This window comes from Schistocerca serialis, chromosome 10, assembly GCF_023864345.2.
Source record: "Schistocerca serialis cubense isolate TAMUIC-IGC-003099 chromosome 10, iqSchSeri2.2, whole genome shotgun sequence".
Taxonomy (NCBI): Eukaryota; Metazoa; Arthropoda; class Insecta; order Orthoptera; family Acrididae; genus Schistocerca; species Schistocerca serialis.
Window position 1 is genome coordinate 216,860,490 of NC_064647.1, and position 72,089 is coordinate 216,932,578.

A 72,089-nucleotide genomic window follows, 5' to 3' on the forward strand; every position below is an offset into this window, starting at 1 on the left:
ATTTTAATGGCCAGTAGTGTAAATGCAAGTCTGTGGAAACACGCGTAACTAGGTGAACGGTAGATGCTGCCCATAATAAAATTAATGAGACTTGTGGTCGAGAGTGAAGCAGCCGTACGAACATTAGAGATTCTTCTCTCGAGGTACTTGTAGTCTTTTGTGGATGTGAATCGTAGGAGATAAGCGCTTCAAATAATAAGATAAAGAAACGTCACGAATATAGTGCTGCAAACGAATGCTGAAGACTATCATTAAGGAGAGCCACGTAGAAGTGACCGTGCCAAAAACAGTTAAAGAAGGATCTCACCCGCAAATCGCAGCGAATGGCATTGCGCTTCTTTTACGTTACTGGCATAGGTTCAGCATGAATTATACACGTTTAAAGATAAGTGGTAAATTGTAAGGAATAAACGGGGTTTTGAGTATAAAAACTGTCTCGCCACTGCCAATTTGACTCACAATTTCCGCTTCTGTGTAGTTATATGAAGTAACGTTCCATTACACAATTTCGGTAAGCACAAATTTCGCAGCAGAATATTAGGGGTGCCTTTTTTCTAGTTAAATTTTTGTGATGGAACGCCAGGTGCCGTAAAAGAGTTGAAAAATTGTATTGGATATTTGCTAGAATTCTCTTGCTCCATAAATCTGTTAATTGACATACAGGGTGAAACAAAAATGTACGGCACAAATTGCAGGACATGTTTTTTACACGTAAACAAAGAAATTGTTATTTTATGTTCAAATGTGTGTGAAATCTAATGCTAAGGTCATCAGTCCCTAAGCTTACACACTACTTAACCTAAACTACCCTAAGGACGAACACATACACCCATGCCCGAGGGAGGACTCGAACCTCCGTCGGGAACAAATTGTTATTTGAAAAAGGGTCTGCAAACTCTCTGTTTCCGTATTACAACCCATTTCTTAATCGGCATGTGTGGGCATACGTCAATCCTCACGCAACTGCTGAAGCAAGGTAGCACAACGTGTATTGAACTCGTCCACCGCGGCGCTCAGAGTCACAGCACCAAGTTACGACACCTGAAAATTGGCGTGTAGGAACCCGAAATCGGTCGTGTTCTAAATAAATAACCTTGCAACTGTAGCAGTATTTTAAACCTCTGGCGTCAACAAAGTTTTTCCGTCAATGTTTTAACCGGAGTTCTAGGTTACTGGTAGGGGCTCACGTTCTTCTGCCTAGGTACTACCGATAAAGTTATCACAATTTCGTAGAAAATGTTGTACCTGATCTGTAAGCAGCTGTGCCTTTAACTATGAGACAAAGCAGAGACTTCATGCACGATGGAGCACCTCTTCGTTTTAGTGTCAGTGTCCGTCGGCTTATAAATAACAGATTCGGTGACAGATGGCGGTTATGTAGAGATGGACCAACTGCCTAGCCTCCATATTCTCCGGACCTAAACCCATTGGACTTTTATTTGCGGGGGTATTTGAAGGCGCTTGTGTATGGGATCCCGGTACAAGATGTAGAGTTTTAGTGACCGTGATATGGAATGCTGCGGAACAATACGCAATACTCCAGGGATACATCAGTGCATCCGAGCATGTATCCATGTGCACAGAGGACATATTGAATATCTCCTGTGGGAAAGATTAGAATATGGTGGTCTGTGGTGTCACCGCCAGACACCACACTTGCTAGGTGGTAGCCTTTAAATCGGCCGCGGTCCGTTAGTATACGTCGGACCGGCGTGTCACCACTGTCAGTGATTGCAGACCGAGCGCCGCCACACGGCAGGTCTAGAGAGACTTCCTAGCACTCGCCCCAGTTGTACAGCAGACTTTGCCGGAGATGGATCACTGACCAATACGCTCTCATTCGCAGAGACGATAGTTAGCATAGCCATCAGCTACGACATTTGCTACGACCTAGCAAGGCGCCATTACCAGTATATATTGAGATTGTAATTAATGTATCAACAAGAGCGATGTTCTCCAATTATGGATTAAAGTTAAGTATTCCAAGAGCTTCGTACTTTATTTATTAGACTCAACTCCTGTAATTGTTCCAGACCTCACGCCAGTCTGCGTGAGCTTAAACGCGTGCATTTCGGCCTCCTCTAGCAACACGGTGTTGGCTCTTCTGCCAACACATCATTGTCCACTTTCGTTTCCCACGGTTAATGAGTTGGAGAGAATGAGCTGTAAACTGGAAACACAGCGTTTCCACACCCATGTTCATGGAACATAATTTCTTTGTCTACGCGTGAAGAACGTGTCCTGCAATTTGTGACATAGGTATTTCATATACCCTGTACATTGTTCATTGTCCCCCTTATCATCAATAAGTAGAGTCGAGCTAATTGTTGCAGCTTGACCATTTAGAGGTGTCAATATAGATCTTTCACGAAGGCATTAGTAGTTGTTTGCATTTGATTACCATAAATGGAAGAAATGATGTCTGGAAGTGAAAGCACTGTACTGCATAAATTATCAGGTGAAACGATTTCACCACCTTCTTCAGGATGTGTGTCCTTGCTATTTTTTAACAATAAATCAGAAAACTCCTACGCATTTCTGTTGCCTCCAATTCACGACCGCGTGTTGACTGTTAGATGCATCCACATGATAGGTAGCCACATACTTGAGCTCAACAATCATGCTATGTCTCTGACCTTGTTCCCCATGGTGTAAGGGGTAATCTCTAACTAAAGTCGTCACAAAAAGCGTCTATAAAACTACCAATGGACTGCTAATTTTGTCCAATATATCTAAGTGTTTTATCAACAGCCTCTACTGTTTTTTGATTAGTCATGGTGCACGCGTCCCATAAAGTTAAGCTGCAGTCATGTAGTGCCCTGGCATGCTCACTGTTCCTAGAGATGTCACATACAGTGTGTTCACTGATATCCAAATCTATTTTGATTTTAAAGGTTCTATAAGTAGTTTTACTAAAGGCAAAGTGGTAACCAAACTCTCAATCACAAAGTGGCTGCTATTCACTAATCAATAATAACAACTGTTCTTCCTCGGGGTCGTAAATGGACCAACATGATTTTTGTGAGGAATATTTTTCCTGTTCCACCAGGTGCATCCAATAACAGAATTTCTCCCATATTACCGTCGGCACATTGACAAACGCGTTCCAATACTTGCACTATTCTTCCAATTGATTTTTTACGCTGTTTTCCAAGGTTCACTAGCGTACTGCCGGATTATAAGCTATTTACGCTGCTTACTCTCTGCTGATGTGGTCGTCTTCTAGTAGTGGCCCTGCCAAACCGTTTTGAGCGAAGTGATTTCCTCCTATAAACGTAACTAAATTCTGAATCGCAACCAAGCATTGATTAAGTGAACTGTTACGTAGTCTGTCGTTCAGTTAGCCATCAATGTTTTGTCCGATATTCGTATAAAAGTTTTCCGCTAGTTTATCCTGATACTTTCGCCACTAAGCTTTAGCATCATAAAGGGCACAACAAACCAGCAAAACGGCATACATACGATATAAACGAAGTTTAGTGTCACTAACGAATGCTTCAGCCGTATTCTTCTCCGTGTGCTTATTATCGTGAAATAATTATCGCTCTCTGCAGTCATCTCGGTAAGGGGGATATTTGCAAAAAGTACCTCCCCTCGGCAAAGTATCGGCAAAAAAGTACCTCCCCTCACTGCAAGTAAAAGCAAGCACAAGAACAAACATTCAGCATTGTTAGCCTGAAGCGTGTTTACTCTTCCAATAACGTGTTAGGAGTATTTAAATAAGCAGCGCTCAACGTCTGGAGATGTGTTACCCCTCTATGACTGAGGCCAAAGCACTATGGGTTCTGGCTAAGGTATGGCAAAACTTCATCATGCAAAAGCGATTTCACAGGGTGAACATAAATAAAATATTATAGAAAGGCAAGGGGAAGCAAATGAAGATGGGTCGGGAGATATGACACTGCAATAATAATTTGACAGAGCAGTCCTCAAATTGTTGAAATCCTTGGAAGGACAAAACCGTTAGATCTGGTGCGCTGCATCAGCAGTTGAAATACTTTCGGAATTCAGGAAGAATGTTAATAAATGACATTCGAAAAAAGTAAGCGCTGTCAGTCGTGAATACTACCAATTAACAGCTTAATAAATCAGATATTGACATGACTTATTTACAATGGAAGATGACCTCAGGAAAGTTTAGTTTGCTTCCCGGAAAACTGCAGGAACCTGCGAGGCAAAACTGACCCTGCAGGCTAAAGAAAGGCACACCTCCATTTATAGCGTTTGTAGGTTTACTTAAAGCTTTGACAATGTTCACCGGGACGCACTGTTTGAAACTGTAAAAGTAACAGCAATAAAATATTACGTTTTAAAGGCTACTTACGACTTACATGTAAACTAGACAGCACTTTTAACAGTCGACTTACATGAAATGGGAAGCAGCAAATGAGAAAGGATTGTGACAGATTTGTACCCTATAGCCGATGTTATTCAGTCTGTAAATTCAGGAAACATTTAACGAAACACAGGAGAAATTTGAAGAGGGTTGAGAGTTCAGAGAAAATAAATAAATATGTCGATGTTTGCCGATGACATAATACTACCAGGCAGCAAACGAATTAGAAGAATAGCTAAATCAGATGCATAGTGTTGTCAAAAAAAAAAAAAAAAACGTTATAAACTGAACATCTAATAAATTAAAGAAAGGGCAATGGAATGTAATCGTGTTACATAAAGTCGTACTGGTGGGATTAAATTACGGATCGAGACAGTATGAGCAGTAAGTAAATTTTTCTACTGGGGCAGTAAAATTCCTGAATGAAGTATAGCAGATACAAATTTCATACTCGCAACAGTAATAAAAGGATTGACAAGTGATGGTGAAATGTTTTGTGAAATGATTTTTCTAAAAGTAAGAAATAAAACAAATTAGAGAAACATTTGAAAAGCCTTCTAATGATGCTCCACATCATGTACAGCTACTGAAGTGCCTGCTGAGGATTTAAAGTTCAAAATTTAGGCATAACATTTTGTATTTTAACAGTATCTCCACTGATAAAATATTTTACCATCTCAATTTCACACAGCAACAGTATCTAAAGCCAACTCAACAGTAGAGTGCACAGTCTACATTAATACCAAAAAAACTTCATCCAGTGCTCTGCAGAATTCTAAAATTCTAATCACTGAACTTTAAATTCTCAATCGGCATCTCATGTACTGTACATTATATCGAGCATCGTTCAAAGTCACATGAAATGTTTCTCTAACCGATTTTATTTTCATTTTCATTTCTCAAAAAAGTAAACCACCTTTCTCAATTTCTTTAATTCCAACTTTCATTCCGTTTGAATGAAGAGTAATATATTCAAATATCAGTCGGATTCCTGATATTATTAGGCGTATACTGATCACAAAAAAGGAGTTTTTTTATGTGGGGAACAGCTAGACCTTGAAACTATGAACTTTCGACACTCCAGTTCTATAGGTACCATCAGTTGTTAATGAAATGTTTAAGTTTTTCTTAGTTTTTGAACAATTAAATATTTATCTACGAAATTAGATGGCACTTTGTTAAGTTTCAAACACAATTTATCTGTTTCTCACTCCTTTTTTGGTTATGAAAATTCGTATAAAAATCCATTGAGTAATTTCTAAGGGGTTGGTTTTTTCGCTCCTCTCAGACAATTCACCTTAAAATAGCATTTCTAATAATGAATTTAAGTTTAAATATCAGGAAGTCTTTTCTGGAGGTATTTAGGAAGAAGCATTGTGCAAAAGTGACACGCACACTTTAAACAGTTCAGACATTAAGATATACAAACGTTTTGAAATGTGATGCTACAAAATAATGCTGAAGGTTATATGGGTGCATCGGTTAACTAATAAAGATCTGATGCTAAAAAATACTTTATGATCAATTTTTGACCAAAAGAAGGAAACAGCTGATAAGATACCTATTTATGCCCAAAGGAATCACAAAATTGGTACCAGAGGTGTAACTTTCTTTGGCAAACGAGTATCCATTGCATTATAATATAGTGTAATATACTGAGGTCACAAAAGTCATGGGATAGAGAAACTCACGTATTCATCTAGCGAAAGTAAGGCGTACATAAGGTATAAAGGGACAGTGTATTGGCGATTTTTTTTTTTTTTTTTTTTTTTGTTACGGTATACTGATAATATTTACTTATGGACCGTCTGACAGCAACTGAATAAAACACAATTTTAGTGCCATACGCGTTTCGCCTTTATTTTCTGCAAGGCATCATCAGTGGCCTGGAATATGTTCATATGATTGCTATTTTATTTACATTTTTGTCACTGTGCTTATAGGTTATAAACAGTTCTGGTGGTTGCTATTTCCTATTAAGTAGTAATGTTTTGAACTGTACTTACAGGTTTCGTGGACAATTTCTTACATATTACTCTCCTGTTACATTTTTGGTGTTGTTCTTCTTCTTCTTATGAACGCCAATTTGCGGTTTTTTCCACATTCAACGGCACTATGCACTGAACTCTTGTTTTAATGCAATGTTTTGGTTTCTGTTGCCAACTGTCAAATGTTTTTGCCAAAGATCGAAACTTATGTGAGTGTAATTATTGAAGTATCTGTGGTCTGTTCGTGTATGCATTTGGGTTTGCGTTTGTGTATGTGTTTGTGTGTGTGTGTGTGTGTTGGTGTGATTATATATATATATATAATTTTTTATTTTTTTTTATACTGTGTGTGTGTGTGTGTGTGTGTGTGTGTGTGTGTGTGTGTTTGTGTCCAGATGGTGTGGGGAAGATTTTTTTTTGTTTTATGTTATCATTTCCTTTATTAAGTTTAGTAGGGAAACTGTGCTGAAGTGTGTTTGTTCATTTATCACATGTTTGTTTTCTGCTATGGCTTTCTAGATGTGGAAGTTTTCTTGTGTTTGTATAAAATGTTTGTCATGGTTGCTTATTCTCATTATTTTCATTTCTTGTTCCATGTTTGTAGGATGATGGTTGTAGTGTTTTAAATGTTCTGCAAATGTGGAATGGTTTGTTTCATACTTCCAACATCTGATAAGTTCTTTGTATCTTGTTTTAAAATTCCTGCATGTCATGCATATGTATACTGCATCACAACTTTGACATTCAAGTTTATATATTCCTGATTGTTGGAATTTGTCCCTCTTGGTAGCGGGCTGGCTTAGATGTGATTGAAGGGTTTGCCCAGGCTTATATGCTATTTTGAAGCCCTTTCTCTTTAGGATGTTTGCAACTCTGTGTGTTAGTTTATGTGTGTAGGTCATGGTGTACCATCTGGTTCTTTTCTGTGTGGTGTTGTCATTGTGTGTGTTTGTTGAGTGTGTTTGTGAGTTTTCAGATTGTGAGTTCTTTTGTATTCTGGAAATGTTGTGTTTGTTTTTTATTTGTTTTTTTATTCTTTGATTGTGCCTGTGTACCACATGTGTGTCATACCAGTTGTTCCTAGCTATTTGTACGATTGTACTCATTTCTTGTTCATAGTTTCTCTTGCTGAGTGGGATTCTGTTTAATCTATGTAACATGTGTCTTAGTGCTGCAAGTTTCTGGCTGTGGGGATGGTTGGATGTGGAATGTATTATTGTGTCTATGGCTGTTGGTTTTCTAAAGATGTTAAATACATGTTTGCCAATTTCTTATTATTTTTTTATTTTATTTATTTATTTATTTATTTATTTATTTATTTTTTTTTTTTTTTTTTGTACTCAGGTGAATAACGTAGAAAGGTTTGCGACCACATTACGGCCGCACGACTGGCATTAACACTCCTCAAAGGTCGAATGGTAGTTGGAGCTAGGCGCAAGTGACATTCTGTTTTCGAAATCATTTGGGAATTTAATATTCCGATATCCACAATGTCGTTTTTGGAAACGCAGAATCTACTATGTAGGAATCAACATGGATTCCGGAAACAGCGATCGTGTGAGACCCAACTCGCTTTATTTGTTTATGAGACCCAGAAAATATTAGATACAGGCTCCCAGGTACATTCTATTTTCCTTGACTTCCGGAAGGCGTTCGATACAGTTCCGCACTGTCACCTGATAAACAAAGTAAGAGCCTACGGAATATCAGACCAACTGTGTGGCTGGATTGAAGAGGTTTTTAGCAAACAGAACACAGCATGTTGTTATCAATCGAGAGACGCCTACAGACGTTAAAGTGACCTCTGGCGTGCCACAGGGGAGTGTTATGGGACCACTGCTTTTCACAATATATATAAATGACCTAGTAGATAGTGTCGGAAGTTCCATGCGGCTTTTCGCGGATGATACTGTCGTATACAGAGAAGTTGCAGCATTAGAAAATTGTAGCGAAATGCAGGAAAATCTGCAGCGGATAGGCACTTGGTGCAGGGAGTGGCAACTGTCCCTTAACATAGGCAAATGTAATGTATTGCGAATACATAGAAAGAAGGATCCTTTATTGTATGATTATATGATAGCGGAACTAACACTGGTAGCAGTTACTTCTGTAAAATATCTGGGAGTATGCGTGCGGAACGATTTGAAGTGGAATGATCATATAAAATTAATTGTTGGTAAGGCGGGTACCAGGTTGAGATTCATTGGGAGAGTGCTTAGAAAATGTAGTCCATCAACAAAGGAGGTGACTTACAAAACACTCGTTCGACCTATACTTGAGTATTGCTCATGAGTATGGGATCCGTCCCAGATCGGGTTGACGGAGGAGATAGAGAAGATCCAAAGAATAGCGGCGCGTTTCGTCACAGGGTTATTTGGTAACCGTGATAGCATTACGGAGATGTTTAATAAACTCAAGTGCCAGACTCTGCAAGAGAGGCGCTCTGCATCGCGGTGTAGCTTGCTCGCCAGGTTTCGAGAGGGTGCGTTTCTGGATGAGGTATCGAATATATTGCTTCCCCCTACTTATACCTCCCGAGGAGATCACGAATGTAAAATTAGAGAGATTCGAGCGCGCACGGAGGCTTTCAGACAGTCGTTCTTCCCGCGAACCATACGCGACTGGAACAGGAAAGGGAGGTAATGACAGTGGCACGTAAAGTGCCCTCCGCCACACACCGTCGGGTGGCTTGCGGAGTATAAATGTAGATGTAGATGTAGAATATTGCCCAGAATACCACATTTCAGCGACTACTTCTCAGTACGGGCAACGCAGCGGACGATGGCCTTCACCTAACGATCGAGAGTGGCGGCTTTTGCGTAGAGTTTTCAGTGCTAACAAACAAGCGACACTGCTTTAAATAACCGCAGAAATCAATGTGGGACGTACGACGAACATATCCTTTAGGACAGTGCGGTGAAAATTGGCGTTAGTGGGCTAAGCATGCGGACGACCGACGGAAATGCCTTTGCCATCAGCAAGACATCGCCAGCAGCGCCTCTCCTGACCTCGTGATCATGTCGGTTGGACCCTAGACGATTGGAAAACCGAAGTCTAATCAGATATCAGTTGATGAGAGCTGATGATGTGGTTCGAGTACGGTGCAGACCCTGCAAAGCCATGGACCCAAGTTGTTAATCAGACACTGTGCAAGTTGGTGGTGACACCATAATGGTGTGGGCTGTGTTTACATGCAATGGACTGGGTCCGTTGAACCGGTAATTGACTGGGAGTGGTCACATTCATGCGCTTCACGTTCCCAAACAATGGTGGCGACGTCGCTGGGGCACAATTTTTCAAAATCGGTTTTAAGAACATCGTGGAAAGTCTGGAGAGATTGTCCGACATGAGTCCCATCGAACATTTGGAGTACGTAAGCGGAAGGTCAGTTCGTCCACAACATGCTGCTCCGACAACACTCTCTCAATCACTGTCGACTGTAGACGCAGCATGACACACTGTTTCTGCAGGAGAATTCCAGAGGCTTGTTAAGTCGATGTCATGTCGAGTTGCTGCACTAAGCAGGCCAGAAGAAGGTCCGACAGGATACTAGGGGATGTCCTATAACTTTGGTGACCTCAGTGCATGCCATTTAAAGTTAATGGCACACTCAACATTTATTACAAAAGCGTCACTCTCATCATTAAATGTCATTTAATGACCAATCAATGAAATTAGCTGAGCGGTGGTTAGCTCATGTTATGCGTTGGATTAGATCTTGGTTGCTATTAAGTGTTTAGTCTCCCACGGTTATGGCGATTAGGCTGTAATTTCTTTCCGCGAGTGGCAGCAGCGGCGTGTATCGATATTCGCACATTATACTACCTTTGGCCTGGCGCTTATAGTTTCCGGCTGTGCGGTGTGCGAGCAGTTAGTCGGTTGGTGTGGAGCAGCGAGGAAACCTCCGCAGCGCATAGTTTGGATGAGGCCGGTCTGCGTCCACGTACGGTCGGAGTGTGTGGTGCTGTTCCCATTGCTACGAGGTCCGTGGCTAACCAATCCTGGACACGAAAGTTGACTTAATCTACCAGCAAGTCACGACTGTTCACACTGTGTCGTTTGCATTTCGTTGTCAGCTGCTGAGACAGTCCCGCGAGCAACAACGTGTGTTTTCAAGTTGGCAAAGTTTAACCACCCTCCGGTGGAGTTTAGCTGTACTTGGTTATTTTGAACTGAAGTGCTCCCGCGGAATCTTCTGACTTCTGGCCGTTAACGTCCCGGATACCTGCCCTGGCCATTGACGTATATTCAGATAGTGTATTTTCCTGACCATGTTGTCGCTGTCCAGCACGGTGTGTTGTTTGACAGCTCAATGTATAATTGGTTGTGGGCGACAATATTTTCTACACTGTTCCACTGAACTCCCTGTTGTGTGCTGGTCGGGGGAATCGGAAGTTATCTGGTCGGTGGGTCCATTGAATGTCGGTCGGTTGGGTTGTCGTGGGATCGAGAATGGTTGGGGTGACCCGACTGTATGTCTCACCTAAGCGAGCGTATGTGTTCGAATTGCAGACCGACCCTCGGAAACATCTGAGCGCCGTTGGGTGTACTACGTTTCCTTATTTGTTCTTGTTGTTTGTATTTGTATGGCTTCTAGCCGATTTTAAAATTAAGGTTTTTTTGCCCTTAAGGCGTAAGATTGTTTAGCCTAATTTAAAGAACTTTTTTACGGTAAGGCCATTGGCCTTTTAAAATTTATTTTGGTTTGAGTCTTAAGTGATGGGCCTTCAGCCGATTTTTAAATTAAAGCTGTTTTGCTGTTAAGGTGTGACATTGTTTGGGACTTCAGCCTAATTGAGAGAACTGATCTAAGATAAGGCTTTCTGCCTTTTTGAATTCTGGTTTTGTTATGAGTCTTAAGTTATGGGCTATCAGCCGATTTTAAATTAAAGTGGTCTTCCCCTTAAGGCATGAGATTTTATGGCGCATTCAGCGGGTAATTAAGTTCCAAAAATTAATGCTGTGTTTTCTTTTAAAGTTTCTTGGCTCTTGTAATGTTTAGTCAAATAAATAAAGTTGTATGCGCGAATGTAACTGACAGCGGCTTATTTTGGCCCTTTTCACAATTTCAACTACTTGTCCTGTCCTGCGGGCTTAGCACGGCGTCTCATAAGCCTTGAAGAGACAGCACCATAACCATACTTATATGCCGTGATGTCGTGACGTAATAAGGAACGTAATGCACTACGTTGCTGGAAGAAGTAGGTTCGAAGATTCCCATACCACCATGTGCCAATATTTGTTTGGTTCATCTTGGCTTTGTTAACATCATATCCCACTTTCTTATGAACGTAACACAAGCATGTTGTGCAATATTCAGTGTTACATATTTTCCCGTCTGAATAGAAATCGAAATCGAAGAATGAAATAAATATTTGGCTGTTTATTTGCGGATGAAGCCCATTTAATAAGGTGTGAATAAGCAGGAACGTAAAAGTACAGTTTAAATGATACGTGTTCTTCGTTGTCACAAATATTTAGCTATTTTGAGAGAGGGAAGGGAGATACATGTTGTAGGTTTAATGTATTGTCTTTACGTCTAGCATGATTTGGAAAATGGCAAATTCTCGACCAATTGGACAACAGTACACGTCTCCAGTAGACTAATGTGCAGTTTTGGTGTTCTTTGAGCTACAGAAGACGAGCACATTTGTCTCCCACGTGGACAATGGCCTTTTGCGAGGTTCCACGAATGTCCATTGTATCACTTACAGTGTTGACATGGGCCAGCATTCAATGATAGCAGTAGATACTCGGTGATTTGAAAAAGATCGTGATTGTAGCGAAGGCTAAGGAGACAGTAATCAGTGGCAATTATTCTGGTTTCTTTATAATTCTTGTATATCAAAATTTCAGCTCTAGACTGACATCTTCAGTCTTCTTCTTCTTTCGCTTGTGTCTTTGTCCAGCAATTTTCGCATGGTCGGCATTGTTACAATCGGATTTGACAACGTTATTTCGAAGGGATGGCCGTATGCCCTTCCTGCCACCAAACCATATCCTCTAGAACGGAATCAGTGTACCCCAACTATCTGCGTCTTGTGGAAATAATGAAGTAGTGCGAATGTGTTTCAAATGTCTGCGAGACGTGTAACTGAAGCCTGACGAGGGGACCAGCCCAGAAATCACCTAGTGGGATGTGGAAAACAGCCATAAAACAAATCCAGGCTGGTCGGCACACCTACTTGGTCCAGCAAGCAGTGCATTAGCGCTCTTAGTTATGCTGGCGGGTTTACTGAAATCTACAGTGCTAAAATACAAAGAACGACAGGATAAGAATTTATTTATATAAAACGAGAAACCACGTTAACCAGTAACAGTTAACCATTACACTCAACATACTATTTGAGTGAGTTTTAATTCAGCGATCTGGCACTAGTATGTGTCACCAATTGACTTTACAGGCGTACAGCAGCCATAGCTTACGTCATGTACTGCTAGTAACGCCCTCTATATTGAATAGTTGCGTATCACCTTTAAAATACGTTAAGAAATCTGGACTTACAATCTATTTACAAATTTTATAGTGGTGAAGCGATCCACCAAATCTTAGGCAAAAGATCACGAAAATGCGCGGGCAACTATCCTATACAGAAAACAGAATAATAAAGAACAAGTGGCATTGCGAATGGTTGCAGTGTTCCTACCTTTTCTTATAGTAGTCTACAGCAGCTCTGCACAACAGTTTCTTGTGGAATCTGAATTGCTCCGGCTTAGGGCACTTTCACAGGAAGTTAGTTGATTACACTCAAAAATCAGTTTCTTGACGAATCAGTCTATATTCACGAATATCAGTTCTGCGACTAGTTATCGGTTCGAAACAAATAAGAAATGTCGTTCTTGAGAATTAAGGAATGTCTATTTTGACAACTTAAGGGTCTTCTGAAGAGTTCTCCTGCTAACGAAACAGACTATCTTCTTATACATCAACAATAGGCAGAAACATCAAGTCCCATCCCACAAGGAGTCCAAGGTCGGGGCATCGGGTCACGGTGCGCGGTGGTTCAGGCAGCAAAAGCGATGTCGATTCAGAGCTGCGGTGTGGTGCCGGGCAAGGGCAGCTGTATCCGCGTGGCAGATGACTACCAGATAGCTATTGGTCCAGCGATGTGGGCTTGAACTGATTGAGGAAAATGGCTGCGGATGAACCGAAAAGTCCGTAGACGTGGTGGCCTTTACGGTTCGTGCGCTTGCTCTCCGAAATAGCATGCTTCCTACGGGTCAGGTGAAGTTCGGCTGAGACTGTGCGCCTGCGGAGCTGGGATGATGATCCGCATAGCGGCGCGGCACTGCGGGTTGACAACATTACAGCAGACGCGGGAAACACTACAGAATCAAAGTTGGTTAACATTGCGATCGACAAGGAGTGACACACGTCTCCATAACCTGTCGGTTCTGATCCCGTCACGACCACCGTTCTTGTGCTGTACTGCATGGCTGTGGGTAGTACAGCATCCCGTGCACACAAATTGTTCAGTCCGCGTTGGTACACCAACAAAGCGGCGAACACGAATCACGATATCGCTATCGACAAGTCTTTGTGCCATTCTGTTACATCTCGAAGTTAACACATCTTTTTCTTTCGGGTCATCAGTCTTCTGACTGTTTCGATGCGGCCCGAAACGAATTCCTCTTCATATCAGAGTAGCATTTGAAACCTATGTCCTCCAATATTTGCTGGATGTATTCCAATCTATGTCTTTCTCTACAGTTTTTGACCTCGACAATTCCCTCTAGTACTATGGAAGTCAGCTCCTCTTGTCTTAACTGTTCTATCATCCTGTCCGTTATCAATGTTTTCCACGTATTGCTTTCCTCTCCGATTCTGCGCAGAACCTCCTCATTCCTCTCCTTATCAATTCACCTAATTTCCAACATTCATTTGCAGAACCACAACTCAAATGCCTCGATTCTTTTCTGTTCCGGTTTTCCCATAGTCCATGTTTCATTGCCATACCATGCTCTACTCCAGACGTAGATTCTGATAAGTTTCTTCCTCAAATTAAGACCTATGTTAGATACTAGTAGATTTCTCTTGGCCAGAAATGTCCTCTTTGCCATTGCTAATCTGCTTTTGATTTCCTCCTTGCTCCGTCATTGGTTATTTTACTGCGTATTTTACAGATGTTAAGCTTCTCGCTTTTCTCAATTCTTCTAATTCTCATTACTTTCGTCTTTCTTCGATATACTCTGAATCCATACTCTGTATTCATTCAGCAGATCATATAACTCCACTTTCCCTCAGGATAACAATGTCATCAGCGAATCTTATCATTGATATCATTTCACCTTGAATTCTTATTCCACTCTTTAACCTTCTTTTATTTCCATCATTGTTTCTTCAATACAAAGATCGAACAGTAGGGTTGGAAAACTACATCCCTGTCTTACACACTTTTAATCCGAGCACTTAGTTCTTGGTCGTCACTCCTGTTATTCCTTTCTGGCTCTTGTACACACTGTATATCACCCGTCTCTCCCTATAGCTTACCCCTATTTTTTCAGAATTTCGAACATCTTGCACCGTTTTACACTGTCGAAGGCTTCTTCTAGGGCAACAAAACATATCAAAGTGTCTAGATTTTTCTTAAGTCTTGCTTTCAATAAGAACCATAACGTCAGATTTGATTTTCAGGTGCCTTACCTTTCCTGAAGCCAAACTGATCGTCATCTAGCACATCCTCAATTTTTATTTCCTTTCTTCTCTTTATTACTCTTGTCAACAACTTTCACCTATCTATTCTCTCCTCTGCAATTAGCAATGGAATTGCCGTTGCACTCTTAATATTACCGCACTTGCTTTTAATGTCACCGAATATTGTTTTGACTTTCCTGTATACTGAGACTGTCCTTCCGACAATCATTTCTTTTTAGATTTCTTCACATTATTCATGCAGTCATCTCGCCTCAGCTTCCCTGCCCTTCATATTTAATTCATTCGCAAGCGACTTCTATTCCTCTATTCGTGAGTCTCCTGGAACATTTTTGTACTTCCGTCGATTAAATTTAGTATTTCTTCTATTAGCCATGGTTTCTTCACAGATACAATCTTTGTACCTATACTTTTCTTTCAAATTTTTGTGATTGCCCATTTCAATAGTATCTCACATTTCTTAGTACTTCTGTATCCCACTTCTTTGCGTATTGATTCTTCCTGACTAATGTCTTAAACTTCAGCCTTATCTTCGTCACTGTTATATTTTAATCTTAGTCTATATCTGCTGTTGGGTACGCCATACAGCCCAGTATCTGATTTTTGAATCTCTGTCGGCTCATGATGTAACGTAAATGAACTCTTCACCTATCACCCGGCCTTCCTAGTGTACCTCTTCCTCTTGTGATTCGAGAGCTGAGTATTCGCTATTACTAGCTGAAACTGGTTACAGAACTGTATTAGCCTTTTCCCAAAACCATATTTTCCTATAACCCCTTCTTCTACTCCTTCCCTACAACTTCATTCCAGTCACCCATGGCTATTCAATTCCCGTTTTCGTTTACGTACTGTATTACCCTTTCAATATCCTTCTCTATCTCTCCATCTTCAGTTTCCGATGTGGGTATGTATAGCGGAACTATCGTTGTCGGTGTTGGTTTGTTGTCGATTCTGATAACAACAACCCTATCATTGAAGTGCTCACAGTAACATACTCTCTTCCCTCCCTTTCTATTCATAACGAATCCCACTCCTGTTACACCATTTTCTGCTGCTATTGATTTCACCCTATACTCGTCTGATCAGCGATTCTTGTCTTCTTTCCATTTCACTTTAATGACCCCTACTGTATCTAGATTGAGCCTTTGCATTGCCATTTTCAGGTTTTCTAGTTTCCCTACCACGTTCAAGTTTCTGACATTCCACGCCCCGACTCGTGGAACGCTATTCTTTCGTTAGTTATTCGATCTTTCTCACATAGTCACTTTCTCTTGGTCAATACCCTCGCGGATATCCGAATGGAGGTATTCTGGAATCTTTTGCCCATTCAGAGATCATGACACTCTTCAGTTACAGGCCAGATATCTTGAGGAACACCCTTAGGATAAAAGAATACCCTGAACCTATATCTGCTCCTCCACCCTCTTCGGCAAAGCCGTGGCCAGTACGAGAGCGACTACTTAAGTCGCAAATCTTCGGCCGCCAATACTGATTATTAATCAAAATTTCAGCAGTTGCGGGTTTCGAATCCTGGATCGAGGATGCTCTAGATTGCTATTCAAGAATGCTACCTCTAGACCATGGTTGCAAGTCATCTTACTGCTCCGATTTCATTCATCGGACAGGCACAGACGCACCACTGCTGAGATGAATAACGTTAGATGTGGAGGGTCATACGACCATCTGGTAACAGTGTTCCTGAGCAAACCAGTGTGTTTTTAATGGTGTCACTAATACACACTAAGACATAAAAAACGATTCCCCACGTAGGAACATTCCGAATGAGACGGAAATAAGTAGGTGAGATATACAGGTATGGACAAGCAGGTGATTACAATTTCAGAAAAATTTAACAATTTTTGAAGAAAAACAGCTTCATAAATTGATAAAGGCAATAGCGCATTGGTCCACCTCAGCCCCTCATGCAAGCAATCACTTTGCTTGTCACTGATTGTTGGATGTCCTTCTAGTGGTTATTGGGCCAAGTTCTGTCCAACTGGCGCGTTAGATCGTCAAAATTCCGATCTGGATGAAAGGCCCTGCAATTAACGCTCCGAATGTACTCAGTTGAGTAGAGATCCGGCGCTCGCGCTGGCCAAAACAGTGTTTGGCAAACACGAAGACAAGCGGTGGACACGCTCGCCGTGTGCTGGAAGGCATTATCTTGCCGACATGTGATGCGAGGATGGCTTGTCATGAGTGGCAAAAAGCGGAACTTAGAATATAGCCGACGTATCGCTGTGCGCTGAGGGCGCGCGGATGACAAACTTAGGGGTCCTACTAAGAATGAAATAGGTCCCCCACAGCAGACTATCACCCCTGGTTATTGGGCCGTGACATGCGTGACAGTCCGACTGCTATGCTACCGCTGCCCGCTGCGTCATCAGGCGGTCTGGAATCTCACTGACTGAAGTATAACTGTGTTGATGAGCGATGGGATACCAACCTTAGTGTCTTCCACCATATGGCCCAACAACCAGGCGTAATGGTATGGAATTCCATTTCTTATAGCAGGGCCCCTCTGATAGTCACCTGCGGTGTCCTAGGAGGTCAACAATGTTGTTGTTGTGGTCTACAATCAAGGGGTAGAGCGGTTCTAGGCGCTTCAGTACGAAACCACGCGGCTGCCACGGTCGCTTGATCGAATTCAGCCTCGGGCATGGATATGTGTGATGTTAGGTTTAAGTAGTTCTAAGTCTAGGGGACTGATGACCTCAGATATTGAGTGCCATAGTGCTCAGCGCCATTTGAACCATCTACAGTCCAGAGACTGGTCTGATCCAGATCCCAATGCTACTCTATTCTTTGCATGCTTCTTCTTCTCCGAGTAACTAATGCAACCTACATCCTTCTGAATCTGTTTAATGTATTCATCTATTGGTATCCCTATACGGTTTTTACCCACCACAATTACTTCCAGTACTAAACTGGTGATCCCTTTATGCTTCAGAATGAAATAAAATTAGAGAAATCTGAGCAAGCACAGCCAAGATTTAAAACCTAATTTTCCTCATGTGTTTCTATCAACCGATCCCCTCAGTACCTTCTCATTAGTTACGTGATCTGCCGATCTAATATTCAGCATTCGTCTGTAGCACCTTATTTCGAAAGCCTCTGTTCCCTTCTTGTCTAAACTGCTTCACAAACTTGGCTACACAACACACAGATACTTTCAGAAAAGACTTCCTGACGCTTAAATCTATACTCGATGTTAACAAATTTTTCTTCTTCAGAAACGGTTTCCTTGTTGTAGCCGGTCAACGTTTTACATCCTCTGTACTTCGACCATCATTAGTTTTTTGCTTGCCAAATAGCAAAACTCAACTACTACTTTAAATGTATCAGTTCCTAATCTAATTCCCTTAGCATCACCTGATTTAATTCGACTGCATTCCATTATTCTCGTTTTGCTTTTATTAGGGTTGATCTTACATCCTCGTTTCAAGACACTGTCCATTCCGTTCCACTGCTCTTCTAGGTCCTTTGCTGTCTGTGACAGAATTGCAGTGTCATCGGCAGACCTCAAAATTTTTATATCTTCTCCATCGATTTTAAATTCTATTCCAAACTTTTCTTTTGTTTTCTTTACTGCTTATTTAATATGCAGATTTCATAATATCGGAGATAGGCCATAACCCCGTCTTAATCTCTCCTCAACCGCAGCTTCTCTTATATACCCACTCGACTCTTGTAACTGCCATCTGGTTTCTGTATAAATTGAAAATAGCCTTTCACTCCATGTATTTTACCCCTACCACCATCAGAGAATGAACGAGAGTATTGTAGTCAATATTGTCAAATGTTTTCTCTAAGTCTACAAATGCTACAAACGTAGGTTTGCCTTTCCTTAACCTATCTTCTAAGATAAGTCGTAGGGTCAGTATTGCCTCGAGTTTTCCAACATATCTCCGGAATCCAAACTGATTTTCCCCAAGATCGGCTTTTACCAGTTTATTCATTCGTCAGTAAAGGACTCACGTTAATAGTGTTCCGCCGTGATATTAAACGTATAGTCCAGTATTTTTCACATCTGTCGACACATGCTTTCCTTGGGATTGCAATTATTTTATTCTTCTAGAAGTCTGACGATGTTTCGCCTTTCTTATACATCTTGCTCACCAGATGGTAGAGTTTTTGTCTTGGCTGGCTATCAGTAGTTCTAATTAAATATTGTACACTCCACGTTTTTTTTTTTTTTTTTTTTTTTTTTTGCTTAAATCCCTCAATGCTATGACAAATTCCTCAAGCAGTATCATATATCTCATTTCATCTTCATCTACATCCTCTTTCATTTCTATAATATTCCCCTCAAGTAGATCGCCCTTGTGTAGACTTTCTATATACTGCTTCCACGTTTCTGTTTCCCCTCTTTGCTTAGGGCTGGTTTTTCCATGTGAGCTCTTGATATTCATACATGTGGTTCTCTTTTCTCCAAAGATTTTTTAATTTCCTGTAGGCAGTATCTTTCTTACCCCTAGTGATATTTGCCACTAAATCCTTACGCCTGTCCTCTAGCCATCCTTGTTTAGCCATTTTGCGCTTGCTGGCTACCTCACTTGTGAGACGTTTGTATTACTTTTCGCCCGCTTCACATACTGCATTTTTATATTTTCTCCTTTTTTTCAGTTAAATTCAGTAGCCCTTATGTTACTCAAGGATTTCTTCTAGCCCTCGTCTTTTTACCTTCTTGATCATCTTCTGCCTTCATTATTTCATCTCTCAAAGCTTCCCATTCTTCCTCTACTGTATTTATTTTCCCTGTATTTGTCAGTCTTTTCCTAATGGTCTCTCTGAAACTCTCTAAAACCTCTGGTTCTTTCAGCTTATCCAGGTTCCATCTCCTTAAACTGCTACATTTTTCCATTTGTTCAGTTTTACTCTGCAGTTCATAACCAATAGATTGTAGTCAGAGTCCACATCTGCCCATCGAAGCGTCTTACAATTTGGCAGCTGGTTCATAAATCTCTGTCGTACCATTATATAATCTATTTGAAATCTTCCAGAGTCTTCTGGACTTTCCCACGCATGCAACCTTTTTCCATGATTGTTAAACCAAGTGTCAGCTATGATTGAGTTATGCTCGGTGCAGAATTCTACGAGGCTACCTACTACCGAATTACTGTCCCCCCAACTACTATTAAATTCTCGTCTCGATTACCTATCTGCATAAATTCTTTTATCGAATACTACATTTCTGCAATCTCTTCATCGTCTGCGGAGCTAGTTGGCGTATAAACTTGTGCTACTGTGGAAGGCATGGGCTTCGTGTCTATCTTGGCTACAGTAATGGGTTCACCACGCTGTTCGTAATAGCTTATCTGCGCTTGTGTATGTTACATTCATTATTGAACCTACTCTTGCATTACCTCTAATTGATTTTGTATACCTCCGGAATATTTTACCCAAGAGGACGCCATCATCATTTAATCATATAGTAAAGCTGCATGTCCTCGGGGAAAAATTACGGCTGTAGTTTCCATTTGCATTCAGCCGTTTTGGTTAATGTTAGAAGCTCAGATCAGTCAATCATCTAGACTTTTGCCCCTGAAACTACTGGAAAGGCTGCTGCCCCTTTGGAGGAACCACACGTTTGTCTGGTCTCTCAACAGGTGCCCTCCGTTGTGGTTCCACCTACAGTATGGTTATATGTATCGCTAGGGTACGCAGGCTTCCTTATCAACGTCAAGGTATATCGTTCATCGAGGGTGTACAACGGTACGTCGACTGTATTCTGCGCCCAGTTCTCGACTGCTTCCCTCCGTGCTTGACAAATCCTACCAAGGCTACGTCGCTCTCCATCTAGTTCGCGATTTATTTAACATGCAAATTTGATAAAATTTATTATGATATTCCGTATCAACGGGTAGCGTCTTTCATAAATAATCAAAAGCTCATTTCTCGCAGGTTAGAATCCCGCCACCGCTTAAATTTACCTTAATAATCAGCATTGGCGGCTGAAAACTTCCGGCATAAGAAGCCAACGGTCTTGTCGAAAGGGTCAAAGAGGGCGGACGAGCGGACATGGATTCAGGTCACTCTCTTGCCCTTAGTGTGGGAAACTGCCCCTAGAAGTAGAAGAATCAGCAATGATCAACAGCATTAGAATGCAGAAAGAATGGAAACCACTGCATTAAATACCAATAACGTGGAGCCATAGACCATCTGGCCTGTAATTGAAAAAGTGTCGTGATGATCTCATTATGGTCAAAAGTTTCCGGAATAGTCCCCATTCGGATATCAGGGAGGGTACCGCCAAAGAGGAAGTCACTATGAGAAAAAAATCGAATAACTAACGGAAGGATAACGTTCTGCGAATCAGGGCGTGGAATGTCAGAAGTTTGAACGTGATAGGGAAGCTAGAAAATCTGTAAAGAGAAATGAAAAGGCTCAAGCTATAGTAGGTGTCAGTGAAGTGAAATGGGAGGATCATAAGGATAACCGGTCAGATGCATATAGGAAAATATCAACAGCAGCAGAAAATGGTGTAAAGGGAGTGGGATTCGTTATAAATAGGAAATAGGGCAGAGAGATTATTACTGTGAACAGTTCATTGATAGCGATGTTGTGATCAGAATAGATAACAAACACAGACAACGATAGTAGAGTTATACATGCCGACGTAATAAACAGAAGAAGAATGGATGCAGAAAACATACGAGGGTATTGATGAGGTAATAGGGTACGTAAAAGGAGATGAAAATCTAATGGTTATGGGGGACTGGAATGTATTTGTAGCGGAAGGAATGAAAGGAAAGATTACAGGAGATATGGGACTGGGACAAGGAATGAGTGACGAGAAATATTAATTTAGTTCTGTAATAAATCTCAGATAGTAATAACGAAAACTCGGTTCAGGGCTCATCGGGCAAAGTCCTGGTGATACGGGACGATTTCAGTTGCATTATATCATTCTGGGGGGAAAGATTTTCCTGATGTGACAGACGAAGAAACGGGAGTCGCTTTAAAAGACATAGGGAATGCAGTATTAGAACCAGAATTTGGGAGCTTTGGATGACTTCAGATCAAATAAGGCAGAAGGAATAGGTACCATTCAATCAGAACATTTAAAATCATTGGAGGGAGCGGCAACAAAACGACTGTTCACGTTGGTGTTTAGAATGTGTGAGTGTGGGGAACCATCACCTGAATTTCGAAGAAACATCATCCATACAAATCTGAAGACGGCAAGAGTTGACAAGTGCGAGAATTATCGCACAATCAGCTAAACAGCTCATGCACCGAAGCTGCTTACAAGAATAATATACAGAGGAATAGAAAAGAAAACTGAGGATTTGTTAGATGACGATCAGTTTCGCTTCAGGAAAGGTTAAATCACCAGAAAGGTAAATCCGATGTTGCCATTGATAAGGGAAGCAAGACTAAAGAAAAATCAATACACAGTCATACGATTTGTTGACCTGGGACAAGCCTTCGACAGTGTAAAACGGTGGAAGATGTTCGAAATTCTGAGAAACATAGGGGAAAGCTATAGTGAGAGACTGGTTCAAAAATGGTTCAAATGGCTCTGAGCACTATGGGACTCAACATCTTAGGTCATCAGTCCCCTAGAACTTAGAACTACTTAAACCTAACTAACCTAAGGACATCACACACATCCACGCCCGAGGCAGGATTCGAATTTGCGACCGTAGCAGTCCCGCGGTTCCGGACTGCAGCGCCTAGAACCGCATGACCACCGCGGCCGGCGAGAGACTGGTGATATATAGTATGTACAAGAGCCAAGAAGGAATAATAAGAGTGGACGACCAGAAACTAAGTGCTCGGATTAAAAAGGGTGTAAGACAGGGATGTAATTTTCCAGCCCTACTGTTCGATCTGTGTATCAAAGAAGCAATGATGGAAATAAAAGGAAGGTTAAGGAGTGGAATAAGAATTCAGGGTGAAAGGATATCAATGATAAGATGCACTGATGACGTTGTCATTCTGAGGGAAAGTGAAGAAGAGTTACATAACCTGCTGAATGAAATGAACAGTCTAATGAATACAGAGTATGGATTGAAAGTAAATCAAAGAAAGAAAGTAATGAGAAGTAGCCAAAATGAGAACAGTGAGAAACTTAACATCAGGATTGGTTTTCACGAAGTACATGCAGTTAAGGAATTCAGTTACCTACAACGTAAAATAACCAATCACGGAAGGAATAAGGAGAACGTCAAGAGTAGACTAGCAATGGCAACAAGAATATTCCAGTACGTAACATAGGCCTTAATTGGAGAAGAAATTTCTGATAATCGTATGATAGTGAAACATGGACTATGCGAAAACCGGAAAAGAACATTACTGAAGCACTTGTGATGTGGTGCTACAGACGAATGTTGAAAATTAGGTTAATTGGTAAGGTAAGGAACGATGAGGTTCTACTATGTAAAACACGGACAAGGAAAGGGGACAGGATGGCAGGACACATTAAGACAACAGGGAGTGCCTTCCATGGTATTAGAGGGAGCTGTAGAGGTCAAAAAACTAGAGGAAGACAGAGATTGGAATACATCCAGTAAATAACTGAGGACAAAGGTTGCAAGGGCTACTCTGAGATGAAGGGGTTGGTACCGGAGAGGGATTGGTGGCGGGCCGCATCAAACCAGTCAGTAGACTGATGACTCAAAATAAAAGAAAAAAAGCCTTCAGGAAGATATCCAGCAGCGCTGTCAGTCAATGCAAAGCCGAGTAACTGCTTGCGTAAGGGTAAGACGTGAGGAACACGTACATGTTATTATCCTGCTCAATTTGTAAAGCTCTTTTCTTTTGAATGAATCATCAACATTTGTCTGACTTTGTCCCATTCTGGTGCTTCTTCCAAACTGAGTAAAAATAATAAATACATCATCACATAAGCTCCTGAAAACAAGATTATCAATCACCAAATAAAACTGATTCCTATATGGAATTAACAACGCGGTAACAAGATATAATTTCATCCTAATTGAAGTTTACAAGTAGTATCACTACTAATACTTAAAATGCAGTCTAATAGTTAATCGGCTTACGTACGCAGAAGATGCATTCAGTTCTAACAAATAAGAGCTGAGTGGTGGACTTGAAACATGTTGACATGTAAACATTTCTGAAAAATATATGAACTGGTAGAGAACTGAGGGATGTGTTAGACCTATGCCCCAGGAGGAATCACCAATATTCAGCTAACCATCATTAAAAGTCTGGTCAACATGGGCTCCAAACTGCACTCTGTAAGAGCTATAGTCGATTATTAAACTTTAGTACTCTGAAATAAATCTCTTCTATTGCAAACTCCTTCATTTCAATATTTTGGAAGGCGTTAATATCTACGAGTCTGGGCGTGGAATGTCAGAAGCTTGAACGTGGTAGGGAAACTAGAAAATTTGGAAAAGGATATGCAAAGGTCAATCTAGATATAGTAGGGGTCAGTGAAGTGTAATAGAAAGAAAACAAGGATTTCTGGTCAGATGAGTATAGGACAATATCAACAGCAGAAGAAAATGGTATAACAGGTGTAGGATTCATTATGAATAGGAGTGTGTTACTGTGAATAGCTCAGTGACAGTGTCGTTCTTATCAGAATCGACAGCAAACCAACACCGACAACGATAGTTCAGCTACACATACCGACGTCGTGAGCTGAAGATGAGGAGATAGAGAAAGTGTATGAGGATACTGAAAGGGTAACACAGTATGTAAATGGGGATGAAGATCTAATAGTGATGGAGGACTGGAATGCAGTTATAGAGGAAGGAGTAGCAGAAAATGTTACAGGGGAATGTTTGCTTGGGACAAGGAATGAAAGAGGTGAAAGACTAATTGAGTTCTGTACCAAGTTTCAGGTGGTAATAGCGAATTGTCTGATTAAGCACACAAGAGGAGGAGGTATACTTAGAAAAGGCTGAGTAATACGGGAAAATTGTATTTAGATTACATCATGGTCAGACAGATTCCGAAATCAGCTACTGGATTGTAAGGCGTACCCAGGAGAAGATACAGACTCAGATAATAATATAGTAGTGATGAAGAGTAGGTTGAAGTTTAACACATTAGCCAGAAAGAATCAATACGCAAAGATGTGGGATACGGAAGTACTAAGGAATGACATCACACGCTTGAAGTTCTCTAAGGCTACAGATACAGCAATAAGGAATAGTTCAGTAGGCAGTAGAGTTGAAGAGGAATGTACATCTCTGAGAAGGGCCATCACAGAAGTTGGGAAGGAAAACATAGATACAAAGAAGGTAACTGCGAAGAAACCATGCCTAAAAAAAGAGTTACTTCAACTAATCGATGAAAGGAAGAAGCACAAAAATGTTCCGGGAAACTTAGGAACATGGAAATATAGGTAGCTCAGGAATGAAATAAATAGGAAATGCAGGGAAGCTAAGATGAAATGGCTGCAGGAAAAATGTAAAGACGTAGAAAAAGAAATGAGTTTCGGAAGGACAGGCTAAGCATATAGGAATGTCAAAACAACCTTCGGTGTCATTAAAAGTAAGGGTGATAACATTAAGTGTGAAATGGGAAATACACTGTTAAATGCTGAGGAGAGAGCGGATAGGTGGAAAGAATACACTGAAATCCTCTACGACAGGGAAGATTTGTCTGACGTGATAGAAGAAGCAACAGGAGTCGATTTAGAAAATAAGGGAGATCCAATGTTAGAATCAGAATTTAAAAGAGCTTTGGAGTACTTAAGATCTCATAAGACACAAGGGACATACCACCTGATACAATTCCCAAGACGGCAGGAGCTGACAAGTGAGAGAATGATAGACAACTTCAGCTCATGCATCTAATTTGCTTACGAGAATAATATGCAGAAGAATGGAAAAGAAAATTGAGGATGCGCTTCATAACGATCAGTTTGGCTTAAGGAAAGGTAAAGGCACGAGAGAGACAATGCTGACGTAGCGAATAATAATGGAAGCAAGACTACAAAAAATCAAGACACGTTCATAGGATTTGTCGACCTGGAAAAAGCGTTCTACAATGTAAAATGGTGCAAGATGTTCGAAATTCTGAAAAAAAGTTGGAGTAAACTATAGGGAGAGACGCGTCATGTACGATATGTACAACAGCCAAGAGGGAATAATAAGAGTGGACGACCGAGAACGAAGTGCTCATACTAAAATCCTGTAAGACCAGGATATAGTTTTTCGCCCCTATTGTTCAATCTGTACATCAAGAAGCTATGATGAAAATAAAAGAAAGGTTCAGGAGTGGAATTAAAATTCAAGGTGAAATGATATCAATGATACGATTCGCTGTAGACGTTGCTATCCTGAGTGAAAGTAAAGAAGAATTACATGATCTGCTGAACGGAATGAACAGTCTACTGAGTACGGCGTATGGACTGAGAATAAAAGGAAGAAAGACGAAGGCAATGAGAAGTAGTAGAAACGAGAACAGCGATAAACTTAACATCAAGATCGATTTTCACGAAGTTAAAGAATTCGGCCACGTAGGCAGCAAGGCCACGGAAGGAGCAAGGAAGACAGCTAAAGCAGACTAGCAATAGCAAAAAGGGCATTCCTGACCAAGAGAAGTGTACTAGTATCAAATATCGGCCTTACTTTGAGAAAATAATTTCTGATTTCTGAGAATGTATGTCTGAAGTAGAGCACTGTATGGTAGTGAAACATGGACTGTGGGACAACCGGAACAGAAGATAATCGAAGCATTTGAGATGTGGTGCTACTGACGAATGTGGAAAATTTGGTGGACTGATAAGATAAGGGAAGAAAACAAAATGTGTGTGAAATCTTATGGGACTTAACTGCTAAAGTCATCAGGACCTACGCTTACACACGACTTAACCTAAATTATCCTAAGGACAAACACACACACACACATGTCCGAGGGAGGACTCGAACCTCCGCTGGGACCAGTCGCACAGTCTATAACTGCAGCGCCTTAGAACGCTTGGCTATTCCCGCGCGGCGGGGTAAAGGAAGAGGAGGTTCTGCGCAGAATCATAAAGGAATATGTGGAAAACAATGATAAGGAGAAGGAACAGGATGACAGAACATTTGTTAAGACATGAGGGAATGACTTCCATGGTACTAGAGGGAGCTGCAGAGGGCAAAAGCTGTAGAAGAATACAGAGATTGGAATACATCCAGCAAATAATGGAGGATGTAGGTTGCAAATGCTACTCTGATATGAAGAGGTTGGCACAGGGGAGGAATTCGTGGCGGGCCTCATCAAACCAGTCAGATGACAGATGACAAAGAGAAAGTATGTACCATAAGAGGAAAATATTGTCTAGCAAACAGGGGCGCTCTGCCATGCACACCTTGAGAGCTATGAACACTTGTTTAGCAGATGAGTCTCACTGTAGCGAAAACGGAGAAGTCCTCATTTTTCCAAAGGTGTGCATTTTACTGCCCATTTTTGCTTCACGTGATCATTCCTCTCATATCACTGAATACTGAAAAATCCTACTACGACCCCTGTAAAACAATTTCGTGTGCCTCAATGGTCAGGTGCATTTCCTTCAAATGGATGGCACTAAGGAAAACGTTCTTCTAGCTGGTGTGATGCGGCCAGCAACGAATTACTCCCGTGCCAACCTCTTCATATCATACCCCTACATTCTCCTACACTTGTCGTATATGTTTCAGTATCTGTCCTACCCCACAGTTTTTATCCACTACGGCCCCACTAGTAGAATGTCATGAATTCCAGGATTTGCAGACGCTTGCACTATCCATAGTAAAGCAAGATGAGGATAACTCACTATGAAGAAATAATTGGACAAGTGCTAAGGTAGGAAGAGCTTCAGAGAACAAATATATTGGTAGAGGAAGGGCATACTTTGTAAGACACATTATGAGGACGTTAACTGCAGTACTGGAGAGGTTAGAACAAATTATGTTGAGGTGTATCAGACTAGTAGTTAGAAAGTGACTGTGGACTGCACAGATAAATTCTGGAAAAGTTAGCAGCAGTTTACAGCACTTTGATAGAGGCAACACGGCGAGGAACAATACGTTCCCGCTTGAGTTGGCACGCTTTGGTGTAATAATTGTGTTAGTCTCGCCGCGCCATTATTCAAGAAGAGAGCGCCTCATAATTTAAAAGAGCCTTTGTAGTTCCTCGACGATAAATTAATCCTTAATCCCTGCGGTCAGTTTGCTCAAAGCCGCCGACATCTAAAAGCGTCGTTTGGTATCTTAATTAAAATCTACCGCCTACGATGCTGCCTCAGCGTGTGCGTCTGGGTATCACAAAGAACCGCACGCCGGCTGTGGGACGCAATAAATTCTTAATGTTAGCCGGCACCGTTCCATACTGTGTATTATCAACAGGGTAATGGCTGTTTAATATACACGGAAGCAAAATAAACCGGGCGAATGTGATAGTCTTCGTTAGAGTTTAAGTGTGGGCAATGTTTACCCATTCGTGTAAAAACTTTGTTGGCAACACGCTATGTCATAATACAGAGTGCTTTCAGTGTAATCACCATCAGCCACAACACACGTCTGACATCGGTTGTAATACTGTTGACAGCTGTGAACAAACGCATTCGCTTCCTGTGGAATATCTCGAAGCACCGTGGTCACGCTTTGTTAGATATCCGCAAAATTTGTGAACGGTAAAAATTTCAGGGCTGCTTTAAGATGGGGAAACGAAGAGATGTCTACCGGTGCCAAACCTGGAGAAAAATGGAGGGTGCTGAAGAACAGTTGTGCTACGTTGAGCGAGAAAGTTGAACACGGGAATAACAGTGCGCAGAGAGACGTTGTCGGAGATGAGATTCCATAGTAGACTCCGCTAAAGTTCTGACCGAATCCGCCGCATGCACTGCAGTTGCGTTTCGAAACTCCCTCCTAAAGCTCCGCTTTGCCAGTTTGAGCATCTGGCCTTTGCTGTTGAAAAAGACAATGAACATCGTCTTTATCTTGGATTCAGTCAACTGACCATTTTATTTTATTTTATTATTTATTTATTTATTTATTTATTTTTTGCGGGCTCCACACGTGTTGACCACCATGCCACTGGCTGTCGATTAGTCTTCAATTCCTGCAACGACGGTCAGGCATGTCTATTCATTTATTCGTGTCAGAAGCATTTACGATGTATAAAATAATGTACAATATTTACATGTCGTGTGTGTATTTATATTTACAAGACAATTATTTACACTTTTGCCGCCCAGAAGTTAGCGACCTCTATCGCATTTGGCGTTGCATGTACCAGGTCTTCTGTTGTGCATGTTGCTGGACAATGGGTACACTGGAGCAGTTGGAAGGTCGTCTGCGTTGCTCCACAATCACAGAGTGGCGGCTCCTGTAGGAAACCGCATTTAGTCAAATTGCTCTTACATTTCGTGACACCCGAGCGTAGTCTGTTGAGGGATCTTCATGTACTCCAATTCTCTGTGTAGCCAAGTGGTAGTGTCTCGCTTGGTGTAATCCATCCCACAGTACTAGTAAGCATTGCTGGCCATAGTTCGATTCGACATTGCTGTGGTGCCCCAACTAGAGCCTCGGTAGAGTTGAGGAAATTCTTTCCGGATTTTAGTCGTGGGTTTGCTGGTTGCTAGCCATATAGGGAGTGAGCTTCAGAAGTTTCTGCTATCCCATGCCGGCCGGTGTGGACGTGCGGTTCTAGGCGCTACAGTTAGGAACCGCGTGACCGCTACGGTGGCTGGTTCGAATTCTGCCTCGTTCATGGACGTGTGTGATGTCCTAATGACATCACACACATCCATGCCCGCGGCAGGATTCGAACCTGCCACCGTAGCGGTCACGCGGTTCCAGACTGAAGCGCCTAGAACCGCACGTCCACACCGGCCGGCTGTCGGGGGGTGCAATTCCCGCGAGGCTGTACAGTTCATCCAGAGAAGTAGGCTTCAGGCACCGGGTGATGATGTGACAAGTATCATTAAGAGCAACGTCGACTGTTTTGGCGTGGCAAGAACTGAACCACACTGGGCTTGCTTATTCTCCGGCAGGGTAACACAATGCAAGGGAAGAGGTTCTCACAGTGTTGGCGCGTGCTTCGCACGTTGTGCCTGTTAGATTTCTGATCATATTGTTCCTGGCTGCTACTTTTTGCTTGATATTTAGGCAGTGTCTCTTATATGTTAATGCACGGTCAAGGGTGACCCCTAGGTATTTGGGATACGTACAGTGTTCTAGTGATGTTTCTTCCCAGGTGATTTTGAGGGCTCTAGCTGCCTGCGGCTTTCTAAGATGGAAAGCGCAAGTCTGTGTCTTTCCCGGATTTGGCCTGAACTGGTATTCCCTGTAGTATGCTGACAGTTCTCTCAATGCTTTGGACAGGTTCTCTTCAACAGTCACAAAGCAGCAGGCTTGGGCGGTGATAGCACAATCATCTGCATGGATGAAACTGTGTGTCGGTTAAATCTCGAGACGTTTCCTTCCGAGTTTAATTCCGCTCGTCTGCTAGCGTGTGCGCTACACAATGGACACAAATCTTATGCCTTTCCAGACGTTAGTGACAATAGTGCTTACACCCCCTTTAGTTGTCTTCAACTCTTATGGTGTCATTCTCAAAGACAGCCGCCGATCCGCCGCAAGCAATCGTCGCACTCGTTCAAAGAGGTCTGAGGTTTCCCGTGTTGACAGCTGACTCGAACATCTCTCATCCTCGAAACCTTCGCTCTACATCTACATCTACATGACTACTCTGCGATTCACACTTCAGTGCCTGGCAGAGATTTCATCGAACTACCTTCAGACTATTTCTCTACCGTTCCACTCTCTAACAACGTGGGAAAAATGGACACTTAAATATTGCCGTAGGTGCCCTGATTTTTCTTATTTTATTATTATCACCATTTCTCCCTACGTAGGTTGTCGGAAATGGTGACAATAAAATACTTTAACAATCAGAGGAGAAAGAAGATGGTTGCGTGGAAAGGTCTCGCCGCATTAGTTTGAATGATTGCAATCCCAACTCGCTTACAATATCCGTGATACTGTTTCACTCGCTTCGCCATAGTACAAAACAGGCTGTCATTGGCAAGTGGTTCAAATGGCTCTGAGCACTGTGGGACTCAACTGCTGAGGTCATTAGTCCCCTAGAACTAACAACTAGTTAAACCTAACTAACCTAAGGACATCACAAACATCCATGCCCGAGGCAGGATTCGAACATGCGACCGTAGCGGTCTTGCGGTTCCAGACTGCAGCGCCTTTAACCGCACGGCCACTTCGGCCGGCAGGCTGTCATTCTTCGAATGTCTGACAATCCTATCTGGTAAGGATCTCATGCGGCACAGGAATATTCTAGCAGAGGACGAACGAGCGTAGTATAGGCAGTCTCTTTAGTAGACCTGCAGCATCTTCTGAGAGTTCTACGAATGAAACGCAGTCTTCCGATTGCCTTCCGCACAACATTCTCTATGCGACCGTTCCAACTTAAGTTGTTTCTAATTGTAATTCTAGGTATTTGTTCTACATCTACATCTACATGACTACTCTGCAATTCACATTTAAGTGCTTGGCAAAGGGTTCGTCGAACCACAACCATACTATCTCTCTACCATTTCGCTCCCGAACAGCGCGTGGGAAAAACGAACACCTAAACCTTTCTGTTCGAGCTCTGATTTCTCTTATTTTATTTTGATGATCATTCCTACCTATGTAGGTTGGGCTCAACAAAATATTTTCGCATTCGGAAGAGAAAGTTGGTGACTGAAATTTCGTAAGTAGATCTCGCCGCGACGAAAAACGTCTTTGCTTTAGTGACTTCCATCCCAAGTCGCGTATTATATCTGCCACACTCTCTCCCCTATTACGCGATAATACAAAACGAGCTGCCCTTTTTAGCACCCTTTCAATGTCCTCCGTCAATCCCACCTGGTAAGGATCCCACACCGCGCAGCAATATTCTAACAGAGGACGAACGAGTGTAGTGTAAGCTGTCTCTTTAGTGGACTTGTTGCATCTTCTAAGTGTCCTGCCTATGAAACGCAACCTTTGGCTCGCCTTCCCCACAATACTATCTATGTGGTCTTTCCAACTGAGGTTGTTCGTTATTTCAACACCCAGGTACTTAGTTGGACAGCCTTGAGAATTGTACTATTTATCGAGTAATCGAATTCCAACGGATTTCTTTTGGAACTCATGTGGATCACCTCACACTTTTCGTTATTTAGCGACAGCTGCCACCTGCCACACCATACAGCAATCTTTTCTAAATCGCTTTGCAACTGATACTAGTCTTCGGATGACCTTACTTGACGGTAAATTACAGCATCATCTGCGAACAACGTAAGAGAACTGCTCGTATTGTCACCCAGGTCATTTATATAGATCAGGAACAGCAGAGGTCCCAGGACGCTTCCCTGGGGAACACCTGATATCACTTCAGTTTTACTCGATCATTTGCTGTCTATTACTACGAACTGCGAACTTCCTGACAGGAAATCACGAATCCAGTCGCACAACTGAGACGATACCCCATAGGCCCGCAGCTTGATTAGAAGTCGCTTGTGAGGAACGGTGTCAAAAGCTTTCCGGAAATCTAGAAACACGGAATCAACTTGAGATCCCCTGTCGATAGCGGCTATTACTTCGTGCGAATAAAGAGCTAGCTGCGTTGCACAAGAACGATGTTTTCTGAAACCATGCTGATTACCTATCAATAGATCGTTCCCTTCGAGGTGATTCATAATGTTTGAATACAGTATATGCTACAAAACCCTACTGCACACCGACGTCAATGATATAGGTCTGTAGTTCGATGGATTACTCCTACTACCCTTCTTAAACACTGGTGCGACCTGTGCAATTTTCAAATCTGTAGGTACAGATCTATCGGTGAGCGAGCGGTTGTATATGAGTACTAAGTAGGGAGCAATTGTATCAGCGTAATCTGGAAGGATTCGAACTGATAGCATGTAGTTGTGTCTGATTTATCGTGTAGTAACGTATTGGTTTTCCTGCTCATGTGGATGGACTCACACTTTTCCTCACTGACAGACAATTGCTGCTTTTCGCGCCAAATAGAAGTCGTGTCTAAGCCATTTTACCATTGGTTTTGATCTTCTGATGAATTTACTAGATGGTAAATGACAGAATTATCTACCAGTTCCTTGTGGAACGCCGGATATCACTTCTGTTTTAAACGACGATTTTCCGTCGATTATTACGTAGTGTAACGTTTGTAAGAAGAAACCACGATTCCTGTTGCACAACTGAAGCAATACTCCATAGACAACTAATCTGAGTAGGAGCCTCTTCTGTCTAACGCTGTCGAAAGCCTTCTGGAAATCTAGGTATATACACTCCTGGAAATGGAAAAAAGAACACATTGACACCGGTGTGTCAGACCCACCATACTTGCTCCGGACACTGCGAGAGGGCTGTACAAGCAATGATCACACGCACGGCACAGCGGACACACCAGGAACCGCGGTGTTGGCCGTCGAATGGCGCTAGCTGCGCAGCATTTGTGCACCGCAGCCGTCAGTGTCAGCCAGTTTGCCGTGGCATACGGAGCTCCATCGCAGTCTTTAACACTGGTAGCATGCCGCGACAGCGTGGACGTGAACCGTATGTGCAGTTGACGGACTTTGAGCGAGGGCGTATAGTGGGCATGTGGGAGGCCGGGTGGACGTACCGCCGAATTGATCAACACATGGGGCGTGAGGTCTCCACAGTACATCGATGTTGTCGCCAGTGGTCGGCGGAAGGTGCACGTGCCCGTCGACCTGGGACCCGACCGCAGCGACGCACGGATGCACGCCAAGACCGTAGGATCCTACGCAGTGCCGTAGGGGACCGCACCGCCACTTCCCAGCAAATTAGGGACACTGTTGCTCCTGGGGTATCGGCGAGGACCATTCGCAACCGTCTCCATGAGGCTGGGCTACGGTCCCGCACACCATTAAGCCATCTTCCGCTCACGCCCCAACATCGTGCAGCCCGCCTCCAGTGGTGTCGCGACAGGCGTGAATGGAGGGACGAATGGAGACGTGTCGTCTTCAGCGATGAGAGTCGCTTCTGCCTTAGTGCCAATGATGGTCGTATGCGTGTCTGGCGCCGTGCAGGTGAGCGCCACAATCAGGACTGCATACGACCGAGGCACACAGGGCCAACACCCGGCATCATGGTGTGGGGAGCGATCTTCTACACTGGCCGTACACCACTGGTGATCGTCGAGGGGACACTGAATAGTGCACGGTACATCCAAACCGTCATCGAACCCATCGTTCTACCATTCCTAGACCGGCAAGGGAACTTGCTGTTCCAACAGGACAATGCACGTCCGCATGTATCCCGTGCCACCCAACGTGCTCTAGAAGGTGTAAGTCAACTACCCTGGCCAGCAAGATCTCCGGATCTGTCCCCCATTGAGCATGTTTGGGACTGGATGAAGCGTCGTCTCACGCGGTCTGCACGTCCAGCACGAACGCTGGTCCAACTGAGGCGCCAGGTGGAAATGGCATGGCAAGCCGTTCCACAGGACTACATCCAGCATCTCTACGATCGTCTCCATGGGAGAGTAGCAGCCTGCATTGCTGCGAAAGGTGGATATACACTGTACTAGTGCCGACATTGTGCATGCTCTGTTGCCTGTGTCTATGTGCCTGTGGTTCTGTCAGTGTGATCATGTGATGTATCTGACCCCAGGAATGTGTCAATAAAGTTTCCCCTTCCTGGGACAATGAATTCACGGTGTTCTTATTTCAATTTCCAGGAGTGTAGAATCACTATGATATGACCTGTCGCTTGCAGTCTACACTTCATTTGCGTCTCCAAACTCAGACAAACATATTTCACTCACTACGTCTACATTTATATTTATACTCCGCAAGCCACCCAATGGTGTGTGGCGGAGGGCACTTTACGTGCCACTGTTATTACCTCCCTTTTCTGTTCCAGTCGCGTATGGTTCGCGGGAAGAACGACTGCCGGAAAGCCTCCGTGCGCACCCGAATCTCTCTAATTTGACATTCGTGACCTCCTCGGGAGTTATAAGTAGGGGAAAGCAATATATTCGATACCTCATCCAGAAACGCACCCTCCCGAAACCTGGATAGCAAGTTACACCGCGATACAGAGCGCCTCTCTTGCAGAGTCTGCCACTTGAGTTTGCTAAACATCTCCGTAACGCTATCACGCTTACCAAATAACCCTGTGACGAAACGCGCCGCTCTTATTTGGATCTTCTCTATCTCTTCTGTCTACCCGACCCGGTACGGATCCCACACTGATGTGCAATACCCAAGTATAGGTGGAACGAGTGTTTTGTAAGCCATCGCCTTTGTTGATGGACTACATTTTCTAAGGACTCTCCCAATGAATCTCAACCTGGCACCCGCTTTGCCAAAAATTAATTTTACATGATCATCCCACTTTAAATCGTTCCGTACGCATATTCCCAGATATTTTGCAGAAGTAACTGCTACAAGTGTTTGTTCTGCTATCGTATATTCATACAGTAAGGGATTCTTCTTTCTATGTATTCACAATACATTACATTTGTCTATGTTAAGGGTCAGTTGCCACACCATGCACCAAGTGCCTATCCGCTGCAGAGCTTCCTGCATTTCGCTGCAATTTTCTAATGCTGCAACTTCTCTGTATACTACAGCATCATCTGCGAATAGCTTCAACATGGTACACTTGTACCGTACTACTCTCCATGGCCATTTTTCCAAATCTGCAGCAAAGCTTCGTGTTAACGCGTTGCTTCATTGTGCACTGCATTTTGCACTGGCACCATTTTTCACACTGACTCCTTTACCTAGGTCACAGCGTCGACCACACCTTCGCTGATAAGTACGACAAGAAGCGCTTCGTGGCGTGTGTCTCAATGCGTGTTCGAGTGAGCATCATCCTAAAGTATGTTACGATGGACAGACTTCTCAGACGCACCTCATATGCAAACATTTGTTGAAATCTGAGCAGTGGCGGGCCGGTCAGTAGTATCCCTAACATGAGTCCGATCGATTTCCAAGTACAGATGTTTGTGTTGTTGCTTAGGCCGGCTCGGGATATAAGTGAGTGCCGACCGCGAGTAAGTGGAACAACGCTTTGAGAACGGAAGGTGGCGGTGCGCGAGTCGGCGATTGGCTGGCGGGCAGAAGCGAAGACGGCGTGCCTGAGACGGGTGGCGGTTATCTCGTGGTTATACTGGAGGCGGCGGGAGTCGGCCGGCGTTGTTCATTCTCCGGCAACCTCTTGAGCTATGGATGTGCCCGCTTCCTTGCGGGGATACGCAGTTAAAGTCTTGCGAAGTGATGATCTGACATCTCCGCAAAATCGCACTAGCATCAAGACACCCAGTTAAGTACTATAATTACTTAGAACGCTTAGTTAACTGTGATTGTGATCGCTCTTGGTATAGTAAGTCGTTGCCAGACGCGTGATGTTATGTGTGTTCGCTCTCATTTGATGCCATTTACAAAGCGCGTGCTCTGCTTCTGCATAACATTGATGTATTTGCAGAATGTTAGTTCATTAGCTGTTATTAGCAAGTGTTTAATTTGCTTACGGTATCGGTTAATACACAACAATATGTCCTCGGCGGGCAGCCTGAGTTTTGATTTCTAAAGATTACCGTGTTGAGCGATGCAGGTCCACTTAAGATGGCCAATATGTGTGTCATTAATTTCCAGTGAGTGTCGGTTCTCGTGAGCCAGTTCATGTCCCACTCTCAACGTTTGTTTATCAGGTACTGTCTCACTTAGAGAAAGGACTTGCGAGTGAAATTAGTTGTTGTTTAGCCTTGGGGTTATAGAGTTTACTTACTGATCAATCTTAAATGTTAAGGTTAAGAAAGGTTTTTCTGCCTTCTGCTGTCCGGTGTGGTCTGTTTTTCAGTGAGCTGAGGCAGCGGGCAACCGAACCGCAGAGCTTCCCTTTAGATTACAAGTTTGGCTTACGGACGGTGGACTTTACCTGAGCTCCTGTTTTCCTCTTCGGTAGCGTTTGCTGGGTTCACATATCGGTGGCCTACTCGATGTGGGTTGCAAACTGAGCCACATCTTCGTTCGAGGTTTACTTCCCTCAGTCAGCTCCATCGTTCGTGGTCAAACTTCGGCCTTAAAAGCTTGGGCCTTACTTGTGTTGGTACACATTGATGTAACTTTCTATGCCCTAAAAACCCATCTTACAATCCAATAAGCATTTGAATAACTTTGTGATTCGCTCTACAAGTTTCTGTAGTGTAGTAATTTGCGTGATTGCCCAAGTCAAGTTTTAATAAATATCTTCTAAGAATTTGTGTTAAAACTGAGGCTGCGTGTCCACTGTTATTTTACAAGTACTGTTAAAGTACTGAAATTGAAAGGGTCTTAAGTAACGTGTCTGAACTTGAGATATTTTGTTAAAATCACGGTTAAATTCAGCCTTAGCGGCGTTTCTCTATGTTTATGGGAAATCGTTGGCTAAAGATTTATTAACTTGCTTATGATTTTACGTAATGAGTGTTTCGTAAATAATCTTGCCTGAATGGCGCCTGTCAATTTTTATGTGGGTTGTTTTTGGTAGTTAATAAACACATAGGGGTTGAAATGTTCATTTTATTGGTTCAGCCCGTCCTCTCCCTTTAGATTTAAAGGTTAAACAAAGCTGTTATTAAGTAATAACGGTCCAATATCTTTAGCGTGTGACAGGTGAGGATATAATCTTCAAAGTATTCTTGACTCTGAACTGTCCCCCCTTATCCCCCACCATCTCTGAATGATATTTAACACATCCTTAGGGTTAAGTTGTGTACCGGTGTGTCTATCAGTTCAGCATGAGTGTTCATACAAAAAAAGACACAGAATAATGGCAATCATAAACACAAGAGAAAGGACAAGTTACATATTATACTCGGGAATGCTAGGAACATAATCCAAAAGGCATTTTTAAATGCACGTCACTTTTTTACGGAGGCTTTACGTTAACTAAATAGAAGTAACTGGAAACATCATTAACTATAACACGGTTGAACCGTCTGTTACAACAGACGTGCACAACATTCCCCCGGCCCCTACATTACGCCGACAGCTGCCGCCTGGAGTATCATCAACAGACAGGGTACAGGTGAGTTCTAAAGCAAGCAAAGAACACACACAGAACAGCTAAACTACAATTATTTTCAGGTCCACGCTGTCAGGGACTAAAAGCCTCCCAGAGCTCGGGGATCGGAATGGAACAAGTTGTTGTTGTTGTGGTCTTCAGTCCTGAGACTGGTTTGCTGCAGCTCTCCATGTTACTCTATCCTCTGCAAGCTTCTTCATCTCCCAGTAACTACTGAAATCTACATCCGTCTGAATCTGCTTATTCTACTCATCTCTTGATCTCCCTCTACGATTTTTACCCTACACGCTGCCCTCCAATGATAAATTTGTGATCCCCTGATGCCTCAGAACATGTCCTACCAACCGGTCCCTTCTTCTTGTCAAGTTGTGCCACAAACTCCTCCCCAATTCTGTTCAATACATCCTCATTAGTTACGTGATCTACCCATCTAATCTTCAGCATTCTTCTGTAGCACTACATTTCGAAAGCTTCTATTCTCTTCTTGTCCAAACTATTTATCGTCCATGTTTCACTTCCATACATGGCTACACTCCATACAAATACTTTCAGAAAGGACTTCCTGACACTTCAGTCTATACTCGATGTTAACAAATTTCTATTCTTCAGAAACGCTTTCCTTGCCATTGCCAGTCTACATTTTATATCCTCTCTACTCCGACCATCATCAGTTATTTTGCTCCCCAAATAACACCTGCTGGAATTTAGGTCAATTACTTGTTCCATTCTGTCAGAGACAGCAAAGGACTAGGAAGAGCAAAACTCCTTTACTACTTTAAGTGTCTCATTTCCTAACCCAATTCCCTCAGCATCACCCGATTTAATTCGACTACATTCCATTATCCTCGTTTTGCTTTTGTTGATGTCCATCTTATATCCTCCTTTCAAGACATTATCCATTCCGTTCAACTGCTCTTCCTAGTCCTTTGCTGTCTCTGACAGAATGGAACGAGTAATTGACCTAAATTCCAGCAGGTGTTATTTAAAGAATATCTTGAGCACAAGAAGAAGTTGTACATTTCGTTAAACCAAAGCTTTAAATGAAAATAGGTGGCATCTTTTGGAAGCTGCCATTGTAGCTGCTCAGCTACGCTATGTGATCAAAAGTATCCGGACATGTGGCGGAAAATGACTTACGTGTTTGTGGCGCCCTCCATCGGTAATGCTGGCATTTAGTATGGTGTTGGCCCACCTTAAGCATTGATGACAGCTTCCACTCTCTCAGGCATACGTCGTATCAGGTGCTGGAAGGTTTCTTGGAGAATGGCAGCCCATTCTTCACTGGGTCCTGCACTGAGGAGAGGAATCGATGACGGTCCGTGTTGCCTGACGAGAAGTCACGTTCCAAAACATCTCAAAGGTTTTCCATACGATTCAGATCAGAGTCTGTGCAGGCCAGTCTATTACAGGGATGTTATTGTCGTGTAACCACTTCGCTACAGGCCGTGTATTATGAATAGGTGCTCGATCGTGTGAAAGATGCAATCACCATACCCAAATTGCTCTTCAACAGTGGGATTCTAGAAGATCACTGTAGGCCTGTTCTGAGATAGTGCCACGCAAATCAACAAGGGGTGAACAACCCCTCAATGAAAAACACGACCACACCATAGCACCACCGCCTCCGACTTTTACTGTTGGCACTACAGACGCTTGAAGATGGCGTTCACTGGGCATTCGCCATACCCACACCCTGCCATCGGATCGCCACTTTGTGTACCGTGATTCGTCACTCCAGAAAACCTTTTTCCACTGTTCAATCGCCCAATGTTTACGCTCCTAGCACCAAGCGAGGCGTCGTTTGTCATTTACTGGCGTGATGTGTGGCTTATGTGTAGTCGCTCGACCATGAAATCCAGGTTTTCTCACCACCCGCCTATCTGTCATAACACTTGCAGTGGACCCTGATGCAGTTTGGAATTCCTGTGTGATGGTCTGGATACATGTCTGCCTATTAGACACTACGACCCTCTTCAACTATCGGCGGTCTCTGTCAGTCAACAGACGACTTCGGTCTTCACGCTTTTGTGTTTTACGTGTGTCTTCACGTTTCCATTTCACTGTCACTTTTGAAACAGAGGACCTAGGGATGCTTATAAGAGTTGAAACCTCGCGTACAGATCTATGACACAAGTGATACCCTGTCAGCTGACCACGTTCGAAGTCAGTGAGTTCCGCGGGAGCCCAATTCCCCTCTCTAATGGCTACTGAAGTCGCTGATATGGAGTACCTGGCAGTAGGTAGCAGCACAATGCACCTAATACGAAACTCATATGTTTCCGGGGGGTGTCCGGTTACTTTTAATCACATAGTGTATTAATTTGCTTTTAAGAAATCGAACCCCAGCACTAGCCGTCCTGTAGCGTAACAGTTTACGAACGACCACCGAAGTGAATTAAGAAGCTGACGATTGCAGCTTGCAGTAGTTACTTCTTAGTCACTTTTAGTAACCCACGGCACTGTTTAAAACACTTTGTAAGCTCTAAACCATTAACAGAGAGATTTAACAAAGTTTAAAAACAACTTGTAATAGCAAAACGCTGTTTCTAGTGGAGTCAGCCAATCACGTAATAAACGTAACGCACAAGAAAAAACTATTAAAGAAGAAACTAGTAAAGGTCATTGTTGTTGGACATAGGACGAGAACCCACTCAAACAATGAAAACCACGGGCAAGGAACAGAGTTTGTTTCATAAGCTTGCGTATCCTCACTCTTATAACTGAGTAGTGATGTTTGCCTAACCAGAAAAAACATCTTCCAGCGTGAAGCCGATTAAAGGTGTTCATTTAGTTCAAATGATTCAAATGGCTCTGAGCACTGTGGGACTTAACATCTATGTTTAGATTAAAGTTCAGTCTTGATCATGTTATGTCTGTTTTAATGAGTAACCGGTTTTGGTTTTTTCTATAAAACCATCATCAGACCCATTGACTCCCTTGGGTTGGTAGGTGGAGCTCTCCTTGCTGCTGTGCAGTCAACTGATCAGTTGACTGCACAGCAGCAAGGAGAGCTCCACCTACCAACCCAAGGGAGCCAATGGGTCTGATGATGGTTTTATAGAAAAAACCGAAACCGGTTACTCATTAAAACAGACATAACGTGATCAAGACTGAACTTTAATCTAAATATAACAATTAGTTGATCACTGTATTCCTAAAATGTTTACCAAAATTAACATCTATGGTCATCAGTCCCCTAGACTTACAACTACTTAAACCTAACTAACCTAAGGACATCACACACATCCATGCCCCAGGCAGGATTCGAACCTGCCACCGTAGCAGGAGCGCGGTTCCGGACTGAAGCGTCTACAACCGCTCGGCGACAACGGCCGTCTCGTACATTTAGTGAGCCACACAATCCTCAACCCAGTAAGATTTCAGCGGGCGACTCGATTCGGTGAAACGTGGAGCTTACTTCCATACGGGACAGCATATGCCAATAGAATCCCGAGCAAGATAAGTAAATATCACTTCACACTCAGAAAAATACATATATGCTGATACATTCGAAACATCACACTGTCAGCGCAGCTGTAGTTGCATATTCGTCCGTACGCATTGTTCAACCTCGACTACTGTTTGACACAATGATGAGGACACACTTTCGCGCCACTCCCTCTAGTGATCGTACATAAACAAATGGAGAGGAGAACAGCAACTCGCTCGCTGTCCCAACCTCATATGGGCTTGCCCAACCAAAACAGTACTCTCATCAGATCGTCTGCGTGTCATCGCTTTACCCTATCATCAGCACTCAAGCAAACTATTGTCTCCGATAGATTACAGACCGTCTCAGCCTGCATACCTTGTGACTGAGAGAGAGAAAGAGAGAGAGAGAGAGAGAGAGAGAAACAGAGAGAGCAAGAGAGAGCATATATGAGCAGATGTGAGTTTTCCATTAAAATTTTATTCGTGGAAACCCTTTTTTTCTATTTTAATGTTTCTCAGGCTGATTTGACAGATAAAATTAGGCATTTATTGCCATACCTGAAACATATACTAAAACACCTGCTAAACGCTTCTGGATACTGGCACGACTGTTTACGTACCCCCATCCCCATTTCCGCCCCGCATTTGCTAGACGTATTTTACGGATGACGAATCAGTTGGCCTTGCAGGGAATTCTGTGAAGCGTACTTTCTTCAAAGCGTTGTGCTGTGAACTGCGACTTTCGGTCTTGCATTATCCTGCTGGAACATTATCGTTACTCTTGACCTAATGGTTCCAACAATTCTAAACTTCCCTGCAGTCATAAAAAGGTCGAGTTGGATAGATATTGTAAAATTCGCAGACAAGTTAATCAAACTGAATAGCCGAGAACGCTTCCTGGGCTGCAGCACGCGTACGGGATAACGTCATTTTTCAGCTTCATCATATCTCATCTTTCTTACCCTTAAAGGAGACATTTACTTACTAATAAACAGGTGTCTGAGTCTCAGCCACCTATAGTGACAAATAACGAACTCATTAACAACTTTAAGTTTGCTGCCTTAATCTCTGACCGCTGACGTCATCAACCGCTCCGGATCGAAACCGCCTGGCGTATTAACGACGACGGCCGGTGTGCCGGCCAGCCTGGATGTAGTTTTTAGGCGGTTTTCCACATCCATGTAGGTGAATACTGGGCTGGTCCACACGTCGGGCCTCAGTTACACGACTCGCAAACATTTGAAACACATTCAAATTAACCATACCATATCCGTTCTTAATCCTGCCGATCCTGCGCACAATGCGGGTTAAAGGTAGTAGCAAAAGAAAGAAAGAAACAAAGAATCAGCGAATGTTGTTCGCCTAGAATTACATCGGCCCCTCATTAGGCAACGTTAAGTCCGCCCGCTGGCGTATCGCCTCCGCGTGAGTCAATTTCAGTTTCGACAATTTCGCCAGCGGCCACGCCCACTCGGATCGCGTTCTGCCCGGACGACTATAAATTCCCGTCATTCTGGCCGCCTGCCGCCGCTCCCCTGTTCCAGGGGCCCGCGGCCGGCCCGTATATCGCGTCATCAGCGGGGCCGTATTTCTGGCGCGCGCATGGAGACGGATGGCAGCTGTCTGGCGGCGCGAGATAGCGGCGCGACGGGTCGCCGTCCCGAACACAATTCAATACCGATACGGCCTTCCTGGCCGAACGAGGCTTGGAGGCCCCTCTGTTTTATTCGCCGAAAATAAAAGTAATTTATGGAAAAATGAGCGGAATATATTCTGAGGCTATGACAGTATGGCTAATTTTCCAGAACTGTTTCGCGTACCAAAACGTCTAGTGCCGTAGTGAAGACGGTGTTTTTCATGTATTTGGCAGCTTTCTCGACGTTGTCTCGTGATGCCCGCTAGACCAATTCAGATTTTCTTCAAATTTTGCGTGCACATTTGTTACACCAACAAAGGAAGGTATATGTAATTCACTAATTTACTCCCTTACAGCATTCTGGATATCAATGGTATCAAATTCCTCTGATTCATGGAACTGAAAAACCGTCAAAGCTGCACACAAGTTTGTTTTTATTTAAACGGCGACTATTTCCGGACGTTAGACCATTAACAAGCCACCTTACAGAACACAGCGTACTGCGGTACAGTTAACGTAAGGAATACATAAAGTCAATCAAACTAGAAATACGTTTGACGAGATTATTACATATCACATAAGCACTTCCATAATACAGTAATGTGTATACATTGGCCACATTGCTTGTGTGAATGGCGTGTGCAAGGTACCATTTGTATAATCTAGTCCAGTTCTGCGTGCAGCAAAATAGTGTTACCTTAGGACTGAAAGTCGTTAGGTAAAATGAATAACGGGCGCTGAAGGAAGTACGACATGGGGAACTTGTTTCTTGTACTTTACAAAACTACAAATACAAAATAGCTGTACATATGACCATAAAATATATCTATTTTAGCTGATATTAAAATATAGTTGCAATATACGTAATGCATGTACAAAAGTAATCTTGTGAACACATAAGCATCCCGCCTTTTAGCGCCGCCAATGGTTAGTCTATATAACACTAAAATGATTATAGTGTACATAATGGTACACAACTCTAATTTTTATACAAAAACAGTATAAACGTAGCACGTATTTATAAAAAAAAAATTGTATAAACGCTTCCGCCTCAGCTTCATTTGCGTCTTCAGCGGACAGTAAGTATAACAATAAATGAATCTAACGTACTTGACGATACACAGTCAATATTATATATCACATGAGCTAAAATATCAAAGACAACTTAAGCAAAAGCATTACAAAGTTCTATTATATTTTTATTCACTGTAAAAAATATTTCAATGTGTACGCTATAATATAAAGCTCAATTAATAATCACGTAACGGAACACATTTATTGCGTCATATTCCGTGACAGCAACGACACATATAACATCACGCTTACAAAGTCCTTAGGTGGTGACCATAATCACCCTGCTAGTAGTAAGCTTCTAATAACCTTATAACCATCGTCAAAAAGAAGAGCCTAGGCCATATATTAAGACCGCTTGAAGAGTGCCTTGCGGATTGGATCGTTTAAAGCGAACAGAACGCTCTCACAACCTCACGCGCCACGTAAACGATTAAAGGGATTATCGGATCAAGACAGTTATCGTCTCCTAAAGGCCTGGGAGGTGCACCCCTGGCCTAGGGGTAGCGTCTTTGATTAGTAGTAGTCAAACGTGCCGCCCCTTAAATGTTGATTAATATTCAGCACCGGCGGCCGAAAGACTTCCGACACCCTAAATCAAACAACGCTCTCGCCAAAGAAGGCGAGGGGTGGACACAGGTTCAGGGCATTCTCTTGTCCTAGGGGTGGGAATCTGCCCCAAAAGGCGCAAAAATCAGCAGTGATCGTCGGCATCAGGAGAAGACAACAGAAACCACTGCATTAAAGACACGTAACATGTATCCACAGGACATGTGACCTGAGGAGAAAAAGTGTCATGATGATCTCTCCGGCGGTAAAAGATTTCGGAGTAGTCCCTGTGGTGTCACCGCCAGACACCACATTTGCTAGGTGGTAGCCTTTAAATCGGCCGCGGTCCATTAGTATACGTCGGACCCGCGTGTCGCCATTGTCAGTGATAGCAGACCGAGCGCCACCACACGACAGGTCTAGAGAGACTTACTAGCACTCGCCCCAGTTGTACAGCCGACGTTCATAGCAATGGTTCACTGACAACTACGCTCTCATTTGCCGAGACGATAGTTAGCATAGCCTTCAGCTACATTTGCTACGACCTAGCAAGGCGCCGAATTCAATTGATATTGAGATTCTATTAATGTATCATCAAGAGCGATGTTCTACAAATGTGGATTAAAGTTAAGTATTCCAGAAGCTACGTATTTTTCTTTATAGCATTCATTACGTATCCTGTTTCAGATCTCACGCCAGCCTGCGTGAGTTTAAGCGCGTGCCTTTCGGCTTCCTCTCTTTGTGTCTAGGCTGTCTTGTCTAGACACAAAAGTCCCACAGTCGGATTTGCGAGTGGTAGTGCCAAAGAAAAGGTCACCATTGGAAAAAGACTGAATAACAGGCGAAAGGTTAACGTTCTACGAGTCGGTGTGTGGAATATCACAAGTCTGAACGTGATAGGGAAGCTAGAAAATAGGAAAGAGAAGTGTAACGGCTCAGTCTAGTTATAGTAGGGGTCAGTTCAAAATGGTTCAAATGGCTCTGAGCACTATGCGACTTAACTTCTAAGGTCATCAGTCGCCTAGAACTTAGAACTAATTAAACCTAACTAACCTAAGGACATCACACACATCCATGCCCGAGGCAGGATTCGAACCTGCGACCGGAGCGGTCGCTCGGCTCCAGACTGTAGCGCCTATAACCGCACGGCCACTCCGGCCGGCTAGGGGTCAGTGAAGTGAAATGAAAATAACATAAGGATTTCTGTTAAGATGAGTATAGGGTAATTTCAACAGCAGCAGAAAAGGGTAAAAAAGGAGTAGGACTCATTATGAATAGGAAGGTAGGGCAGAGAGTGTAGTACTGTGAACATTTCAGTGACAGGATTGTTCTTATCAGAATCGTCAACAAATCAACACCAGCAACGATAGTCCAGATATACATACCGACGTCGAAAGCTGACGATGAAGAGATAGAAAAAGTATGTGAGCATATTGGAAGAGTAATACAGAACGCAAAGGGAGATAAAACTCTTATACTCATGCGAGACTAGAATGCAGTTGTAGGGGAAGGAAAAGAAGAGGTTGCAGGAGAATAATATGGGCTTGGGAGAAATAATGAGATATGAGAACGACTAACTCAGTTCTGTAATAAATTTCAGATAGTAAAAGGAGAAACATGTTCAAGAGGTACAAGCGGGTGATACAGGAAGATTTCGGTTAAATTATATCTTGGTTCGACAAAGATACCGAAATCAGATACTGTGTTGTAAGGCTTATCCAGGATCACATATAGCCTTAGATCACTATATAATTTTGATGAAGAGTAGGTTGAAGTTTAAGACGGTGAGTCAGGAAGAATCAATACGCAAGGAAGTGCGATACGTAAGTAGTAAGGAATGACGAGATATGTTTCACGTTCTCTATGGTCATAGATACATCAACAAGGAGCAGATCAGTACGCAGTACACTTGAAGAGAAATTGACATCTCTAAAAAGGGCAATTACAGAAGTAAAAGAGAGAAACATAGGTAAATAACATAAGAAGTTAGTGTATAGAATGTAAGAGTCTGTAGACGTACCACCTGACTTCCACACATTCCAAATACTGCTAGAGGTGACAAGTGGAAGATTTATCGCATAGTCAGCTTAACAACTCAAGCAACGAAGTTGCTGACAAGAATAATATTAAGAAGAATGGATAAGAAAATTGAGGAAGCGTTACATAACGATGAATTTGGCTTTACGAAAGATAAAGGTAGCAGAGGGGCAGTTCTGACGTAGCGGTTGAGAATAGTAGCGAGGCTAAAGAAAAACTTAAGGCACGTTCACAGAATTTGTCGCCCTAGAAAAAGCGTTCGACAATATAAAATGGTGCAAGATGTTCGGAACATTGAGAAAAGTTGGGATAAGCTACAGGAAGAGACTTGTAATAAATAGCATATAAAAGAGCCGAGAAGGAATAATAAGAGTGGACGACCAAGTACGAAGTGCTCAGATAAAAAAGGGTGTGAGACATGTATGTAGTCTTTCGCCCCTACTGTTCGATCTGTACATCGAACAAGTAATGAAGCAACTGAAAAGTTCAGGAGTGGGATTAAAATGCAAGATGGATAAAGACGAATGTAATGAGAAGTAGCAGAAATGAGAACAGCGCGAAACTTTTTAACATCAGAATTGATGGTCACGAAGTAGGTGAAGGTAAGGAATTCTCCTACCGATGCCACAAAATAACCCATGTTGGACAGAACAAGGAGGACATCAAAATCAGACTAGCACAGCCAAGAATGGCACTCCTGCTAAAGAGAAGTCTACTACTATCAAAAGTAGGTCTTAATTTGAGGAAGAAATTTCTGATAATATACATTTGGAGCATAGCATTGTATGGTAGTGAAACATGGATTGCTGGAAAACGGGAACAGAAGAGGATGGAAGCATTTGAGATATGGTGCAATAAATGGATGTAGAAAATTAGGTGGATTGATAAGGTTTGGAAAGTAGAAGTTCTGTGCAGAGTAGGAATATGTGAAAAATTCAGACAAGGAGAAGAGGCAGGATGATAGGACATTTGTTAAGACATTGGGCAGTGGCTTGCATGTACTAGAGGGTGTTCTGGAAGGCAAAAGCTGAAGAGGAAGACAGAGACTGGAAAACATGCAGAAGAAAATTGAGGACGTTGGTTGCAAGTGCTAGTCTGAGATGAACGGGTTGGTAAAGGAGAGGAATTTGCTGCCGCCAACCAGTCTGAAAAAAGAGAGAGAGAGAGAGAGAAAGAGAGAGAAAGTGTGTCAATATTTTCACCTGTAAAAATTAAAAACCATCCTTGAGAAAGGAGAGGAGACTAGAATAAGAGTATGTGAATGATTAGGGGGGAGGTGGAACGAAACTGGGAGAAGACTAAACGAGGAAGTAATTTATTCATTTTTGTCAACAATACCACCATCACCAACGTGAATTAGTTTTTATTTGAGTGCAACCGGCTTTGGTGATTTAGTCCACCATTATTTGTCCCGGTGTTTTTCAACTGAATTATGAGAAACTAATTTAATTTACAGATGTTCACGTGCCTATTATAGTATTAAAACTGTAAAAGACTTCACCTGCAGACAGCGGTCGAATGCAGCATCCATGTAACAGTCGCTGAAAGACAAACAGCTAACACAATAAGTATGTTACTAAACAGATGTTTTAGTGCATAATACGCCATAGGATGGTGGCGGTGTGTGTGTGGGGGGGGGGGGGGGGGGAGACGGGGCGTGAGGGGGGGGGGGAAGGGGAGGGGCGCGTGCGTGTATTTGTAGAATCAGTTACGTACAGTTAAGTCACATTAAACACAGTCACATGCGAAATATCTATCCCTGCATGGTAGAAACAATATTTATCATGCAATACATATTAAACATGAGAATCTACGATGCGCCACTCCCATTGTCCAGCCAATGCAAATCCTGGATTAGATAAGGACTCCTACACACAGGCTGTAATGCAATAGTGAGACGTTAAAAGTAACTAGACAGTATACAGTATAGTAATATGCATTTTTGCCCTTGGTTATACAAAGAAAACATATGTAAGCAAAAAGCTTACTCTGTCATAGAGTATATGATGTGGTGTTGCGCAATATAAACTATGTTCAACTTGGCAAATATGCGACCCAGGTCAGGACTCCTATATGCAAGACCTATGATAATAGTAGGTCATTATCGGTAAGAAGGCACTATAACGTAAATTGTACCAATGTTCTTGGCCAGGCACTGGTGAGCACATTACGTTATGCAAATGGTGTAAGACAGCCTCTACATCTTAATTTCTTCCAAACTGCGTTTCATCATGCAATAATCTATTTGGCATATGCAACAGTAACCGTGACCTACTGAAGGGGTAAAAAGGCGAGTCACTCTGCAATGGACGCCCATCTCATACGAAAATATCACACATGTTACAAACACAACATGTGACTACAACACATGCCAATACAAACTACAGTGCAAGTAACTCTACAGATAGCACAACGCACAGATATTATCAAGTTTATTAGCGTCGTCGACCAGGAGATATCTGTTGTAAATTTTTTATTTATGTTAGGGTTTGAAAACTCAATGAAGTCAATATCCCACAAGAAGTTTTCTTGATTTGGATGAATTAAGAGTTTCGGTTAACAAGCTACTCATCTTCAGACTTAAAATATAAAACAGATACAGTCTCGTGTTAGCAACATATCACAACTTACAGAACTGCACATAATGTTGTATTCGGATTCGACAGTATTACGGAATGCATACCGTGAATCATCCTTCATTTGTGGTTAAAATCTTCCTTAGAATGACAACGTCCATATATGACACAATTAAAAACAATATTTCATCGTTTCAGTGGTCACCAATGATGAGAAGCTGTTTGCATTGTGTCATGTATGGATATTGTCTTGTTAAGAATGGTTTTAACATTGTGTGAAGGTATAATAGCACCAACACTAATCAAGAATTTTTTATGATATGTCTTCCGTAATTAATTCCTGTATATACTCTTGCAACTAAGTACTTCATTATGTGTAGTTCTGTAAGTTGTTATATGTTTCTAACATGTGTAAAATATCTATATTTTATCTTAAGTTTTAAGATGACTACAGCAGCAGCTGAAATCTGTAATCAAAAAAGATTTTGTGTGCGACCTTGAAATTGTAAGTTTTCAGTCTCAAATACAAACACACATGTTATTCACACTGCATAAGTAAGTGATGGAACTAAAATCTTCTCCCCTCTGCAACATAGGGTTGTCATGCTTCCAGTACGAGTCATTAGCACAACTCTGAAACAGAGTAGAAACCATCAGTGTCCGGAGAACTAAAGCCCAAACGATACAATAATTAGATCATTGGACACAGGTTAAACGCAGAGCATACATTACGTTTAAGGTACCTCTTGCTGCAACACTTCAATTCAGCTGATGGTATGAAATAAACCTTCAAAGATATCAGTACCAGACATTACGCCATAACCGTAGAAAGATGAGCACTATAGACTGTATTATGTGTAGGCAATACAGCAGAATAAGGTACATAACTTTAGTAAAAGGTAGATCTCTTGGCACACGCCAAACGAGTATGACATTCACTAAAAATACATATCTCGATTCAACATATCACACTTGCCCAAAATCAAGTGTGGCTAGCAACAGTAAAAGTAAAGTGGGATCAGTTACTACATGAAGGAAACACGCACCGTGTCTACTGTTGCAACTGACAAAACAGGAGAATAAAACTAGTAAGTTTTGGTAACTGGAAAACTAAGTCTCACAAATAATTGATAAAAATATTCAGCTTAGGAAACAAAGTGAATCGTAGATGGCTTAACATCTCACCAGTCACATGAGGGAAAAATACTAATAATATGGACCTCTCCTTTGAGAAATATAACAAACAAAAATATCTTAAAGTCTAATGTAGCGTGACACGACCATCGTAAGGGAAAAATGGGTGAAGAGGTGTGGTGAAATATTATGTTACTCAACAGTAATTGGTAAGGACGGGCTAAGGCAACTGTGATGTTGATTTGTTGCGAGACAGGCAACGCTCGCTCGGTATAACCTCCCAGCACAGCGGGAATGAGCGAGTTTCCACTCGTGTTGCTGAGTACGTGACCACAAGTAGCGCATTGGCATAACAGGTGCTCTGGTACCTGGAATAAATAGCTACAGATTTGTTCAAATAAGTTAGGGGAATGCAGCCGAGAGACGTCGTCGACGACTGCCGATATTTCGACAGCAGCACACCCAGCCATTTTCGAGGCAAAGAAGCAGGAAGTAAGTACTTTGCGAGAGAATATGAAACGTCGGTTTTCACAGAGAGTATGGAAATACAACACAAAAACACACACACATACATATATACACTGTAAACATAAGCGCCTTAAATAAAAGATAACAGACATCACTAGTTGCCCAATGGCCTTGCTGCAGTGGTAACACCGGTTCCCGTCAGATCACAGAAGTTAAGGGATGTCGGGCTGGGCTAGTACTTGAATGGGTGACCATTCGCTCCACCGAGCGCCGTTGGCAAGTGGGGTGCACTCAGCCCTTGTGAGGCAAACTGAGGAGTTACTTGGTTGTGAAGCAGCGGCTCCGGTCTCGGAAACTGACATGCGGCCGGGAGTGTGGTGAGCTGACCACACGCCCCTCCATTTCCGCATCCAGAGACGCCAATGGGCTGAGGATGACACGGCGGCCGGTCGGAACCATTGGCCCTTCATGGCCTGTTCCGCAGGAATTCAATTTCAGTTCAGACATCATTAGTTATCTACAGCGAAATTAATAATCAGCAGATGAGATAGGATAATCTATGCCTGTTTATGTTGTGACAAGGGAAGGAGCAGGATATCATACATAATCTGAACAAAATGGTACAAAATGGCTCTGAGCACTATGCGACTTAACGTCTCAGGTCATCAGTCGCCTAGAACTCAGAACTAATTAAACCAAACTAAACTAAGGACATCACACACATCCATGCCCGAGGCAGGATTCGAACCTGCGACCGTAGCGGTCGCTCGGCTCCAGACTGTAGCGCCTAGAACCGCACGGCCAAATCTGAACAAAACCGCCTTTACTATTTATAAGGTTATTTTATAATTTAATTTCAACTGCTTCCTTACTAACACCATTTCAGTAGCTGGAAGTGGATGTCGGATTCTCCGTGTTGTTATATTCCATGAGATGACAGGTCGCAATACGGTGTTCTGGATGGCGGATTTTCTCGTGTGTCGTGAACGTGTGTGCTGCGTATGCTCAGCGCAGCGATGCTCCACAGCTGTGAGAGACCGACCAATATATCACATGCCACAATTGCAAGGCATACTGTAGACACCGGCATTACGCAAACCCAAATCATCCTTTTACGGAGCATAAAAGGACTCTGATCCTGATCTAAAAACACACTTCACATCATATTTCAGCAAAATACGACAAATATTATTCTAAATGCTGCCTCGGTACCACCTCGGACCCCGCATGTCATCAGGGGACTGTTCTAACTGGTAAAGGCTCTATAATTTTGTGGGGCGTGTCCAGTTGGAGTCATGTCAGACCCCTGATACGCCTAGATACGACTCTCACGTCCGTAAGCATCCTGTCAGGTTACCTGCATTCATTCATGCCCACTGTGCATTCCGACGGGAAATTCCAGCTGTACAATGCGACGCTCCACGCGTCCGGAAATGATAGATGAACCCACTTCTGCGTTTAAACACTTTCGCTGGCCACCAAACTCTTGTTCAGAAGAGATCTCCACTCCCTCGTACTCTAAACGATTTATGTAGAGTCCTGCAAGGTTCATGGTGTCAGTTCCCTCGAGCACTACCTCAGACATTAGTCGAGTCCATGCCACGTCGTGTTGCGGCACTTCGGCGCACTTGCGGTGCTCTACACGATATTAGACAGGTGTACCAGTTTCATTGGCTCTTCATTCTATTTCACTGAGCCTCGTCTTGTGACACTCGGGTTAAAGGAGGCTTCTCATTAACTTCCGAATCCCACTCATAACACTGGAATGAATATATACAGTTGTAAGCATGTGGGTGCTATTCTGTCATTCTGCGCAATGGATTAATCTCAGATTTACGCTTTACCCTGTAGCTCCTGCAAGGTGCAATTTCCACCTCCACACTACTACAGAAGTCAGACATACGCTCCTAACGTTCTAAAGAGAAATGCATGAAAAACTTTCAGCAATAAATATCTTCTGGTGTCGTCCAGCGTAAGGAAACGACACAAAAATTCACAAAATTTCTTATGTAACTAGTGGGATACTTGGGTACTGGAGTAGTGCTAGTTAGTGTAAGAAAAACAGGAAACTAACGAAGATTATTATTTATGTTGCAAAAATTCTGAGAAATCACAATGGCACTTTTGGATATGAACTGAACAAGTAATTTCCCGGCTCTTTTCGGAACGTGAAGTTACCTCTACAAGGCTAGGATTCACTAATGAAATTTCTATACAAAGGTTGATTGTTATTGACTTGGCAGAATGGCTGAGAGCCACGCCTAATCAACTTGAATAATTATCCATTAGAATGTTGCTAGGTACGGTCGACGCTGTCGCATGTGAAATGCAGTGAAGTGTACTGTTGTGGAGGAAATAAGGGACTCGAAACAGCTGTAGCGCATGATACCGTAAGCTACGATGACTGCTGTCTGCACCGCTTGCTGCCGAAAAGTAAGTTAACTCTCCTTCTATCTGGATTGACCTTCGCCAGTCAAACTCTCCCTACGCCTTGATGAAGTTAAGGACTCCTATTTGCCCCTAGTCTAACTATTGGCGTGGTACACTGGACAGATAACCAGTCCACTGCGATGCCACTCAAAAATTCGCTCACAGTTGTTTAACTATGACACAGTCCATTCACACCGCACAATAAGTGTGTCGGCCAACACAGAGAGCAACGTTTAATCTCATGGACTCAGTATAGAGTCGCATTTCGATTCGCTCTCGACAGAGGTGCTCTCCCAGTGAAGTACTGAGGAGAGACTTGTTACTCGCTCTTTGAGTACACGTACGAGCGCGCACACTCTCGTTACGTGTTCTCGCTCCAAGAGCGACAATGGAACGGCCCCTCTCCAAGCCAGATATGAAGGGGTATATCTTTCGGTCTCTTCCATTACTCCTTCAGCTCAAGGCGTCAGGAATATCGTCTGCCAATTAGCACTGCTCATCTAAAACGGGAGAATGAAATTTCGTTCAAGGCGACCAATCCGGAAATCTGTAGCGTTTGCCGTCTCCCTGTGAAAATCTCTGAAACTGCGTGCTATGTTGTAAAGAATGCGTAGGCTGGGCGCTCCCACACAATGTAGCGGAATTTGCTTTTAAGCCGAACACGCGGTCGTTCTGCCTTTCACTCAGGCAAACGCTGTCTGCTCTATGGGCAGTCACCCCGCCAACATAGATAGGCCGAGTCGTCCTCTGAAGGGACCGGCCCCCCCAGCGTGCGGTTTGAGTCTCGCGATCTGCTATCATAGTGGCTTGAATGTGTGTGTGTACGCCAGCCTTGAGTATTTCAATCTCGGTGCGCATTTGCTATTAATTAGTAATTTGCATATTGTTTATATCAATTCACACAACATTGACTTTATCTTATAGAGTTTGGGTTCGAATGAAGCGTTTTGATGTGCGGAATATGATTGTGGGTTGGGGTTGGGTTGTTTGGGGAAGGAGACCAGACAGCGAGGTCATCAGTCTCATCGGATTAGGGAAGGACGGGGAAGGAAGTCGGCCGTGCCCTTTGAAAGGAACCATCCCGGCATTTGCCTGGAGCGATTTAGGGAAATCACGGAAAACCTAAATCAGGATGGCCGCACGCGGGATTGAACCGTCGTCCTCCCGAATGCGAGTCCAGTGTCTAACCACTGCGCCACCTCGCTCGGTATGATTGTGAGGGCGGCATATGTAAGCAATGAAGGTCAGGACACCACGACGTCTTACACAGTATAAAATGTTATGTAGTGTAGCACAGCAGTAAGACGGGCAGGCAAGCAGGACCCCTTCGGTCTGCTTGGCTTAGCGACAGCCTGGTTTGAATGGGAATAAAGTATCCTGCTCGTTCGTCTGATAATCTGCGGCAGCTTGCCTGTTTGGGCAACAGGCATCCTCGCTTTGACTCGCAAGATGGATTAAGACATTCATTTGTTCTACACCCACTAATCAATTCCCTGCAGCAATCCAACAACCTGCAAAAGTACGTTTTTCATGACAGTGTCACTAGAGTGGATTTGCCAAACACGAATTCCCGAAGTTCCTTCACCGAAGAAGAGGAAGCAAAAACTTCCAGATTTCGGATCAAGAGCAGCTGCCAACGTCGGAAACTTAAAAGCTGATGACCTCAGTGTGTCGAAGCAACCCAGTGCACTTACTAAATGCAAGTCTTTCTGTCCAAACTATATACCAATTAGGTTCCTTCCAGATCAGGCTGATATAAAAGGCTCTGTACTAAACAACCATATACAACCGCTCGCTCAATGAAACATAGTCGTGCGCAGTGGCCGCTGGTTAGAGGCGCCTTGCACGGATAGCGCGGCCCCTCCCCAAGGAGATTCGAGTTTTTCCTCCGTCATGGGAGTATGTGAGTGTGTTCTTCTCAGCATAAGATAGTTTAAGTTAGTGTAAGTGGGGTATAAGTCTAGTGACCGATGACCCCAGCAGTTTGGTCTCTTAGGAATTCACACATCAACGAAACATCCCTACCTAAAGACTGAAAATATGCGCAGCTAACACGAATTCAGAAGGGAGGAAATGGTAGGAACCCATTGAATTACAGGCCGTTATCACCAAAGTGGATTTGCAGTAGGATTTTATAAAAGCTACTGTGTTCGAACATTATGGACTACTTTGATGAAAACGATATATTGAAACATTTCACCATGAATTTAGAAAATATCATTGTTGTGAAACACAGGTAGCTCTTATTGACACGAAGTAATGAGAGCAACTCTGTTAGATGGTCTGCAGATGATACCGTCTTTTACCATATCGTAAAAACACCAGATGATCAAAAACAATTAACAAATAATTTAGACAAGATATGCATACAGTTTGAAAAGTGAGAAATAACCGTACGTGCTCACGACTAGGAGGTCGATTACTATGTGACAAATTCCGGCTACATAATAACTTACGTTGATCGGTACACTATCCTTGTTCCACAGTTAATACACTACTGGCCACTAAAATTGCTACACCAAGAAGAAATGCAGATGATAAACGGGTATTCGTTGTACAAATATATTATATTAGAAATGACATGTGATTACATTTTCACGCAATTTGGCTGCATAAATCCCGAGAAACCAGTTCCCAGAACAACCACCTCTGGCCGTAATAACGGCCCTGATACGCCTGGGCATTGAGTCAAACAGAGCTTGGATGGCGTGTACTGGTACAGCTGCCCATGCAGCTTCAACACGATACCGCAGTTCATCAAGAGTACTGATTGGCGTATTGTGACGAGCCAGTTGCTCGGCCACCATTGACCAGACGTTTTCAATTGGTGAGAGATCTGGAGAATGTGCTGGCCAGGGCAGCAGTCGAACATTTTCTGTATCCAGAAAGGCCCGTACAGGACGTGCAACATGCGGTTGTGCATTATCCTTTTGAAATGTAGGGTTTTTCAGTGATCGAATAAAGGGTAGAGCCATGGGTCGTAACACATCTGAAATGTAACGTCCAAAGTGCCGTCAATGCGAACAAGAGGTGACAGAGACGTGTAACCAATGGCACCCCATACATCACGCCGGGTGATATGCCAGTATGGCGATGATGAATACACGCTTCCAATGTGCGTTCACCTCGATGTCGCCAAACACGGACGCGACTATGATGCTGTAAACAGAACCCGTATTCATAAAAAAAATGATGTTTGGCCATACGTGCACCCAGGTTCGTCGTTGAGTACACCGTCGCAGGCACTCCTGTCTGCGATGCAGCGTCGAGGGTAAACGCAGCCATGGTCTCCGAGCTGATAGTCCATGCTGCTGCAGACGTCGTCGAACTGTTCGTGCAGATGGTTGTTGTCCTTCAAACGTCCCCATCTCTTGACTCAGGGATCGAGACGTGGCTGCACGATCCGTTACAGCCATGCGGATAAGATGACTGTCATCTCGACTGCTAGTGATACGAGGCGGTTGGGCTCCAACACGGCATTCCGTATTACCCTCCTGAACCCACCGATTCCATATTCTGCTAACAGTCATTGGATCTCGACCAACGCGAGGAGCAATGTCGCGATACGATAAACCGCAATCGCGATAGGCTACAATGCGGCCTTTATCAAAGTCGGAAACGTGATGGTACGCATTTCTCCTCCTTACACGAGGCATCACAACAACGTTTCACCGGGCAACGCCGGTCAACTTCTGTTTGTGTATGAGAAATCGGTTGAAACTTTCCCCATGTCAGCACGTTTTAGGTGTCACTACCGGCGCCAACCTTGTGTGAATGCTCTGAAAAGCTAATCGTTTGCATATCACAGCATCTTCTTCGTGTCGGTTAAATTTCGCGTCTGTAGAACGTCATCTTCGTGATAAAGCAATTCTAATGGCCAGTAGTGCAGATTGTTGCGAATAGCAGTTATTCGGTATTGAAATTATTTTGCTGTGGTGTTGCCCAACCTTTATTGGCCGTATAGTGACACCCTATACCAACTACTCTCCTTGCTGAGGTATTCCATTAGTGCCACATTTAAATGTTTGAAGCTCAGCACATTTGGTGACTTTCACAAATGCGCGGTTATTTTTCCTCCTGGACCAGGTCGCACGAGAAATAAGAGCCCCTTAAAAAACTTTTGACGTCACACTAGCCGCCTTGCACGCCAAACATCGCGAACGCTCCGCTCCATGCAGGGCCCAAGGGAAATCAACCCACAGATTGTAACTCTGTCGTGTGTTATCGCGCTGGTAAGAATTATTGAACTCGGGTGAAATAGAAACTCACTCTCCGTGATGGCCGCCAATGGAACTCCTAAGACCTGTAATGTCACGTGCTGAGACGTACGCCCCACGGTCCGTATATCCCGCTGGCCCCGTGTTGTACCTGATGACGTATTTATGCACGAAACGGGTCCACGCTCGCACCTGCAACACGCGCAAGGCCCCCTTTAGGCGGACTGGATGGCAGGCGTGCCCATGCGCAAATTCCGCCACCCTGCCCGCCGCACCGCTCGGCCATAAAGCACCCCCTTCACCCCCTCCCCCAACGCCGGCGAGATCGATTCCGGCAGAGCCGCGACGTCCCCGAAACGCGACCGCGCAGACAAATGCCTCCGGAATTGTCTGGCGCTGTGTTATTGGCTCGCTTTATTCCAGGCTCAGTCAGCGGAAGGACAGCACGGCACCGAATTCGTTGTCCGCCTTAAGGAGCGGGTGCGGTCTCGGCCGCAGGAGCCAAGCAGTGTAGTGGTGAAGCAAATGTCAGAAGGCCCGATGTCTCTTCGTGAGGCGAACCCATGCTTCTACTAGCAGTAATACACAATCTGCCTAGCAGAGCGCTTCGGAAGTTTGACACGGTGTGTCACTGCAGATTGTTAACAAGGTTCGATGTATTTCGATTAGATTGACGGATATTGAACCGTTAATTTACTTTCAAAACTTTTTCTTAAGAATTTACTTTATTTACTAGCCACTCATCAATACCATTAACACATTTAATCACACTATGTGAGCATGGAAGTAGTTGCCAGGGAGCAACTCATGAAATCAAATTGAAATAGCTTTAAACAAACGAGATTTACTAAAAGCCTTTTTTTTAAGGAACGGATTTAAAATTATAAGCAGAAAGCACCCTCTAATTATCAAGTTACAATTTATTCAGAGGCTGAAAGACCCTACTACTTATCTTAGAAGCAAAATTAAGGAAAGGCAAACCTACGTTTCTAGCATCTGTAGACGTAGAGAAAGCTTTTGACGATGTTGACTGGAATACTCTCTTTCATATTCTGAAGGTAGCAGGGGTAAAATACAGGGAGTGAAAGGCTATTTACAATTTGAACAGAAACCAGATGGCAGTTATAAGGCAAGAAGTGGTGGGAAAGGGAGGGAGACAGTGTTGTAGCCTCTCCCCGATGTTATTCAATCTGTCTATTGAGCAAGCAGTAAAGGAAACAAAAGAAAAGTTCGGAGTAGGTATTAAACTCCATGGAGAAGAAATAAAAACCTTGAGGTTCGCCGATGACATTGTAATTCTGTCAGAGACAGCAAAGGACTTGGAAGAGCAGTTCAACGGAATAGACAGTGTCTTGAAAGGAGGGTATAAGATGAACATCAACAAAAGCAAAACGAGGATAATGGAATGTAGTCGATTTAAGTCGGGTGATGCTGAGGGAATTAGATTAGGGAATGAGACACTCAAAGTAGTAAAGGAGTTTTGCTATTTGGAGAGCAAAGTAACTGATGATGGTCGAAGTAGAGAGGATATAAAATGTAGACTGGCAATGGCAAGGAAAGCGTTTCTGAAGAAGAAACCTTTGTTAGCATATACATTTAAGTGTCACGAAGTCGTTTCTGAAAGTATTTGTATGGAGTGTAGACATGTGTGGAAGTGAAACATGGACGATAAATAGTTTGGAAATATGGTTCTACAGAAGAATGCTGAAGATTAGATGGGTAGATCACGTAAGTAGTGAGGAGGTATTGAATAGAATTGAGGAGAAGAGGAGTTTGGGGCACAACTTGACCAGAAGAAGGGATCGGTTGGTAGGACATGTTCTCAGGCATCAAGAAATCACCAATTTAGTACTGGAGGGCGTGGAGGGTACAAGTCGTACAGGGAGACCAAGAGATTCAGAAGGATGTAGGTTGCAGTAAGTACTGGGAGATGAAGAAGCTTGCACGGCATAGATTAGCATGGAGAGCTGCATCAAACCAGTCTTAGGACTGAACCCCACAACAACAACAGAAACAAAAAAAATTTTTAATGTATGAGCTTTCGGGCTGAGAACCTTGCCGCTCCCTTTTGACACGGCCGTAGTCACGACCTCTCACAACAACCTCTGAAAGACTATACAGGTGCAAATCAGCAACACACCAGATAACTTTAAACTAAGATATTTAACAATTTACACAAGCACACAAAATATGCACCCCGAAGGAGGGATGGAAACGGTACAAAACAATAAAATTAAAAGATTAACTAGCCACCGAAGGTGCAACTTGATTTTAACGTCCAAGGAAAGTCATACGGTGGAAGGGTGGCTACTTTATATACTAAAATGACCATTTAAATAAAAGCCCATGAAATGCAATCTCACATAAAATTTGTACCGCCATTGCCTATAACACAAAAGCGGAAATGTATTTGCAGCGCGTAATAGACCTCAGGGGATTCATTACGCTTTAATGAATATGTGCCGTAGCGAGCATAGGGCCCCGAGCTGTAGTAGTGCTGTTTCATCTTTAGTTTTCTGCACTGCTGCCTTCTCTTCTACTATCCTTTATATCTATCAAAACTGCTCTTTAACTATTGCTCTATCTAGGATTAAGAATATGTAATGAAAACCGGATATGACAAATCTTTTACCGAATGTGACAATTTTCAGTAGGCACTCCAGAACCAGCGTAATTTTAATAACGGATAAAATCGTAATCATCAGTATGTGTAAACTTAACAGCAAACGCATTTTTTGGTAACAATAGACGTTTTTCACCACAATACACATATACCAACTCTCAAGATGATAGGCAAGATAAAAATATATTCCAGGAATTAGACCGTTGCACTTCAAGCAATAAATTCGTTAACACACGACCCCGAAACAAAGTGGCTGGTGACCTCACCAAAAAACAAGTAAAATTTAACAAGTAAATGAAACAACATGTCACCAATCACTTAACTTCTAATAAACTGCGATTTCTGGCGAAGACCTGCCGCAGCACCCCCAAATGGCTCTCCCGAACCGTCCGCTGCTAGACGCTTCAACGGACGCAGGAAAGCGCGCCGACCTCCCGTCTCACGGCGTCGCAGCTCGCACCGGCCAGACCGATGTCGTGGGTTGACTCCTGTTGCTCTCGTGTCAACCGCGAAGTCACTACCTCTCGCTATACGGTGCGGCCCACTGGACTCACGTGGGGACCTCACATGCGCCGACGCTCAAGACGAACAAGTCGTCTTGTGTCTCAGTGTGCGACCGACCAACCGATCGATCCAACCGCCAATGACCGTTGCCTGAGGAACTCGAGCAGACTGGCGGCCTAACGCGGAGACTCAGATGCAGGAACTCAGCCCCCGACCGGGCGACCACTCGTTGAGTTTTCTCTCTGCCCCACAAATTTGGACGAGAGACAGACTAGCAAGCTGGGGACGAGAGACTGACTACAGACTCACCCAGACTGACCAACTAGCTAGCTCATAGCGCCCCTTAAATGCACGTGGGCAGGCTACCTTTCCCCTTTCCCACCAGAGGCGACTGCCACAGCGGCGCCACCGCCAGAAACGGAGGGCGACTGCTTCACACTACGCACTGCAGCGCGCTCTTCAAAACAGCAATATTTACCACGGCTCAGATATGGGATTGGGTCGAAGACTTCGTAACAGAAATCATAAAGTTGCCCTCGACGGCTAGTATTCACCGAGAGGGCTCCAGGAAAGTGTAACAAGACCGTACTTACTCTGCATATATATTGAATAGCCAAAGAAATTGCTGCAACCGCCTAATATCATTTAAGGCCTCCGCAAGTATACAGAAGTGCCGCAACGCGGCGTGGCATGGAATCGACTAATGTCTGAAGTTGTACTGGAGGGAACACCACGAATCCTGCACGGCTGTCCATAAATCGGTAAGAGTACTAGGGCGTGGAGATGTCTTCTGAACAGCACGTTGCAAGGCATCGCAGATATTCTCAGTAACGTTCATGTCTGGGAGTTTCGTGGACAGTGGAAGTGTTTAAACTCAGTGTCCAAGGAACAGAAAACCAACTGAAATCACTCAACAGAGGAAAGTCCACTGGACCTGACGGGATACCAATTCGATTCTACATAGAGTACGCGAAAGAACTTGCCCCCCTTCTAACAGCCGTGTATCGCAAGTCTCTAGAGGATCGGAAGGTTCCAAATGATTGGAGGGGAGGAGGAGATTAGTGTTTAACGTCCCGTCGACAACGAGGTCATTAGAGACGGAGCGCAAACTCGGGTTAGGGAAGGATTGGGAAAGAAATCGGCCGTGCCCTTTCAAAGGAACCATCCCGGCATTTGCCTGAAACGATTGAGGGAAATCACGGAAAACCTAAATCAGGATGGCCGGAGACGGGATTGAACCGTCGTCCTCCCGAATGCGAGTCCAGTGTGCTAACCACTGCGCCACCTCGCTCGGTCAAATGATTGGAAAAGAGCACAGGTAGTCCCACTCTTCAAGAAGGGTCGTCGAGCAGATGCGCAAAAGTATAGACCTATACCTATGACACCGATCTGTTGTAGAATTTTAGAACATGTTTTTTGCTCTCGTATCATGTCATTTCTGGAAACCCAGAATCTGTAGGAATCAACATGGATTCCGGAAACAGCGATCGTGTGAGACCCAACTCGCTTCATTTGTTCATGAGACCCAGAAAATACTAGATACATGCTCCCAGGTAGATGCCATTTTCCTTGACTTCCGGAAGGTGTTCGATACATTTCCGCACTGTCGCCTGATACACAAATTAAAAGTTTACAGAATATCAGACCAGCTGTGTGGCTGGATTGATGAGTTTTTAGCAAACAGAACACAGCTTGTTGTTCTCAATGGAGAGACGTCTACAGACGTTAAAGTAACCTCTGGCTTGCTACAGGGGAGTGTTATGGGAGCATTACTTTCTCAATATATATAAATGACCTAGTAGATAGTGTCGGAAGTTCCATGCGGATTTTCGCGGATGATGTATTATACAGAGAAGTTGCAGCATTAGAAAACTGCAGCGAAATGCAGGAAGATCTGCAGCGGATAGGCACTTGGTGCAGGGAGTGGCAACTGACCCTTAACATTGACAAATTTAATGTATTGCGAATACATAGAAAGAAGGATCCTTTATTGTATGATTATATGATAGCAGAACAAACACTGGTAGCAGTTACTTATGTAAAATATCTAGGAGTATGGGAGCGGAACGATTTGAAGTGGAATGATCATATAAAATTAATTATTGGTAAGGCGGATATCAGGTTGAGATTCATTGGGAGAGTCCTTAGAAAATGTAGTCCATCAACAAGGGAGGTGGCTTACAAAACACTCGTTCGACCTATACTTGAGTATTGCTCATCAGTGTGGGATCCGTACCAGTTCGGGTTGACAAACGAGATAGAGAAGAACCAAAGAAGAGCGGCGCGTTTCGTCACAGATTTATTTGGTAAGCGTGATAGCGTTACGGAGATGTTTAATAAACTCAAGTGGCAGACTCTGCAAGAGAAGCGCTCTGCATCGCGGTGTAGCTTGCTCGCCAGGTTTCGAGAGGGTGCGTTTCAAGATGAGATATCGAATATATTGCTTCCCCCTACTTATACGTCCCTAGGAGATCACGAATGTAAAATTAGAGAGATTCGAGCGCGCATGGAAGCTTTTCCGGCAGTCGTTGTTCCCGCGAACCATACGCGACTGGAACAGGAAAGGGAGTTAATGACAGTGGCACGTAAAGTGCCCTCCGCCACCCACCGTTGGGTGGCTTGTGGAGTATAAATGTAGATGTAGATGTAGAGAGTTTTCCTGAAGCCACTCTGTAGTAAATATTGACCTGCTGGATATCTCATTGACCGTTGGAACTGCCCAAGTCCGTGAGAATGCACAGTGGACATTAATGGATGCAGGTGATCAGACGCTTACGCACGCGTCACCAGTCGGAGTCGTATCTAGACGTTTGTGGGGTCCCATGTCACTTCTACTGTACACACCACTACAGTGTGTCTAGCAGCTTGAACAGTCTCGTACTGACATAAAGGCTCCTTAGATTCATGAGGTTCCACATCGGTACACATCCATCCGTTCGCTACAATTTGAAACGAGACGGATCCGAGAGGGGAACATGTTTCCAGTAAGCTGTGCAGTGTCGGTGCTGACGGGCCCTGGCAAGGCATAAAGCTTTGTGTCGTGCAGTCATCAAGGGTATACGAGTCGGCCTTCGGCTCCAAAAGACAATATCGATTATGTTTCGTTTAATGTTTCGCAGGCTGGCACTTGTTGATGACTCAGAATTGAAATCTGCAGCAACTGGTACTACCGTTCTTGCAGGATCTCTTTCTGCATGCAGCGATGTCGGAGATTTGATGTTTTACCAGATTTCTGGCCGGCCGCAGTGGCCGAGCGGTTCTAGGTATTTCAGTCCGGAACTGCGTGACTGCTACGGTCGCAGGTTCGCATCGTGCCTCGGGCATGGATGGGTGTGATGTCCTTAGGTTAGTAAGGTTTAAGTAGTTATAAGAACTAGGGGACTGATGACTTCAGATGTTAAGTCCCACAGTGCTCAGAGCCATTTGAACCATTTGAACCTCATTCCTGATATTAACGGTACACTCGTGAAATGGTCGTACAGAAAAATCCCCACTTTATCGCTATATTGGCGAAGCTGTGTCCCATCGTTAGTGCTTGACTATAATACCACCAACTCACATAAATCGTAATAATCTGCCGTTGTAGCAGTGTAACTGACCTACCAACTGCGGCAGATACTTGCTGTCATATACAGGGGACTGCAGTGCCGTATTCTGCCTGTTTACATATCTTTGTATTTGAATACGCCTGCCTACACCATTTTCCTTTGTGCTTTAGTATACATGTGCTTCCGCCAGTACCTATTCTCCTAACTTCCAAACATCTTAGAAATAGTTCCTCTGCGAAACTAACAAGACTAGCACTTCTGGCATTGAAATACAGGTAGCCTTGAAAGTTTTACTATATATATATATATATATATATATATATATATAATTGTGAAAGCTAAGAGCATTTGGTTTTAAGACCTTTATTCCTATTTATTCCATCTTCAGACTGTCATTACATTTGGCATACATATTCACGTAAATGTGTTGTCGATATTTTGAGAACAATGTCTAGTTTGTGTTCACCTGCATTTATTATGTGCATGATATGAAGATGGTTGCTTGTTACAAGCGAAACTAGACAGTCATCGTATTTCAACTGCTTTATCTAAATGCGATCTTGGCTTGAAAAAAGTACTTGTAATTTATTTTAATTTTTGCAAATTTCATGAATCTAGCTGAAATGGGCTTTCACGGCTTGTTAATACCACCCAAGGGTGAACGACGGAAGGTGTGGACAAAGGGATTTGAGGCACTTCATTCACTGTTTATTTTTTTTTACAACACACTTCTTTATTAATAACATTGATAATACTTTTAAAAGGAAACAACACAACAGGCCTTGTAAATCGCTTAACTGCATAACTGAACTGCTAAAAATAATCGTTAATATGTTTAGGAACAGAATAAACTTCAACTCACAAATAGCATTCAGTTGTTTACTAATTAATTAAATGTCTGTTCAAAGCAATTCCCCACAAAATCAACACAACTTGAAACCAGAATTCCATACACTTCCTTGCTATTAAATGTCTGCATAGGTTAATGGCCATACATAGTAACCTCCGAACAAAAATTCAATTGACTAAAAAAAAAACGCAACCACCTAAACATGTTTACAGAGTTATGGGAAAGAAATTCATATACACCTTCTGTTTAGCAAATGAACCACTTTCGGCCTGAGCCACCAACTACATAAGTCGTTCTCATTACCCGCATAGAGACACTCCGAGGTACTGGAAGCAAAACGTAGGTCTCCCACGTGTACACCAAAGGCACGGTTTCCCAGACTGCAAGCCGTAAGAAACCAGCCAACACGCTCCCGCCACCAAGTACAGGAAGGCGTCGGGCTAGTAAACAACGCCCGCTACGGTGGGCGGGCGCGACTACGTAACTGCTTGCCACAGTGGGTCGGTTCCTCCCGCAGCCTCTGCGAAGACCGGTGGCGAAATTAATGAAATTAGCACCACCTGTGACACAAAGCGCAAGCAACTCACCAATGTAATAAGTACATAAATTATTTGCACATACAACGTGTCCAAAACAGCTGTCGATCCACTAATTCCAGCACCTCAGATGACACCACTTAACACGGTGTATTCAGAGTCATCTAAACATTCCATCTGCGCAATCTGCGCAAAACCACATAAACTTCCTGCATGAGCGCACTACGCTTAAAATAAGGAGTATTAACACAACATACAACCTCTAAGTCTCCAAGTGACTGGCCTGGACTCGTGAAATGGATCTACCAACACATCATTATGGCCAATAAACCGCCTCCGCTCTCCACTTGCCGGCTGGAGTGGCCGAGCGGTTCTAGGCGCTACAGTCTGGACCGCGCGACCGCTATGGTCGCAGGTTCGAATTCTGCCTCGGGCATGGATGTGTGTGATGTCCTTGGGTTAGTTAGGTTTAAGTAGTTCGAAGTTCTAGGGGGCTGATGACCTCAGATGTTAAGTCCCATAGTGCTCAGAGCCATTTCTCGCTCTCCACTTGCGAGGCACAAATAGGATATGTCCTGCACACACTGATTTAAATATCTAAAACAGTGTTCGTTATAAGATTAACACTCAATGTCACAGGGACACATTAATCAGAAACAGACATCGGTTCGTTATAATAAACGCACAAATTACGTGGCTGAGAAACACAACCAAGTCAGTGACACACTAGAAGATCAGTAATAGTCAGGCCCTTTCTCATTTTGCCATTCAGAGTGGCGTAAAACAGTAACACTTAACGAGTGAAGTATGAATGCATTTGAGCAATTCAGTGACTGACAACAACTGAGGTTTTAAATGCAGAACACATGTTCTCACAGGATAAACGCGGCCTTACGCAATGGACTCCTAATAGTAAGATCAAGCGTCCAAAGCACACTGCTCAATAAATACACCACAACGGAAAGCACACTCAGTAATCGCCAGAACGATGGACACTGAGGACAAAATGCTGCTTTTATCCAAACCAACTGTGCTCGCAATGGCATCACATCAGGCACAGAGCCATAGAGACGAGAATGTAGTCACTAGAAGCAAACGGTAAATCCATCATAAAGCAGCATGGTCCCGACAGCATCGGCGCCTCTACCCACCAAGTCCGCCGCGAACGCCCAAACACAATCAGGTAACGTGGCAAACTTTCCTCTTTCCACCACACACGGCGTCGGCAGACACGGCTTCACGCCCCGCGCACTACTGCCTATCTCCCTGTTTCTGCTCGCCCTTCAAAATCCAACTACTCCGCTGTGACCGGTGCCTCGCCGACTTCCCCCACGAGGGGGCGCCACTTCTCTCTTTTCTCCGCGATACAGCGATAATATTACACGCGGCACGTTCGATAGATCAGACCCGAGCCGCCACGGTTTACTAGCTTTCTCCATTGCTAACAGGAGAATAAGTATTACAGTTATCGACTGTCTATATGTCTTAATGCAGCGCAACTCAACATGTGAGAATGAGAGGATGGTATCATCCAGGGATCGTGGAGCCACAGCGAAGTCGGCAACGCGAATCGGTACCACAGACATTAGCAAGAGCTCACTGCAATTCGCAGCAACTTACCCGAGAAACTGCAGAAGACCAGGATTCCCTCTCAACAACAGCAGAACCCCTCACTGACGTCGATGTTATGTGAAGCAAGCAAGAGCTCACCCCAGTTCTGAACATCAGCCACAAAATAAAACGTCATCGAGTAGGATGGGGACAGTAAAAAATTCAGATGAACTTGCAGTGTTGTGAATGTGCTTTTGTACTGCATGGTCTAACGTACTGCTTCTCGAGCAGGAAGGCGTGCCGGTCCGTGGCATGAATACTCCCAGAAGATTAGTGTCGAGGTCCGGTGTGCCGGCCAGCCTGTGCATGAAGGTGGTTTTCCATCGGCGAATGCGGGTTGGTTCCCCTTACTCCATCTTAGTTTCACTATGTCGGCAATTGCTGTGCAAACACTGTCTCCATGTACGCGTACACCATAATCACTCTAACACGCAAACCTTTGGGGTTACATTCGTCTGGTATCAGACATTCGCGGGGGAGGGCTCCATTGGGGGCCGAACCGCACAATAAACCTGGTTTTGTTGAGGGGCGGCGGTGGGGTGGGTGGATTGCTGTGGCCTCTTGTGGGGTTGTGAACCACTGGAAGGGAACAGCTTGTTAATCAGTGCATCAAGTGATGCTTTGGTAATCCAAGTCAGTTGTAAATTATCCAGTGCACCTATGACATAGAAGTGGATCAAAGATAAGTAAATCTTCTATTCATTTATGTAATAAAGTGAACTAGTATATCACGTGTTCTACTTGATATGCCTTCGCCCAATGCAATCGTAGAACCCACAGTTGTGGCAGAACATAAGTAGATTCGAGTAGTCATAACAGAGGACACTTGCAACAAACTTTGCGTATAATTTCAAACCTTTGCGAAACTTTTTCTCGCTGACATTCACGAAAAAAGGAAACTTTAATGTTTTATACCTTTTTTCTGTTCACGCAGTAAAACTGCCACATCAGGCATGATTTCTTAATTTATTTCTTCTCTACTCCAATCTCTATTCGTCACATATTTTGTTGACACTGTCCATAAATAGAACTGAATGTAGGTCCAAAGTTATATCATTGTACGATACATGGTCAGGTCAAACAGTGTCGAAAATGTCAGATGAAAAACTAACGTTTGCTTAAATTGAAGTGCAAATCAGCCGGAATATACTCATCCGATGTTTGATAATGATAACACTTAGGTAGCTTCCAACACGCTTTAAACATAATTCCAAATCTCTTCTGAATTTATTTCTCGCTTGGATGCGAATCGTTGATTTACTACTATTTACCGTTTTGTTCTGAAATACCTTGTATGTGCGATTTAATTTCAGTCTTACCCCGAAGTAAATACACGGACGAGAAAGAAAATCCGAACACCAAGATCAAGTTATGCAAGATAAGCAAAAATTTAAAAAAATGGCTCTGAGCACTATGGGACTTAACTTCTGAGGTCATCAGTCCCCTAGAACTTAAAACTACTTAAACCTAAAGACATCACACACATCTATGCCCGAGGCAGGATTCGAATCTGCGACCGTAGCGGTCGCTCGGTTCCAGGCTGTAGCGCCTAGAGCTGCTCGGCCACACCGCCCGGCAACAAAAATTGATAACAATCTTGCATCATTCGAAAGATGGCATCCCTTCAAATTCCACGCCGTTTGCACAAGAGTAGCGTTAGTATCGCCCCTATGAATATGCAAAACAGCTTTCTTTAAAAAACGCTTTGTAATGAAACCTGACTGCAAATTTGTATCTGAATCTGGTGTTTCGATCTGTTGTGCCGCCACCACGACCAGCATTTCAGGGGCTGTTTTCCAACAGGATACCGCTCGGCCACTGACTGATGCTGTAACACAGCATGCCCTAAAGAGTGTCAATATGTTGCCTTGGCCTACTCGATTGCCAGGGTCTGTCTCCAATTCGGCACATGTGGGGTATCGTCGGACTACAACTTCAGTGTCCTCCAGAATCAGCATTATCCGTCCCTGACAGAGCACGTGCAACAGACAACGAACTCGATCCCACAAACTGGCGTCCGGCATCTACATCTACATCTACATCCATACTCCGCAAGCCACCTGACGGTGTGTGGCGGAGGGTACCTTGAGTACCTCTATCGGTTCTCCCTTCTATTCCATTCTCGTATTGTTCGTGGAAAGAAGGATTGTCGGTATGCCTCTGTGTGGGCTCTAATCTCTCTGATTTTATCCTCATGGTCTCTTCGCGAGATATACGTAGGAGGGAGCAATATACTGCTTGACTCTTCGGTGAAGGTATGTTCTCGAAACTTTGACAAAAGCCCGTACCGAGCTCCTGAGCGTCTCTCCTGCAGAGTCTTCCACTGGAGTTTATCTATCATCTCCGTAACGCTTTCGCGATTACTAAATGATCCTGTAACGAAGCGCGCTGCTCTCCGTTGGATCTTCTCTATATCTTCTATCAATCCTATCTGGTACGGATCCCACACTGCTGAGCAGTATTCAAGCAGTGGGCGAACAAGCGTACTGTAACCTACTTCCTTTGTTTTCCTTAGGATTTTTCCAATGAATCTCAGTCTGGCATCTGCTTTACCGACGATCAACATTATATGATCATTCCGTTTTAAATCACTCCTAATGCGTACTCCCAGATAATTTATGGTATTAACTGCTTCCAGTTGCTGACCTGCTATTTTGTAGCTAAATGATAAAGGATCTATCTTTCTGTGTATTCGCAGCACATTACACTTGTCTACATTGAGATTCAATTGCCATTCCTTGCATCATGCGTCAATTCGCTGCAGATCCTCCTGCATTTCAGTACAATTTTCCATTGTTACAACCTCTCGATACACCACAGCATCATCCGCAAAAAGCCTCAGTGAAGTTCTGATGTCATCCACAAGGTCATTTATGTATATTGTGAATAGCAACGGTCCTATGACACTCCCCTGCGGCACACCTGAAATCACTCTTACTTCGGAAGACTTCTCTCCATTGAGAATGACATGCTGCGTCCTGTTATCTAGGAACTCCTCAATCCAATCACACAATTGGTCTGATAGTCCATATGCTCTTACTTTGTTCATTAAACGACTGTGGGGAACTGTATCGAACGCCTTGCGGAAGTCAAGAAACACAGCATCTACCTGTGAACCCGTATCTATGGCTCTCTGAGTCTCGTGGACGAATAGGGCGAGCTGGGTTTCACACGACCGTCTTTTTCGAAACCCATGCTGATTCCTACAGAGTAGATTTCTAGTCTCCAGAAAAGTCATTATACTCGAACACAATACGTGTTCCAAAATTCTACAACTGATCGACGTTAGAGATATAGGTCTATAGTTCTGCACATCTGCTCGACGTCCCTTCTTGAAAACTGGGATGACCTGTGCTCTTTTCCAATCCTTTGGAACGCTACGCTCTTCTAGAGACCTACGGTACACCGCTGCAAGAAGGGGGGCAAGTTCCTTCGCGTACTCTGTGTAAAATTGAACTGGTATCCCATCAGGTCCAGAGGCCTTTCCTCTTTTGAGCGATTTTAATTGTTTCTCTATCCCTCTGTCGTCTATTTCGATATCTACCATTTTGTCATCTGTGCGACAATCTAGAGAAGGAACTACAGTGCAATCTTCCTCTGTGAAACAACTTTGGAAAAAGACATTTAGTATTTCGGCCTTTAGTCTGTCATCCTCTGTTTCAGTACCATTTTGGTCACAGAGTGTCTGGACATTTTGTTTTGATCCACCTACCGCTTTGACATAAGACCAAAATTTCTTAGGATTTTCTGCCAAGTCAGTACAGCCCGATGCATTTATATTTGCGTGCTTGTTTTAGACATTCTGGCGGCTACATCGCTTATTAATATACCAATATTTCATATTTGGAATGCTTTCTATCGCGCTTACATTAACCTGTGAACTTAAATACGTTACGTAGGCAAATGTATTACCAAACTATCATTAGTGTACATTACTTTGCTCATGGTGGTGAGATTTTTGTCATATTATAACCTGTCCTTTAGCACTGAAGAGGAAGACTTGCCAATTACAGGGGTAGTGAGTATTTACATGTCACTCTAAGCTGTGTCGATAAACGGACAGTCGACGCCGTAATTACTTCCGACCAGAGAGCAAATGAAACGATTGGAAGGTGGAGGGGATGTAGAGGGGAAGGAGGATTTCGTACGTAATCCACGTATGTCGGGCCTCAGAGGCGCCGAATTCTCGCAAACACCACACCATTGTGCCGGCGCGCTATTGTGCAAAGTTTGTACCAACCGGCTAACAGCTGATACGCTGCGCTTGATCGCCTACCTAACGCTTCGCACGCTTGTTCGCTCGTGGATGCCGCTTTTCACTGCAGCGTCGGAATAAAAGCGAGAAAGGAATGCGGGCTTTGTCCTCCATTGTGCTCCACTCAACACGCACAGAGGACAGCGCTTCGACAGACAACCCTGTTCCTTTTTTTTATGTGCCATTAATGTTGATGGATTAATTTATGCTCTTTCCAACGGTAAACAGTGTACGTTTTCTTTCTTTATACTGTCGTCTTTATTGACCGTGGCTGATTAATTTGCGTTTTTATCACCTCTCCCATGGTAGTGTTCACCCTTACAAAGAACCAGCGCTTTTATACCCATTTAATTACCGAGGCTAATAGAATTGTACATTTCTTTTCTGTTATGCGCCTCTGGCAACTAAACTCTAATTTGGTAGCAGAGCTGAACTCACAATACAAACACACATACAGTCACAACCAAACACATAACAGCTGTCTACAGAAATATTACTTAGATGGATGCAGAGTGTAAGTTAGTTAGTCGTGTTATAGGAGTATAATATTCTGGTTGTTTACGAGTTAGATATTCGAAAGTAGCCTTTAATTTTGAAATAGATAAGTAAAGAAAATACGAGGGCGGTTCAGAAAGTAA